The 70723-nt window shown below is 44.8% G+C and overlaps 5 protein-coding genes across 16 annotated transcripts in view; 3 read left to right on the top strand and 2 right to left on the bottom strand.

Moving 5' to 3' along the window:
- Positions 1–1914: 1914 nt before the first annotated feature.
- Positions 1915–13426, bottom strand: ik (IK cytokine). The gene is made up of 19 exons (XM_046316915.1): positions 13255–13426; positions 12640–12706; positions 12300–12398; positions 12109–12168; positions 11811–11978; positions 11598–11712; positions 10884–10954; positions 10712–10758; positions 10450–10613; positions 10253–10364; positions 10082–10130; positions 9754–9971; positions 9559–9634; positions 9069–9152; positions 8881–8938; positions 8676–8764; positions 8398–8506; positions 6151–6185; positions 1915–2187 (listed from the first exon to the last, which is right to left on the bottom strand). The coding sequence occupies exons 1-19, from the start codon at positions 13283–13285 to the stop codon at positions 2160–2162; spliced, it is 1680 nt and encodes a 559-aa protein (XP_046172871.1). The 5' UTR covers positions 13286–13426; the 3' UTR covers positions 1915–2159.
- A 91-nt stretch (positions 13427–13517) lies between these two features.
- On the top strand, positions 13518–14895 carry ndufa2 (NADH:ubiquinone oxidoreductase subunit A2). Its single transcript, XM_046316916.1, has 3 exons — positions 13518–13675; positions 14181–14287; positions 14404–14895. The coding sequence occupies exons 1-3, from the start codon at positions 13572–13574 to the stop codon at positions 14487–14489; spliced, it is 297 nt and encodes a 98-aa protein (XP_046172872.1). The 5' UTR covers positions 13518–13571; the 3' UTR covers positions 14490–14895.
- Positions 14888–29056, bottom strand: LOC124006770 (nucleolar and coiled-body phosphoprotein 1-like). 7 transcript variants are annotated; one of them, XM_046316911.1, is made up of 27 exons: positions 28784–29056; positions 28209–28264; positions 27750–27868; positions 27201–27274; positions 26764–26892; positions 26540–26650; positions 26351–26458; positions 26018–26203; positions 25378–25518; positions 25100–25291; positions 24794–24985; positions 23729–23920; positions 23426–23614; positions 22871–23008; positions 22591–22770; positions 22241–22471; positions 22052–22159; positions 19044–19142; positions 18676–18772; positions 18354–18548; positions 17908–17993; positions 17203–17446; positions 16358–16783; positions 16169–16285; positions 15978–16078; positions 15799–15844; positions 14888–15715 (listed from the first exon to the last, which is right to left on the bottom strand). In XM_046316911.1, the coding sequence occupies exons 1-26, from the start codon at positions 28898–28900 to the stop codon at positions 15818–15820; spliced, it is 3855 nt and encodes a 1284-aa protein (XP_046172867.1). In that variant the 5' UTR covers positions 28901–29056; the 3' UTR covers positions 14888–15715; positions 15799–15817. The 7 variants fall into 7 exon arrangements, with proteins under 7 accessions (XP_046172867.1, XP_046172868.1, XP_046172869.1 ...); XM_046316912.1 differs by having other exon boundaries at positions 16169–16387; positions 16460–16783; positions 28784–29052; XM_046316913.1 differs by having other exon boundaries at positions 16169–16373; positions 16446–16783; positions 28784–29052.
- A 3972-nt stretch (positions 29057–33028) lies between these two features.
- arsib (arylsulfatase family, member Ib) lies at positions 33029–43843 on the top strand. The gene is made up of 2 exons (XM_046317636.1): positions 33029–33700; positions 41867–43843. The coding sequence occupies exons 1-2, from the start codon at positions 33393–33395 to the stop codon at positions 43278–43280; spliced, it is 1722 nt and encodes a 573-aa protein (XP_046173592.1). The 5' UTR covers positions 33029–33392; the 3' UTR covers positions 43281–43843.
- A 16844-nt stretch (positions 43844–60687) lies between these two features.
- Positions 60688–70723, top strand: part of camk2a (calcium/calmodulin-dependent protein kinase II alpha) — a 111726-nt gene continuing 101690 nt past the window's right edge. For all 6 annotated transcript variants that reach the window (XM_046316751.1, XM_046316753.1, XM_046316752.1 and 3 more), the window contains exons 1-2: positions 60688–60885; positions 68358–68452. In XM_046316751.1, the coding sequence (XP_046172707.1) occupies positions 60824–60885; positions 68358–68452 (157 nt within the window). In that variant the 5' untranslated portion in view covers positions 60688–60823. The remainder of the gene's footprint in view (positions 60886–68357; positions 68453–70723) is intronic.

Raw genomic sequence — 70723 nt, forward strand, 5'->3', positions numbered from 1 at the left:
ATTAAATTCTCTGGCAACAACTCTGGTAGACATTCCTGCAGTCTGCATGCTCCCCTCAAAGCATCTGTGGTATTGTGTTGTGACAAAACTGCACATTTTAGTGGCCTTTTTGGCCCCAGCACCTGTGTAATGATCATGCTGTTTCATCAGTTTCTTGGCATGCCACACCTGACAGATAGATGGATTATCTTGGCAAAGTAGAAATGCTCACTAACAGGGATGTAAACAAATCTGTGTACAACATTTCTGAGAATAAGTATTCTGTGCATATGGAACATATTTCAACTCATGAAACGTGGGACCAACACTTTTTACATGTTGGGTTTATTTTTGTTCAGCGTAAGTTCAGGAGTACAAATGTAGTTAACAAGTCATAAGTTGCATGGACTCTGTGTGCAATAGTGTTTAACAATGACTACCTCATCTCTGTACCCCACACCCAGATAATCGTAAGGCCCCTCAGTCAAGCAGTGAATTTCATACACAGATTCAACCACAAAGACCAGGGAGATTTTCCAATTCCTCGCAAAGGGCACCTACCTATATGTATAAAAATGTAAAAAGCAGACATATCCTTTTGAGCACGGTGAAGTTATTTACACTTTGGATGGTGTATCAATACACTGTCACTACAAAGACACAGGCATCCTTCATAACTCCGATGAAGGAAACCGCTCAGTGATTTCACCATGAGGCCAAATGGTGACTTTTTAAAACGGTTTGCGATTAATGGCTGTGATAAACTGAGGATGGAGCAACAGCGTTGTAGTTACTCCACAATACTAACCCAATGGAAACGAAAGCCTGTACAGAATTAGAATATTCCTTTTTGCAACAAGGCAATAAATGTGGCAAAGAACAAGTGAATTTATGTTTGGGGCTGATCCAATACCTTACAGAGCATCTCACATCATATTTTCAAGGATGGTGGTGGCTGCATCATGGTTATGGGTACGCTTGTAATAGTTAAGGACTGGGGAGTTTCAAGATACAAAAAAGTAAACGGAATGGAGATAAGCACAAGCAAAATCCTAGAGGAAAACCTGGTTCAGTCTGCTTTCCACCAGACACTGGGAGATGAACCTTTCAGCAGGACAATAACCTAAAACACAAAGCCAAATCTACACTGGAGTTGCTTACCATGACAGTGAATGTCCCTGAGTGGCTGAAGTAGTTGACTTAAATCTGCTTGTAAGTTTATGGGAAGACCTGAAAATGGTTGTCTAACAATGATCATCAACCAATTTGACAGCACTTAAAGAATAAATAAAATTATTCAAATGTTGGACAATCCAGGTGTGGAAAGCTCTTTAGCTGTAATCGCTGCCAAAGGTGATTCTAACATGTATGGACTCAGGTGGTTGATTATTTATCGAATCAAAATGTTTATTTTTTTTTACAAATGTTAGAATTTTTCTTCTACTTTGACAGAGTATTTTGTGTAGATCTACACTAACAACATGTATTTTGTGTAGATCTACACTAACAACATGTATTTTGTGTAGATCTACACTAACAACATGTATTTTGTGTAGATCTACACTAACAACATGTATTTTGTGTAGATCTACACTAACAACATGTATTTTGTGTAGATCTACACTAACAACATGTATTTTGTGTAGATCTACACTAACAACATGTATTTTGTGTAGATCTACACTAACAACATGTATTTTGTGTAGATCTACACTAACAACATGTATTTTGTGTAGATCTACACTAACAACATGTATTTTGTGTAGATCTACACTAACAACATGTATTTTGTGTAGATCTACACTAACAACATGTATTTTGTGTAGATCTACACTAACAACATGTATTTTGTGTAGATCTACACTAACAACATGTGGGAAAAGTCAAGTGTTTGTCATATGACCTTTCTTAGAAATAAAATGCCTGACAAAGCAATACTTTTTTTCTCCATTCTTATTTATTGGATGTTACCTAAGAGACATTGACAGTTTGTAAAAGCTGCATAACATTGTGCTCCAATTCTCATTCATGGTTACATTTCCATGGTTACACGTCCAAGACAAAATATAAAGTAATCATAATACACAATCTAGTATTCCACAAAATACAAACAGGATTTTTAGCATACAATATATTGCAAGATTTTCAACATGTTCCAAATTATGTAAGATGGGAGAACATTAATACTTTGGCCTCTTCGGTTTCTCCCTGAAATAAGAAGTAAAATGAATATAGAGCCGTGGGAATTTAACATTTAGCATCATAATTGACAATCTACCATTTATGTTTGAGAATATTTTCGGCAGCATCTTGCATGATGCAGTATTTCTGGAGTGGAGAGATGAGGCAGTTGTACTTGAGACGTTTTCCTCCTTTCGGAGTGTGAGCAAAATGCAGGTCACTACCGTACAGCACAGTGAGCGGCTCTGACAAGTCTCTCAGATACCACCACCACCAACTTCCTATCATATACTGTCTGCTCTCAGTCCTCTCCCACCACCATCTTACCATCTGTCTGCTCTCAGTCCTCTCCCACCACCATCTTACCGTCTGTCTGCTCTCAGTCCTCTCCCACTACCATCTGTCTGCTCTCAGTCCTCTCCCACCACCATCTTACCGTCTGTCTGCTCTCAGTCCTCTCCCACCACCATCTTACAGTCAGTCTGCTCTCAGTCCTCTCCCACCACCATCTTACCGTCTGTCTGCTCTCAGTCCTCTCCCACCACCATCTTACCATCTGTCTGCTCTCAGTCCTCTCCCACCACCATCTTACTGTCTGTCTGCTCTCAGTCCTCTCCCACCACCATCTTACAGTCTGTCTGCTCTCAGTCCTCTCCCACCACCATCTTACAGTCTGTCTGCTCTCAGTCCTCTCCCACCACCATCTTACCATCTGTCTGCTCTCAGTCCTCTCCCACCACCATCTTACAGTCTGTCTGCTCTCAGTCCTCTCCCACCACCATCTTACCATCTGTCTGCTCTCAGTCCTCTCCCACCACCATCTTACCATCTGTCTGCTCTCAGTCCTCTCCCACCACCATCTTACCGTCTGTCTGCTCTCAGTCCTCTCCCACCACCATCTTACCGTCCGTCTGCTCTCAGTCCTCTCCCACCACCATCTTACCATCTGTCTGCTCTCAGTCCTCTCCCACCACCATCTTACCATCTGTCTGCTCTCAGTCCTCTCCCACCACCATCTGTCTGCTCTCAGTCCTCTCCCACCACCATCTTACCATCTGTCTGCTCTCAGTCCTCTCCCACCACCATCTTACCGTCCGTCTGCTCTCAGTCCTCTCCCACCACCATCTTACCGTCCGTCTGCTCTCAGTCCTCTCCCACCACAGATGCTCTGTCCTCTCCCACCACCATCTGTCTGCTCTCAGTCCTCTCCCACCACCATCTGTCTGCTCTCAGTCCTCTCCCACCACCATCTGTCTGCTCTCAGTCCTCTCCCACCACCATCTGTCTGCTCTCAGTCCTCTCCCACCACCATCTTACCGTCTGTCTGCTCTCAGTCCTCTCCCACCACCATCTTACCGTCTGTCTGCTCTCAGTCCTCTCCCACCACCATCTTACCATCTGTCTGCTCTGAGTCCTCTCCCACCACCATCTTACCGTCTGTCTGCTCTCAGTCCTGTCCCACCACCATCTTACCGTCTGTCTGCTCTCAGTCCTGTCCCACCACCATCTTACCGTTTGTCTGCTCTCAGTCCTCTCCCACCACCATCTTACTGTCTGTCTGCTCTCAGTCCTCTCCCACCACCATCTTACTGTCTGTCTGCTCTCAGTCCTCTCCCACCACCATCTGTCTGCTCTCAGTCCTCTCCCACCACCATCTGTCTGCTCTCAGTCCTCTCCCACCACCATCTGTCTGCTCTCAGTCCTCTCCCACCACCATCTGTCTGCTCTCAGTCCTCTCCCACCACCATCTGTCTGCTCTCAGTCCTCTCCCACCACCATCTGTCTGCTCTCAGTCCTCTCCCACCACCATCTGTCTGCTCTCAGTCCTCTCCCACCACCATCTGTCTGCTCTCAGTCCTCTCCCACCACCATCTTACCATCTGTCTGCTCTCAGTCCTCTCCCACCACCATCTTACCGTCTGTCTGCTCTCAGTCCTCTCCCACCACCATCTTACCATCTGTCTGCTCTGAGTCCTCTCCCACCACCATCTTACTGTCTGTCTGCTCTCAGTCCTCTCCCACCATCTTACCGTCTGTCTGCTCTCAGTCCTGTCCCACCACCATCTTACCGTCTGTCTGCTCTCAGTCCTCTCCCACCACCATCTTACCGTCTGTCTGCTCTCAGTCCTCTCCCACCACCATCTTACTGTCTGTCTGCTCTCAGTCCTCTCCCACCACCATCTTACTGTCTGTCTGCTCTCAGTCCTCTCCCACCACCATCTGTCTGCTCTCAGTCCTCTCCCACCACCATCTTACTGTCAGTCTGCTCTCAGTCCTCTCCCACCACCATCTTACCGTCTGTCTGCTCTCAGTCCTCTCCCACCACCATCTTACTGTCTGTCTGCTCTCAGTCCTCTCCCACCACCATCTGTCTGCTCTCAGTCTGCTCTCAGTCCTCTCCCACCACCATCTTACCGTCTGTCTGCTCTCAGTCCTCTCCCACCACCATCTTACTGTCTGTCTGCTCTCAGTCCTCTCCCACCACCATCTGTCTGCTCTCAGTCTGCTCTCAGTCCTCTCCCACCACCATCTTACTGTCTGTCTGCTCTCAGTCCTCTCCCACCACCATCTTACCGTCTGTCTGCTCTCAGTCCTCTCCCACCACCATCTTACTGTCAGTCTGCTCTCAGTCCTCTCCCACCACCATCTTACCGTCTGTCTGCTCTCAGTCCTCTCCCACCACCATCTTACTGTCTGTCTGCTCTCAGTCCTCTCCCACCACCATCTTACCGTCTCAGTCTGCTCTCAGTCCTCTCCCACCACCATCTTACCATCTGTCTGCTCTCAGTCCTCTCCCACCACCATCTTACTGTCTGTCTGCTCTCAGCCCTCTCCCACCACCATCTTACTGTCCGTCTGCTCTCAGTCATCTCCCACCACCATCTTACCGTCTGTCTGCTCTCAGTCCTCTCCCACCACAGATGCTCTGTCCTCTCCCACCACCATCTGTCTGCTCTCAGTCCTCTCCCACCACCATCTGTCTGCTCTCAGTCCTCTCCCACCACCATCTTACTGTCTGTCTGCTCTCAGTCCTCTCCCACCACCATCTGTCTGCTCTCAGTCCTCTCCCACCACCATCTTACTGTCCGTCTGCTCTCAGTCCTCTCCCACCACCATCTTACTGTCCGTCTGCTCTCAGTCCTCTCCCACCACCATCTTACCGTCTGTCTGCTCTCAGTCCTCTCCCACCACCATCTGTCTGCTCTCAGTCCTCTCCCACCACCATCTGTCTGCTCTCAGTCCTCTCCCACCACCATCTGTCTGCTCTCAGTCCTCTCCCACCACAGATGCTCTGTCCTCTCCCACCACCATCTGTCTGCTCTCAGTCCTCAGTCGGACAGTAAGATGGTGGTGGGAGAGGACTGAGAGCAGACAGATGGTCCCACCACCATCTGTCTGCTCTCAGTCCTCTCCCACCACCATCTTACTGTCCGTCTGCTCTCAGTCCTCTCCCACCACCATCTTACTGTCTGTCTGCTCTCAGGCCTCTCCCACCACCATCTGTCTGCTCTCAGTCCTCTCCCACCACCATCTTACCATCTGTCTGCTCTGTCCTCTCCCACCACCATCTGTCTGCTCTCAGTCCTCTCCCACCACAGATGCTCTGTCCTCTCCCACCACCATCTGTCTGCTCTCAGTCCTCTCCCACCACCATCTTACCATCTGTCTGCTCTGTCCTCTCCCACCACCATCTGTCTGCTCTCAGTCCTCTCCCACCACCATCTGTCTGCTCTCAGTCCTCTCCCACCACCATCTGTCTGCTCTCAGTCCTCTCCCACCACCATCTGTCTGCTCTCAGTCCTCTCCCACCACAGATGCTCTGTCCTCTCCCACCACCATCTGTCTGCTCTCAGTCCTCTCCCACCACCATCTTACCGTCTGTCTGCTCTCAGTCCTCTCCCACCACCATCTTACTGTCTGTCTGCTCTGAGTCATGTACACTAACTGTAGGATGTCAGAAGGAAAACAGACTGAAGGAAATCTACTCACCCATCTGCCTCAGCCTTCTTCCTCTTCTCAATGATCTGTGATGGACAAAACACATGATTAATGAAACAACCTTTCCTGGTTTATGTCTCAGTATACCCTGATAACTGTCACAACCCTGTTAACAGAGCCATTAAACTGTCCACTCACAACCCTGTTAACTTCACTAGGGTAGGGGGCAGCATTTACAATTTTGGATGAAAAGCGTGCCCAAATTAAACTGCCTGCATAGGATATGCATATAATTAGTAGATTTGGATAGAAAACTCTAAAGTTCCCAAAACTGTTAAAATAATGTCTGTGTATAACAGAGCTGATATGGCAGGCGGAAACCTGAGGGAAATCCATCCAGGAAGTGGGAAATCTGAGGTTTGTAGTTAAGTGATTGCCCATCCAATATACTGTCGATGGGGTCAGATTGCACTTCCTAAGGCTTCCACTAGATGTCAAAAGTCTTTAGAATGTTTCAGGCTTCTACTAAGAAGGGGGAGAATAAAAGCTGTTTGAATCAGGGGTCTGGTTGAAAGCCTTTAGTTCAGTCATGCACGTGGCTGTGAGCACGAGCTCCGTTCCATTTCATTTCTAAAGACAAAGGAATTGTTCAGGTGGAATATTATTGAAGATTTATGATAACATTGACATGTTTCTATAAACTATTGGAACCATTTTGACTTTTTGTCTGGACTTAGTGCCCGCGCATTGTGCATTTGGATTACTGGACTAAACGCGAACAAAAAGGGAGGTATTTGGACATAAAGATTAACTTTATCAAACAAAACAAACATTTGTTGTCTAACATGGAGACCTAGGAGTGCCATCATATGAAGATCAAAGGTAAGTGATTCATTTTAATGCCATTTCTGACTTGTGACCCCTCTGCTTGGCTGGAAAATGGCTGTATGGGTTTCTGTGGCTAGGCGCTGACCTAACATAATCGCATGGTGTGCTTTTGCCGTAAAGCCTTTTTGAAATCTGACAGCGGTTACATTAAGGAGAAGTATCTTTAATCGGATGTTAAACACTTGTATCTTGGATCAATGTTTATGATGAGTATTTCTGTTATTTGATGTGGCTCTGCACTTTCACCAAATGTTTGTTTGAGACAATGCATTTCTGAACATAACCCGCCAATGTAAACAGATTTTTGGATATAAATATTACCTTTATCAACAAAAAAAACATACATGTATTGTGTAACACGAGTGCCATCAGATGAAGATCAAAGGTGATTCATTTTAATGCTATTTCTGACTTGAGCCCTCTCCTTGGCTGGAAAATGGATGTATGGTTTTCTGTGACTAGGCGCTGACCTAACATAATCGCATGGTGTGCTTTCGCAGTAAAGCCTTTTTAAAATCTGACACTGTGGTTGGATTTACAAGACGCGCTTTTGGATTTCTTTACCAAATGCCCTAACAAAAGAAGCTATTTGTACATAAATGATAACATTATCGAACAAAAACATTTACTGTGGAACTGCGATTCCTGGGAGTGCATTCTGATGAAGATCAAAGGTAAGTGAATATTTATAATGCTATTTCGGACTAATGTCGACGACCCAATATGGCGGATATCTTTTGCTGCTTTGTTGTCTGAACGCTAGACTCAGATTGCATGGTTTGCTTTTTCCGTAAAGTTTTTTTGAAATCTGACACAGGGGTTGCATTGATGAGAAGTATATCTCTAATTCAATTTCTAACAGTTGTATTTTCATCAACATTTATAATGAGTATTTCTGTAAATAGATGTGGCTCTCTGCACAATCACCACACGTTTTAGAACTACTGAACGTAACGCGCCAATGTAAAATTTGATTTTCATAAATATGCACTTTATCGAACAAAACATACATGTACTGTGTAACATGACGTCCTATGAGTGTCATCTGATGAAGATCAAAGGTTAGTGATTAATTTTACCTCTGTGCTTTTTGTGACTCCTCTCTTTGGCTGGAAAAATGGCTGTGTTTTTCTGTGAGTTGGTGGTGACCTAACAATAGTTTGTGGTGCTTTCGCTGAAAAGCATTTTTGAAATCAGACACTGTGGCTGGATTAATGAGAAGTATATCTTTAAAATACTTGTATACTTAAGGAATTTTAAATTATGAGATTTGTTGTTTTGAATTTGGCGCCCTGCATTTTCACTGGCGAGGTGGGACGCTACCGTCCCACATATCCCAGAGAGGTTGGCAGAGCCATTAAACCATCCACTCACAACCCTGTTAACAGAGCCATTAAACCATCCACTCACAGCACTGATCTTCTTCCACTGCCTGTCCAGCTCTGCCTTCTCATTGGTCTCCTTGAAGCGGCGAGTCTTCCTCCCCTCAGACATCTTGATGCCATACTGGAAAGCAGCCCTGAAAGGACAAACACAGTTTGTCTGCAATTAATTACTTGGCCCGATTAAAAGCCTTTCATAGAAATGCCAAGGAATCCAATGATGTGTCTATCGCTGTGTGCTATAATGAACGTATGAAACAGGGGATTCCAGGTTCATTGTTGAGACAAAGCGCTAAGATAACCTACTTTGGCAGAGCCTCCTTGTTGTTCATGTATTCACTGTATTCATCCTGAGTGTCAAAGTCCCAGCGACCCAGAGGACCCTTCTTGTTACCCTATAGAGGTCAGAGACAAAAACGGAGGTCAAAAGTATGTCTAGAAAGACATGGCAGACTATCAACCCAAAGGTCTATCTAGGAGGGGACTAAGGATTAAAAGATGAAGCACCAACCTGGTCCATCTTGGTGTAGTCCACCTCTTCATCACTGTCCACAGCCAAGTCGTCCATACTGAGAACAGAGAGAGAGAGAACGCCCATATCACACAGGTACACCCACTACAGCAAATGACCTGGTATATTAAGCCCAGTGTCCACCCTACTTAAGTACAGTGATGTGACGGATGAATCGGGGGACTCACGTAGCTGGGTAACACTCAGCATAGCTGTTGGACATGCCAAAGAAGTCTCCGAGCTTCTCCTCTTTACGGCCACGCGATCCAGCAGTAGCTCGCAGTTAAGGAGGCCAGCGGACAAAACATGTCCCCTCTATCCAGTCTAAATACTGGGAATGAAGACATATGTCCCCTCTATCCAGTCTAAATACTGGGAATGAAGACATATGTCCCCTCTATCCAGTCTAAATACTGGGAATGAAGACATATGTCCCCTCTATCCAGTCTAAATACTGGGAATGAAGACATAAATACTGGGAATGAAGACATATGTCCCCTCTATCCAGTCTAAATACTGGGAATGAAGACATATGTCCCCTCTATCCAGTCTAAATACTGGGAATGAAGACATATGTCCCCTCTATCCAGTCTAAATACTGGGAATGAAGACATTGTCAAGTCTAGATATGTAAGCCAAGATAATGTGGCTCTCTGGCCCAAACAGTGAAAAGGATATGTTTCTCCAGGCCACTGGGGAGTTGCTGCAAACTTCTCATTGATCAGCTTGATCTGGTCCTTCACTGATCCTGGACCTGTATGGTCCGAAGAGGATAGACAGGCCAGAGGTCAGAATGTGTAATTGGGTTGAATGGGGATCAATAAAACATTTGAAAAAGAGCATGTTATTCGTATGATATGGTTGATGAATTACCTGTCTCAGTCTCCACGGTCTCATCGTCATCTGCTCTGGGCTTCTCGAAGTAGCTGTGGCGTCTCTTTTCTTCCTCCTTGTCTCTTTCTCTCTCCCTCTCCCGCTCCCTCTCTCTGTCCCGCTCCCGGTCCCTCTCTTTCTCCCGGTAACGTTCCTTCTCCTTGTCCCGGATGGCCTTGGAGGTAGATGGGGCGTAGTCCCCGATGTCATCAAAGATGCTGTTAGGATGGAGAAAGGAATGGTTCAAGTTCAATGGGAACAACAGATCTTCAAAGAAACAGAAAGTGTTTAAATGAAAACCGCCTTTATGGAGAGCCACAACACTGACCTTACGTCTGCCTCTGGTCCTGGAACTTTCTTCTCATCAATTTTCACCCCTGTAAGAAGAAACCACTGGAAATCACTTAATTGTGAACTGTAGATAAACAAACAGATGCCATGAAAAAAGGGGTAGGTATCAGTATCCAGTTGTGAACCAATCAAAGTCATTAAGGCCAACCTCCTTTTTCCTTCTTCTTCATCTTCTTGTTGCGGGTCCCTTGTCGCAGGTAGGAGAGGATCTGGGTCAGCTTGCTGATGACAATGTCGTTGGTGGTGAGAGTTGTCTGAGCCTGAAAAGAGAAAAGTTATGCATACCTCTACATAAACCATGACTGTAATAGACATATGTTATTGTGGTCTGCAGTGCAGTCGGACCTCCATGGTGGGGCAGTCGGCCTTGCTGCGGATCAGTGTGGTGGGGATGTCGGTGTCTGCGTACTCATCCTCCAGGTCCACTACGTATGCCATACGGCCGGGCAGGAACAGCTCATTCCTCTCAAACTGGCGGCCCTTGAACATGATCCGGTAGATATTCCTTCCTGAGGGTGGAGCAGAGAAACCGTCAACACCACCAACCAACTGGAGTGATTTACCTTTACATGGGCTCAAATTCCAGTAGATAAGGACTATTACTTACCTAGACGTGTCTTGAACTCTATTTTCTCCTCTGGTTCAATCTCTTTCCTGGAGGAAAGGATACAGGTTCATTTCTCTGGAATGAGGACACTGGAGAGCTCGTTCAGGAAAAAAAATAACGTTCTATGCTATGAGAAAATAATGAAGAGTGGGGAAAATATGAACACACATACTTGACTTCCTTTGTTACTTTTTCAATCATATCTTCCTCCTCCTTCTCCTTGCTGGTGATCTCAGCACGTACCTGCAAGTAGACAAGCATGATATCCATGTCAACCATTTCCTGTAGGTCGACACAGTCCCTTGCTTGTTCCATTATATGGCACAGCAGAGGATGTTTTCTTCACCTCTGGGTCTACACTGCAGGAGTGATAGAACAGGGTGACCTACTTGGTATTTTCACTCTTTTCAGCGAGGGAGGGAGCAATGACAGTGTGTCCCATTGAAACAGCCAAGGAATTAGCATCCCTTAGCTTCAGCATACTTCAAACCAGATATCTTCTACAATATAGATGGCATTCTACAACTACTACATGACTGTTACTGATCATCTGAGCTCAAGCATCTTCAGATTAGTTCATTTTAGGTTAAAATGCTATTCTTTTACCCCCCTTTTTTCTAAAACGTGACTCAAGTTTTATTGACAGGTCCAGGTTAAACATGTAGATAGGGGAGACAGTAAGAGGGATAAAGCTCAGGAAGTGAGTGGTGGAAAGGGAATCAAACCACTGCCCTTAGGGGCATTTTGGTCAGGGGGCAGCAGAACTACCACTAGACCAGCTACCCGGAACTTGAAACGCTATTCTATTGGCAAAGACCAAGAATCTGGGCGGGCAGCTTCTGTTTATTGATGAACCCTAGCATCATGAAAAGGACAATAGACTGACCTTCTGCAAAAGGGCAAAATCCAACCCTTTCACCAAGTGAGTGTGTTCCATGTCACCACCCAAGAACTTAGACTCTTGGATCATCTGCCGTCTCTTCTCAGCTGCTGAATTATCCCTGTCGATACAATACATCACCATGGACATTCATACAGAACACGTCCATACACCACCACTCCCGCTGGGGAGTAGACAGTAGCATTATGGGAAACTCACGCCTCGGCTGTGGGCCCCACTGCTCTGTAATTGGCTGTTGTGCTGATGAGCTCTGTCTCCTCGTAGTCCTTGTTGACGCCATCACGACGCTCCCGGGCACGGTCACGGTACTTCTCAGCTAACTCCCGCTCCCTCTCCACTTCCTGCTGACGCAGCTTGGCGTAATAACTGATAGGGGTAGCAGAGGGCAGTGAGTGACCGCTGAGAGACCTCAGGCAGTGTGACAACAAACATTCCGTTTAATCAAATTATAAGAGACAGTTATTATAGGCTCTGCCACCCTTAATAAAAGAATCACCTTTTCTTCTTCCGTCTACGGGCTGCAGGATCATCCTCTTCGCTGTAGTCCCGGGGCATCCTGTAAAAAAGCTCATTCAGTTCTAGAAGTGTTGATTCAAAAGACTTGGACTTAATCCCCAAATCTGCCATTTCATTAATATATTTGTGATCCAACAGACTACTCTATGGCACTGTAAATCCATCACTCACTCATGATGTCTGGAGGATTTGGAGGATGGGGGAGCTGACGAGGGCGTGGCACGAGGGGTCATCAAAAGTTTACGGAAGTCCTCATTTGTCAGCTTGGACCTGAAAAAAAAGGTGAGGGGAGGGTTAAGTCGCACAAGTATGTGTAGTCTAAGGTAGTCTTGGAAGACTTTCAGACAATTCGTACTCATCCAAAATGTACGGCGAACCAATCAAAACATCTCAGACATATTCAATAAGTGTCATCACACTGGGTCCTCTGTTCTCATGACCCAAAGGTTGATGTAGTGACCAAATGTGTTGTCATGCAAATACTGTAAACGGCAACAAAAGCCTCACTTACTGAAGTGCTGACCGGTGGTCCTCCACCTCATGCCCATCCGGAGCCAGAGGGTTGGAGAACGACTCCGCTGTAAAATAAATAAGTTAGTACCTGCGGACGCCATTTTCCCGGCGAGAACTGGCAACTGTGCCAATTGGGGCGCGCTTCACTTCGACTGCATCGAATGAGGTTAACTTGTACTAAATAATTAATACGTGGTTGACGCCACTGCAGTAAAACACCAATTAGCTAAGAGTTCACAAATGGCTATCAAAATATACATATTGAGCAGTTATACATATAAAGAGGTAATTGAGAGGTTACTTTTCCTTTGCACGATGGCCAAACAGTGGCTACTCAGACAGGCTATTTTACAGTAGCTAGTTAGCTAGCTAGCCACCATAGCTTGTTAACTAACAAACACCCCTAGCTAGTTAGTTACGGTTGTCTTTTGTGTCTGGAAATATGAATCCATATAGCTATATACATTACTAATGCAACGTGTAAACGTAATATTCAGTAACGCTAGCTGCACAGACAAATGGTGAAAGTTATCAGTAGCGAACATCAGCTATCTTTGTTAGTTGGCTAGCTAGCTGACGTTAGCTCACACAATGCCAAATAAATTAAACTTACTCTCTCGTTCTCCTCGTTCTCGTTCCGGCATGTTGAACGAAGTTGGTCTCACTCAAGTAAAACAAAAAGTTTGCGATCAACTATTGCTAAATGTATAACCTAGCTATGTTGTTGATGGTGATGTGTGCTGTGAAAACGGAAATGACAGTCAACATTCGATTGGTATGGTCTTGATTTGCGGCGCAAACGTTACGTCAACCTTAAACGTGGAATGTAATTGGGTGAATTCTCGAATTTAGCAAAGCTTCTTGAATGTGATTTGTTGATATGGAGAGTGGGTGGGTTCAGCAACATTCATCTAAACCTGGTGAACCATCATGGCCGCTTCCGTAGTAAGAGGTATTGGCTCTAACCTTGCTAAAAACCTTCGAGAGATTCGTCTACATTTGTGCCAGACATCGCCTGCGAGTCAAGGAGCAAGGTAATTGTATTAATTTGACAACAGTCATATTTTCGTGAAATCGAAATAGTTAGCTACTCTGTCCTCATAGCTAGCACAATATACTGACAGGCATGCTACATGTAAACATACAGTAGTTCGCGAACAATCGCAATTTAATATAGAATAAACTAATCTGAAATAATTTGTAGATCATACATATGTATCTAACTACAGCTCTACAACATCGTTTCTATTATCTTAATATTCAACATTTACTATTAATATAAATAGAAAACCCTTGTTTATTAGCTAGCTATTTATAATATAATAATAATAATATATGCCATTTAGCAGACGCTTTTATCCAAAGCGACTTACAGTCATGTGTGCATACATTCTACGTATGGGTGGTCCCGGGGATCGAACCCACTACCCTGGCGTTACAAGCGCCATGCTCTACCAACTGAGCTACACAGGACCTCGTATAGTAAAAAATATTGTAAAAGTTATTTAACTTGATTATTTATTATTCCATGTTCTCCAGGGATTTTGTGGAACAGCACTATGTGGAACTGAAGAAGGCAAACCCCACATTCCCCATCCTCATCAGGGAGTGCTCAGGTGTTCAGCCTAAGCTTTGGGCAAGATCTGGTGAGAGCATTGTTTCAGTAGCTAGGCGACTCACATCTGTCACCGCTCTATGTCAAGTCAAATGCAATGTTTATGGCCATGCATTCATTTGGTTCGTTCATGTACCTGTATTGCAGATTTTGGTAAGGAGAGCAGTGTGGCCCTTGACAACATGAATGCTGACCAAGTGGCTAAGGTGCTGGAGACATTTGTGACATCATAAGCATGACCAGCTCCCCCGAGGACACCTTTCCAACTGAGATGGAGTGTGGATTGTAAAGGACTTGTATCACATAAATCTCTATTGCTGTTCTAATAAATCTGAGGACTAACTTGTGACATTCTGCTGCATTGATATGTTTGTTAATTGTTTGTGTTCATATGAACTACATTCTATTCATAGGCATGTGCATATATTGTTAAATCTATTGTTAAACATTTAAAAAGATACTGTCAAACTCACAAAGGCTAGCACTGTTCAATGCTCCCAATTATGGTCTGAGAGAATTGACCGGCCAGTCAGCTTTGGACTGAAAGGTTCATACACAAGTGGCTGGCAACAATATGATTTTTATATTCATGCTATATTTTTCATAAGCTTTTATGAATAAAGAAACCAGATTAAGAGATTAAACTTTTTTTATTGATAATGAACAATCAGAAAATGACAAATGGGAAGAAAAGTTTTCACAAGAATGTGACACAAATACTGGTTTGTAAACATGGGAGTTCAGCAAATTCTCTGAGTCAGTCAGATCAGCTATCCTCCTCCGGTCCCTCAGAACCTTCCTCTGCATAGGTGTATAGGTCTAACATAAGTGCTAAAACACAAGGCTATGGGCTCAGCAATAGGATTCGTGAGGTGCATAGTACAGTATTTGGAGTGACATTTGCTACAAGTGTTCCCCATTTTGAGTTCTAACAATCCCTTACCTTACACACAATTATGTGAAAGTGTTCACAGCTTAAAGAACAGAAATGAAAACCCACAACATGCAAGAGTACTACACCCTACAATATTATCAAGACAGCAATGCTAGACCAAGGACATATTAATACCTAATGATTGTTTTATCATTGGTTAGGACTTGGCAAATACACTGACGATGGGTTCACGTTCCATCAGGCTGTGCAAATGTGTTAGTTTCTTTGTCCCGTTTATTCAACATTTCAAATAGAATGGTATGATTATTTTGCCTTTTTCATGTCAATACATGCCTGGTTTAGCAAGCTTATATAATATATGGTTAAAACATAGATTGTGTTGATAGTAACACAATACAGATGTTCCCCTAAAATACATGTGTAGAACCTTAAGTACATGTACAGGCCAGAACACCAGTTTCCCCTTCTTTTGGTTGAAACCTCAGGCACCAGTGTGATCGAGGTGGTCTTCTGATTGACGTTGGCAGCTCCACTTCATTCCCTGGAGAAGATATCCACCATCTCCTGCAAAGTAACATTAGATTTGAGAAATGATGTAAGTCATTTTGGGCTCTGGGAAAATGACAGAATATATGATGTATATGTACCTGACACTTCACCATTGGATTAGTTCTTCTTGGAGGACTTATTTCTCTTAAGAAGAAGAAAAAAAGGAAATATCAGTGCTATTATAACTATTTTATGCATCCAAATAAACACAATTAGCATAATTCATCATTTTCTATTGATATGCACCTATGCCCCAGATAGTGTTTCTGTCCCATACCTTAGTCACTTCTGTGTTAGGCAAAGGTCCTGTTGAGGCTTTTACTGGTGTTTTCCATGCAGTTTTAATTTTCTCCTTTTTCTCTGTCAGCTTGTTTTTCTCTGTAGAACCCAATCATAATGGAAACACACGACAAATTAACTTAATACTTAGAGAAGCAACCTTTCTTGTTTGTCCCGCATTGCACTTACTCTTTTTGTTTTTTTGGGTCTCTGGTGTAAGGCTCGGTTCAGGAGTTGAGATTGCAGAGTCTTTCACAGTGTTTTCAGCTTCAGCAGCCTTCTTCTTTTTCTTCTTTGTTTCAATGCCTGGAGTTGTATTTTCCTTCACAGCGCTCCCTTTCTCTGCGACTTTCTTCTTCTTCTTCTTTGTTTCAATGCCTGGAGTTGTATTTTCCTTCACAGCGCTCCCTTTCTCTGCGACTTTCTTCTTCTTCTTCTTTGTTTCAATGCCTGGAGTTGTATTTTCCTTCACAGCGCTCCCTTTCTCTGCGACTTTCTTCTTCTTCTTCTTCTTGGGAGTCTCTAGCTCCTCCGGCTCAGGGGTGGGAGGAAGAGGCCTCTTAGCAGCTGTGGTCTTTGGAGTTGATGGTGTCAGGTTGGATGTTGTGTTTTTCTTGCTCTTTTTAATTTTTTTATTTTTTGGGACGAAGTCTGTTTTTTCGTCCTCTTCCGGTGACTCCCTCTCGGCCTTCGCACCTCTTTTCTTCGCCCTCTTTCTTTTCCTTTTCTTGAGTGACTTTGCTGACAGAACAAGAGTGGTGGAGCCAGACTCTGAAGCCGGGGTGGTATCCACCTTGGAATCGTCTGTAAAACGGAGAAAATCGATGTAACAGAAATGTTGACTATAGATGATGGTTACAGGTTACATTCAGTTATTTAGCAGGTAATACAAAGCAACCCCTAGCCCTACCCTTTGCCTAGTAGTGGTTAAGGGTTGTTTATGGTCCAGGTATAATTATCATTAGCTTTCTCGTGTGCCTCTTTCTCTCAGGGCTCTCCAATTATGTTCCTGAAGAGCTAATGTCCTGTAGGTTTTAACTCCAACTCCAGTTGTAACTAACATGATTCAGCTTATCAACCAGCTAATTTTTTAGAATCAGGTGTGCTACATTAGGGTTTGACTTAAACCCTACAGGACACTAGCTTTCCAGGAACAGGGTTTAAGTAAACCTACAGGATGGTAGCTCTCCAGAAACAGGGTTAGAGAGCTCTGGATAGTATACCTGATGGAGTCAGCTCCAACCCCTTTGTGTCCAGACTGGACTCATCTCCATCCTCCTCTACTGCAGGCTGCCCATTCTCTTCAACCTCCCCCTTCTTCTTCTTCATCTTCTTCTTCTTGGGAGTTGTGTCCGTTGTCTCTTTACTCCTCTTCCTCTTTGATCCAGGTGTTGGGGTATCAGTGTTTGGCTCCTCTGTCTCTGTGGGGATTGTCTCAACAATTGTCGCAATGGTCACTTTTTCAGGCTACATGGTGACGAAAAACAGAGGGGCAACAACAATAGAATATTGTTTAGATCAAAGCAAAACCTTCAATCAAAGCATTTGGTCACTTTGATTTATTGTTTCATATCAGCCGTGCACAGGGCGTCTCACAGACACAAGGTGTCTCACAGACACAGGGTGTCTCACAGACACAGGGTGTCTCACAGATACAGGGTGTCTCACAGATACAGGGTGTCTCCACAGACACAGGGTGTCTCCACAGACACAGGGTGTCTCACAGACACAGGGTGTCTTCACAGACACAGGGTGTCTTCACAGACACAGGGTGTCTTCACATACACAGGGTGTCATCACATACACAGGGTGTCATCACATACACAGGGTGTCATCACAGACACAGGGTGTCTCACAGACACAGGGTGACTTCACAGACACATGGTGTCTCACAGACAAAGGGTTACATCATTGATTACTTTACTTACCTCCGAGTCTTCAGATGCTGAATTGGTGATAACTGGGTCAACACACTCCTTTGACTCCTCTTCTAAAGCAGTTCTGATCTCAGCAGCTAAAGATACATTTAAAAATACATTTCATAAGATTGGTAATTTACTTGTTTGACTGTATTTTGCTTGTTTTTCTCCCTCTCAGTTATTTCATTGCAAGATGATGGCATGTCATATATTTTTTTATTTCATCCCAAACTTTATGAACAGTGTTTCTGTTGTGACTGTCCTCTCTCTGTGTTTCACTTTTGTTGAACACTCATTTGTACTTAGCTTATGTTCCTGTCCTTTGTTAATTTAGATACTGCATTATGATGTGTGGTCTGTACCTTTTCTGGCCTCAGCTCTAAACTGATCCAAGTTGTCAGTGGAGTCCACGTTTGGTTCTTCTAGACCAGGTGGGGAGAAATGGCTGGTCTTACCCGTAGCAGGGGCTTCTGATAGGAGTTCAGGGGTGTCACTCTTGTCCTCTGATGTTGTAGAGGTCACTATCTGATCCTCTGTCTTGGGCTTCTCTGAAGAAGTGTCTGTCTTTAGGACCTTCTGGGGACTCTCTGGGACCTCCTCCTCCTTTGCACTCTCTGGCCCAGAGGCAGGGGGTGTGTCCACCTCAGGGACTGTCATGGAAAGGAGGAGGTCATAGATAGCCACAGACACAGAACTAACCAAAATGCAACTACACCAAGAAAAATGGTCAACACCAAAAAACAACACATGACAGGAGTGAGGTCTGGGCTGGTGTACCTTCAGGAGGAGATCCTTCAATATCGGTTGGATCATCACTGCTGTTTTCCTCAGCTGCTGTTTCAGTTGTAGGTATGACTGGAACAGCTTCAACCTTCTGTCAAGGCATGAAGTGCAATATGAAAAAGGAACCAATATGGTGTTGGTGGAAAAACGAACAATTAGCAGTCCAGAAAGAATGTCCATGACATCCCTACATCTCCCGTACCGTACATACCTGTTGGGACTGTGTTCCATGACATCCCTACATCTCCCGTACCGTACATACCCGTTGGACTGTGTTCCATGACATCCCTACATCTCCCGTACCGTACATACCTGTTGGACTGTGTTCCATGTCATGCCTACATCGTCCATACCGTACATACCTCTGCTGTACTGTGTTCCTCTGTACCTCCCTCCTTGCCAGCAGGAGGCGTTGCCTGGGTTTGCGTGACAGATTTCTCAGATGGTGTGGATTCTGGTTTCTGGTCACATACGTCAGATTCATAAGCACAGATAAAATACAAGATCAATTTAATCTATGCAAGTTGAAGTTTATATAATAAATGCCACTGCCAAACATTTTCACTTTGATATGCACAGTAATTATCAGTTTAATTTAGGGCTGACCCCAATTAGTTGATTGGTCGATTATTTGGCTGTTGTTCGACTGAGATTGTATATATTTGTTACTGCTCGACTAAACAGTACCAGTTAAAAATTTGGACACACCTACTCATTCCAGGGTTTTTCTTTATTTGTACAATTTTCTACATTGTAGAAAAGTAGTGAAGATATCAAAAATATGAAATAACACATATGGAATCATGTAGTAAACAAAAGTGTCAAACAAATCCAAATATATTTTATATTTGAGATTCTTCAAAGTAGCCACCCTTTGCCTTGACGACAGCTTTGCACACTCTTTGCATTCTCTCAACCAACTTCATGAGGTAGTCACCTGGAATGCCTTTCAATTAACAAGTGTGCCTTGTTAAAAGTTCATTTGCGGAATTTCTTTCCTTCTTAATGCGTTTGAGCCAATCAGTTGTGTTGTGACAAGGTAGGGGTGGTATACAGAAGATAGCCATATTTGGTTAAAAAAACAAGTCCATATTATGGCAAGAACAGCTCAAATAAGCAAAGAGAAATGACAGCCCATCATTACTTAAGACATGAAGGTCAGTCAATCCAGAAAATTAAGAACTTTTAAAGTTTCTTCAAGTGCAGTCTCAAAGACCATCAAGCACTATGATGAAACTGTCTCTCATGGGGACCGCCACCGGAAAGGAAGACCCAGAGTTACTTCTGGTGCAGAGGATACGTTCATTCAGTTACCAGCCTCGGAAATTGCTGCCCAAATAAATGCTTCACAGAGTTCAAGTAACAGACACATCTCAACATCAACTGTTCAGAGGAGACTGTGTGAATCAGGCCTTCATGGTCGAATTGCTGAAAAGAAACCACTACTAAAGGACACCAATAAGAGGAAGAGACTTGATTTGGCCAAGAATCACTAGCTATGGACATTAGAACAGTGGAAATCTGTCCTTTAAGATTTTTGGTTCCAACCGCCGTGTTTTTGTGAGATGCAGAGCAGGTGAACGTATGATCTCCGCATGTGTGGTTCCCACCGTGAAGCATGGAGGAGGAGGTGTGATGGTGTGGGGGTGCTTTGCTGGTGACACTGTCAGTGATTTATTTAGAATTCAAAGCACACTTAACCAGCATGGTTACCACAACGTTCTGCTGCGATACACCATAACATCTGGTTTGCACTTAGTGGGACTATCATATGTTTTTCAACGGGACAATGACCCAACACACCTCCAGGATGTGGAAGGGCTATTTGACTAAAGAGAGTGATGAAGTGCTGCATCAGATGACCTGGCCTCCACAATCACCCGACCTCAACCCAATTGAGATGGTTTGGATGAGTTGGACCGCAGAGTGAAGCAAAAGCAGCCAACATGTGTTCAGCATATGTGGGAACTCCTTCAAGACTGTTGGAAAATTATTTCAGGTGAAGCTGGTTGAGAGAATGCAACGAGTGTGCAAAGCTTATCATCAAGGCAAAGGGTGGCAACTTGAAGAATCTAAAATCTATTTGGATTTGTTTAACACTTTTTTGGTTACTACATGATTCCATAAGTGTTATTTCATAGTTTTGATTTCTTCACTACTATTCTTCAATGTAAAAATAAAGAAAAACCCTTGAATGAGTAGGTGTGTCCAAACTTTTGTCTGGTACTGTATGTCACCAGTAGTACATTTACCTTTAATTCCTAGAATTTATCATCTACAATGTTTGTTACTCTGGTTATGTTAATTATTTTAAATAATTAAATATTATTATTCCAGTCTTCCTGTTGTCATTGCGGGAGTGGACACATTATTAACAGAGCGCACAACCTATGCTACACTTGTGAGAAACTCGTTTTGGTTTATTTCATTTCATGTACGAGTTTGGTCAATTTCGTCATTGTCTTTTATTTGGGGCGCTCCTGTCCATGTTGAGTAAAGACTCGCATAAATAGAAGTAGGCCATAGGCTACCTGAAAAATCTCCCCAGCTCTCTCCCTTTTGATAACCACTTAGCGTGAAAGCAAAACATGTCATGCTCTGAGCTAGTTGAAACATCATAAAATATGCCTACATGATTACTTCTTATCAGTGTTTGACTTGGATTGAAATATGTTCCGGTACTCATTTTGGGTGCTGGTACCATTTATATTTAGGTGGCCTTGTGTAGCCAATGTAAATGATAGGATATTTATTTTATCAGGATATTTATTTTATCAGGATACTTTCTACCTGCAAGCTGCAGTTTTTATTTGTTGGCTTTATGTAGACATATTTTACATAGTTGGTAACTTTTTAGGTTAGTATCTTTTTCATTTAGATTTGGATAACATTTTTATTAACCACATGACAATGATTTTCAGATATGAAGCCGTTATTATAAATGAAATTAAACTGTTTCATTAAAATGTGCATATGAACTGGCACACAGATGGGTAGGATTGGTAAGATAAATTTGCATTCGACATGAAAACGTTTGCTAACTCCTCGTGTAGCCTATTACCGGCAACAGGAGAGTAATGGCAGAACCTGTGAAAGCCAGCAGGAGAGGGAGGAGAATAATGGAGTCAGGTTCTCTTCTGGTTATCTAGATCTCTGGCGCCATCATGAGGCATTTGTCTTATTTCATCAAACCATAAGCTTTAAGCCTCAGACAAGCTCAATGCAGAACGTTATTTTTATTAAAACACATAGGGTGTGTCTATATATGGAAAAATACAACGTTCTTTTTGGACCAGACGACTTTCGGTCGACAAAGATTTGTTTTAGTCCGGGACAGCCCTAGTTAAATTTGATGGGCTATGAGACTGACCGATGGTGTTTCTTCATCCTCACTGTCTGAGGAATCTTTGTCCTCCTCCTGTACAGGAGTTGAAGGTTTGGCTACGGAGGCAGTGACCTTCTGTAGAAACAAAAACAACTAAACAGAATGTAGGTACAACTGCAGACGCCAAATCATCACCAAAAACACATTAGAACAGGTTAATAACATATGACTTACTTTAGCTGGCTTGCCCTCCTCAGTGTCAGACTCATCACTGTCCGAGCTGTCGGCCTTCTTAGCTGCAGCAGGGGCCTTGGGTGTGGTTTTAGCCGGGCTGGGAGTGGGCTTGGCAGGGGCCTCATCCTCACTGTCAGAGGAATCTGAGCTGTCAGTCTCCATCTTAGCAGCTGCTGCTGGGGTCTTAGGAGAGGCTTTGGCCTTGCTTGGGGCTGAGACTGGGGTGGTTTTCTGCTTGGTAGTAGATTCAGGTTTAAGAAAGCTCTAGGATTATACACCAATTTATCCTCAGTATTATCACAGGATTAACATCACTATCAAATCATATATTTCTGGAATATGATACAGACCTTTACAGGAGCCTCCTCCTCACTGTCTGAGTCAGAGCTGTCGCTGTCAGAGCTCTGTGTTTTCTTCCCTGCAGCAGGAGTCTTGGGAGCACTGGGGGTGACTTCACTGGGTTTCACTGGGGCTGCTGGGATCGCCTTGGCTGGTTTCACAGGAGCAGCTTTCAGGGTCTGTGTTGATTTCTGAAACAAATAATTATTTCAGAAATAAAACAACTCAATATTTGTTTTTCTTATTGACAAGGGGAAGTGGTTTAATGACTATTTCTCAAGTGTGACTTACCTTGACAGTAACCTCCTCTTCACTGTCTGAGGTGTCACTTTCTGAGGTCTCTGCTTTACTGGGAGCTGTAGGGGTGGCTGGAGTCTTACTGGGAGCTGAGGCCTTACTGGGAGCTGCCTCTATGACTGTAGCAGGAGTCTGAAACACAAATCCACACAGAGAAGTGTCAATAAACAACATTATAGTTGTACATTTTCGAGACATGATTCCACAGAAAAAAAGCTGTTTGCGTGTTCTAATAGCGCAAATATTCTTTCATCTGTGTGAAAGGAATGTCCTCCTCACTGCTGTCACTGTCTGAGCTCTCTGCTGGTTGAGGGAGTGATAGCTAGTTTGCTGGACTTCACTGGTTCTGGTGATTTCACTGCTACAGCCTTGACTGGAGCAGCTTCCCCCAGCTTGGTCTTAGGGAGAGAGCAGCTGCAGATCTGGAGACTATCACAGAAGTAATGCCTTTTGGTGTTTATGGTCTACTGCACTTCCTATGACCTACAGTAGATCAAGTTGTGCGTTGTACAGTAAATGGGATCTATATAGTAGGATTATTTTACAAACCTTAGGAGCCTCCTCCTCACTGTCTGAGTCAGAGCTGTCGCTGTCAGAGCTCTGTGCTTTCTTCTCTGCAGCAGGAGTCTTGGGAGCAGCTGTAGCCTGACTGGGGGTGACTACACTGGGCTTCACTGGGGCTGCTGGGATTGCCTTGGCTGGTTTCACAGGAGCAGCCTTCAGGGTCTGTGTTGATTTCTGAAACAAGAAAATATATCAAGGTATTATATCAGGAATAAAACCAACTCAATATTTGTTTTTATTAGTGACAAGGAGAAATGGTTTAATTAGTATTTCTCAGGTGTGACTTACCTTTACAGTTAACTCATCTTCACTGTCTGAGTCAGAGCTGTCGCTGTCAGAGCTCTGTGCTTTCTTCTCTGCAGCAGGAGTCTTGGGAGCAGCTGTAGCCTGACTGGGGGTGACTACACTGGGCTTCACTGGGGCTGCTGGGATCGCCTTGGCTGGTTTCACAGGAGCAGCCTTCAGGGTCTGTGTTGATTTCTGAAACCAAAAAATTATATCAAGGCATTATATCAGGAATAAAACCAACTCAATATTTGTTTTTATTAGTGACAAGAAATTGTTTAATTACTATACTGAACAAAAATATGAACGCAACATGCAACAATTTCAAAGATTTTACTGAGTTACACTTCATAAAAGGAAATCCATCAATTGAATTCAATTGATTAAGCCCTAATCTATGGATTTAACATGACTGGGCAGTGGTGCAGCCATGGGTGGGCCTTGGAGGGCATAAGCCCATCCATTTGGCAGCCAGGCCCAGCCAATCAGAAATAGTTTTTCAACACAAAAGGGCTTTTACAGACAGAAATACTCCTCAGCACCCCACCCTCCTCAGATAATCCGGCAGGTGAAGAAGCCGGTTGTGGAGGTCCTGGGCTGGCATGGTTACACATTGTCTGCCGCTGTGAGGCCGGTTGGATGTACTGCCAAATTCTCCAAAATGACATTGGAGGCAGCAGCTCTGGTGAACATTCCTGCAATCAGCATACCAATTGCACGCACCCTCAGAACTTGAGAGAGACATGTGTGGCATTGTTTTGTGTGACAAAACTGCACATTTTAAGCCTTTTATTGTCGCCAGCACAAGGTGCACCTTTGTAATAATCATGCTGTTTACCCAGAATCTTGATATGCCACACCAGTCAGGTGGGTGTATTATCCTGGAAAATGAGAAATGCTCACTAACAGGGATGTAAACAAATTTGTGCACAAAATTAGAGAGAAATAAGCTTTTAGTGCGTACGGAACATTACTGGGATCTTTTATTTCACCTCATGAAACATGGGACCCTCACTTTACATGTTGCATTTATATTTTTGTTCAGTGTATTTCTCAAGTGTGACTTACCTTTACAGTTAACTCATCTTCACTGTCTGAGTCAGAGCTGTCGCTGTCAGAGCTCTGTGCTTTCTTCCCTGCAGCAGGAGTCTTGGGAGCAGCTGTAGCCTGACTGGGGGTGACTACACTGGGCCTCACTGGGGCTGCTGGGATCGCCTTGGCTGGTTTCACAGGAGCAGCCTTCAGGGTCTGTGTTGATTTCTGAAACAAGAAAATATATCAAGGTATTATATCAGGAATAAAACCAACTCAATATTTGTTTTTATTAGTGACAAGGAGAAATGGTTTAATGACTATTTCTCAGGTGTGACTTACCTTTACAGTTAACTCATCTTCACTGTCTGAGTCAGAGCTGTCGCTGTCAGAGCTCTGTGCTTTCTTCCCTGCAGCAGGAGTCTTGGGAGCAGCTGTAGCCTGACTGGGGGTGACTACACTGGGCTTCACTGGGGCTGCTGGGATCGCCTTGGCTAGTTTCACAGGAGCAGCTTTGGGTGTCAGTGCAGGATTCTGAAACAAATAATTATATCAAGCTCTTCAAGAAAATAAACTTGTTATAGGACAGGGTAGCATGATATTAGTCAGTTGTGACCTACCTTTACAGGAGCCTCCTCCTCAGTGTCATCACTGTCACTGTCTGAGCTGTTTGTTGGTTTTTTAATAGAGGTGGATTTCACTGCTTCTGCCTTGACCAGAGTTGCAGCCACAGGCTTGGCTTTGGGTGTCGCCACAGGTTTCTGGGACAGAGACAAATGAAACATGGCATGAGAACCGTGTTTCCTGGTCGGTGTCACAGACAGTCACTCGAAGCTGAGCGCCATTATAGAGCTTGTCAGGCTAGAGCCAAGGGGATTGACCCTGTGCAAACAGAGTTACAGGACCATGGGTCACTGCTTCAACACAAAGGAGCAGTACAGCCCTGCCAAATACAAACTGTCCACAGGGGTGTTTAGCTGTGATTTTAGAGGACTATAATAATATCTGTGCCAATGTTCACACACATCATTACAGTGACTGGATGACAGATATGGTTGTCTGTGTATCTCTACTGTTAAAGTTGATTCATAAAAAAATACACTGTACAATGGGTCAAAGGAAGTTCAGGAAGTCACCAATCATTGTGCTCCAAGTTTTTTATTATATGACTTCCCAGCTTGTATGTCATAGAATATATTTCAGACTCAAGCTTCAATTTGTGTGAGAGCATTACTGTAGTCAGGTATCATTAGGATTCACCTTTACAGGAGCCTCCTCCTCACTGTCTGAGTCAGAGCTGTCGCTGTCAGAGCTCTGTGCTTTCTTCCCTGCAGCAGGAGTCTTGGGAGCAGCTGTAGCCTGACTGGGGGTGACTACACTGGGCCTCACTGGGGCTGCTGGGATCGCCTTGGCTGGTTTCATAAGAGCAGCCGCAGATGCTAGTTTCTAAAAACACAGAAGAGTGAAGATGTAAAGACAAAATGCATGGCATTCAGGCGTTGTTGAATAACCATGCTATTACCTAGGAGTAACCATTACCAGTCCAATAATTTAGCTGAAATGAATTTAATTTACGATTCAGGTGTGACATACCTTGACAGTAACCTCCTCTTCACTGTCTGAACTCTCTGCTTTACTGGGAGCTGTGGGGATGGCTGGAGTCTTACTGGGAGCTGAGGCCTTACTGGGAATGACAACAGTCTGAAATACACAGAGTAAACATTTCATAAATCTGAATTTTACAGAATGTAGTTATAACACAATTGTCGTAAGAGCCCTCACCTGTGATGGATGAATCCCATTCTCACTGTCTGATTCGCTGTTCCCGTCTACATGTTTTGAGGGCGTGGTGGTAGGGACAGCTGAAGAGGCCTTTGGGGTGACAGTATCTCCCTGGAAGAGAGGTAAGCATTCAGACACATGGGATACACAGTCAATTTCATATAATGTATATACCTCATTTATCAAGAAAGCCTTTATCCTCCAAATGGAACACCATGTTTCACCTGTGTGAGGGGAATCTCCTCCTTGCTCTCAGAGTCACTGTCTGAGCTCCCTGCTGGTTTTAAAGGGGTGACCGCTGGTACAGGGGCTGATGTTTCCACTGTCCCGTTACTGACTGGAGTAGATGACAACTTCGATAATGACACAGAAATCGGAATGTCAGTAGTCAGCAACTATATCAAATGGAGCTAAATAACTATAAATACTGTATTATATCTGTGTTATGATTGTTTTAAGCATCCTAGAAACATTTAACAATCTTCAATTTGCTAATCCAAACCTATTCAAGTCCCCAAAAGGCTGTATTGTCATAACATAAATCTCTACACCACACACACACACACATACATACACACACACACACACACACACATATATATATATATAGCTCTGGTGCCAAGGCCCGACCCAAATCACAGCTCCTCCTCTATCTACCCACCTCATCCTGTGGGACCGGCTCCTCATTCTCTGGGGTTGCACCCTGGGGTGTGTGGGGGGCAGGAGGTAGAGAATCTGAAAAACAGCTGAGTAATGAGGAATGCTGAATTTACACTGTTGATCACATGCAACTATGAATGCCAGATGGGGCGGTAGGTAGCCCAGCGGCTAAGGAGTTGGGCCTGTAGCTGAAGGGTGGCCAATTCGAATTCCGGGCCAGGGTGCTGGAAAAGGGGGGAATTGATCTGGCAACTGGAGGGCTGCTATGTTCACATACTGAAAACATTCCCCTACCGTTGGGCAGCTTGACCCATGTAGCTTTACCATAGTGCTTGTCTCAATTATGTGTGCCCTCTGAGAGGGAGGTTGAGAACGGAGCAGAAGAAACATTTTCATTGTTCGGCGTAACATGGACAATAAAGTTTTATTGTATCAAGTCTATCTTCTCTGTGGAACAGTTTAATGCTGTTTTTTGGTTGATTAAGAGTTTGTGAATTTGATACACTGTGAACATTATATTTAATGTAGGGCAGGAGGTCTGGTAGCCTACCAATTGGTTTTGAGTCCACATCTTCTTCTTCTTTGGTTGATGGATCGGCCTTAATCTTCTTCAGGGTGGTGGAATCCACTTCAGGCTCTTGTTTCGGATTTTGTCCAATTTCCGAGACCCTGAAAATGTGTTATGGCAGCAGTACATAACAAATGATTTACCTTAAGATGCCATGACATGTTGACATTTAAGTCATTTAGTAGATGCTCTTATCCAGAGTGTCTTACAGGAGCAACTATGGTTAAGTGCCTTGCTCAAGGGCACATTGGCAGATTTCTTTTCACCTAGTCAAGCTCAGGGTTCAAACCGGCGACCTTTCAGTTACTGGCCCAACGCTTTTAACCACTGGGCTACCTGCCGCCCAAAAGCACATAGTACATTATGTTATTTGGGCACTGCATAATGACAATATGTGCCTGAGGCAAACTAAACGATTATGACATATTATACTATACTTACTTGGTCCAACTTGTGTAGATGTCATGTAAAGAGGTGATCTCTTCTGGTGCTTCAATCTATAGGTCACCAAAAGCATAAATGAATGATGTAGAGTATTTTATATTAAATACGTCTCTATACATTTTGGGAAAAGTATTAAAGACAACTGAATACATTTACAATTGCTGTAAATACATTTATTAATCTGAAAAACAAGTAGATGAAGATCATTTCGCAACAACGACAATGGTGCGCATTTCACAAAATGTACAGTGCCACCATTCATGGCCCCAACGTGTGTTCAACTGTTACATAATGTTCTACATCAGTTATGGCTGACTAAATCCAAGGTAGAGATTCAGAAAGACGCACCATTCAAAGGGAAAGTCAATTGCAAACATTTACATAAATGTAGGTTTATTCAGATACAAAATATTGAAAATAATTAAAGCAAATCTCACCTAATATTAAATTACACTACTTTTATCTTGGATAACCACACATATTTCAAAATGGTCAAATACATTATGTGCTAATATAGGTTTAATGAGAAGTTGAAACGAAAAGAAAAAGAGTTGGATAGTATCAAAACATACCTGAGTTACATGTTTTTTCAGCACGTTTGCAGCCTTCTGGTAACCATTCTCCTTTAAATGCTGATAAATCAAATAAAGCAAGGAACTATTTGATGCACTCGGGTCCTTTGAAGTCATCGTTTTAAGGTAGAACGACTAGCACAATCAAAATAATCAATTAAATGGCTTTAATCTACTGATTAGGAGCTCTTCATCCTCACTGTCTGCAGGAATTTGCCATGTACTTACAGCGACTACGCCCCCTTCGATGTGCATGATGGGACATGTAGTGAAGTGCACCTGAGTCTTTTAATTGGTCCAGCATTTCTCACTGACTTGACACTACCTTGTTGCCACTTAAAATGTGGTGTTATCATCTCACAATGATCTAACAATTCCATACATATAGAGACGTAACATATTATAAGCCTTATAATAGGATTATTATAAAGGCTCATGCAAGCTTATAACAATCCACAAAGCATTATACCCGCAGCGTCATCAATGATGTCAGGACCATGTGAGTGACGTGTGTCCTGGGGATTTAGAACCATTGCATTTGAGAGTCAAATTTTTACACAATTATCAGCAATACATTACACAGTACACAATACAAGGGTGTGATCCCCTCTTAAATGCGTATAACAAACGAAACGTAGGTTTGTGATCCGCCCCGTAAAACCTTTTGGCATTTTTATGACCCACCAAATAGATACAATCCTTTTGATTTGTCCCAATCCACCTGTGGGTCTCAAACCATCGTTTGTAAACTCATTCCGCGTACAAAACAACTGGGAACTCTGAAAAATACGAGGTCAAATCATGACGTTAGTGATCTTTAGGTCGGAAAGTCGGAGCTCTAGAAAGAGGCCCAAGTTCCCGAGTTGGATGACCGTTCACATCGATTTTCCCATTCGGTGCTCGTTTTTTCCGAGTTCCCAGTTGTTTTGAACGCACCAAAATCGGAAGAGATTTCCGAGTTACCAGTTGTTATGAACGTGGATCGTGGCAGAGTAACGTAGGACTGGGCCGTCATAATTGTATTTATTGGTTTTCAATTCATCAACATACCACACGATGGCGTCAAACACCCTGTAACTCTCCCAGAAATTAAACAACAAAAGGCTGTGCAAAGGAATATAGAACAATATCTGAAACAGATTATTCTACCAAAATGGCATTATGTTGGGTGTCAGTTAAAGTAGGAGAGGGGACATTTCAAAACGGGCTGCAGGTAGCTTAGTGGTTAGAGCGTTTGGCCAGAAACCGTAAAATTGCTGGATCTAATTCCTGAGTTGCCAAGGTAAAAATCTGTCGTTCTGCCCCTGAACAGTTAACCCACTGTTCCCCGGTAGGCTGTAATTGTAAATAAGATTTTGTTATTTATTGACTTGCCTAGTTAAATAAAATAAAATGATCACAAGCCCGAACACATGACTGAAAATGACAGTTTCAAAAACTGATAACAGATAATGTTATAGTACAAAGTAGCCTGTGGTATTTATTTACATTTACATTTACATTATATTTATCAGTATAATATTAAATCATTGTGCTGCATTAACAAGAAACCCACACAGAAATCCATTCAGTTTGTGCTGAGGGAACCAACAAGAACAACTCGTCACACAGTTCACATTTTCTAATCTGATGTCATACCTCGCTCTGGTAGAGAATAGATATGGCCTAAATCACCCCAACCAAACAACAGACTCTTCCTGTACAAACCATGGTTCATCCCAGTGAGCACAATATGTCTTTTCAACGTCTTGTGTAGTATCGATATTATCAGGGGCGCAATTTTAGGAATGTAGCAATTTTTGATCCAGTCGGATAACACTTCTAACAGGGGGGGGTGGGGCATTTGCGCCCCTGGATATTATTGTCAATGCGCCACTAATATCATACTGGCTATTTTACTTCCTGTATGAATATCATGACAGAACTGTCAGATATGCTGGAACAGATGTGTGACTTCTAGTGAGTAGTTTAGGCATAAGAAATGTGATTGCTAACCACATGAGCATAGTCTTGTGATGGGACATGACATGTTTGCCTGTTGCCCTCCACCTCTAACCCTAACCCTTCCTCTGGCCTGACCACTTTAATAACAGATTTACTAAAAGTAGGAACATGTTCAAACATGAATTATAATTGACAGCCATTCACTAAGACATATATTGGATTTCAAAGACCTTTTGACTTATTTTTGCGTTCTCATCATTATTTCATACTCATTACTACCTCATAGGTCCAGCAGAAGGGACAGGTCAGAAGTCACGTATGTGGACCAGTTTAGGAGTGACACCAGACTGGAGTAGCAGGAGATTGTGACCGGCAGCTCTGGAAGACCCACCTTTCATCCCGTCAACACCAGACAATGACTACAGTGACTATTCCATTGAATTAGACTTGCGAAAAGCTAACTCTAAATGTTTGTAACTTAGCAGATGCTCTTAGTCAGCTCAAGGATTCAAACCATCTACCTTTCAGCTACTGGCTCAACACTCTTAATCACTAGGCTACCTGCCACCTAGTAAAGGGGAAATGAATGCCCATTGACAACTCTCCTGTTGGCTGTTATTTTGCGCCAAGGGATGGGAGAGAGGAGAAAGGAAGAAAATATTTTCCCCCTGCAAAGACAATCTTACATGGGTTTACAGAGGAACCTGTTTCAATCAGTGTAGACGCAAGGTTCCATGGAAACCTTATTTAACGCCAGAACAAATCCTAGGAATGGTTTGTTATTATTGCAGTCTACTAAAGACTAACACCCTGCTAGCTTACTGCAAGCGTTACTAATACACCCCCTCTCAAAGCAGCTCTCCATTGAGGAAGTTTGCAAATGCATCTACTGTCCATATTCTGTGGCCTGATACACCCCCACCACCACAGAGGACAATGAATCCATCAATTCAATAGAAAATGAATAAAGTTCACTCTCGTACTCTCTGTTTAGTTGGAATTTCCCCCTTCACACAAAGATGTACAGTTTTGAAGTTATTAAAGCCGTCTCTTTATAAATACCTATTTCCTATGTAGTGTGGGAGGGTAGGACTTTCAAGGACAGAAGGCAAGCAGAAAGTTTCAATAACCTCAGTAACGGAACTATGAAAGGCAGCTCTTATGAACTGAGATTGAAGCACTTCCCTCTCCAGTGGACTGGAGAGAGAAAAGCAATGTTCAGTGGAGGAATGGTACAGAGTTGTATAACAACCTGCACTGTCCGTCTCCCAATGCCCAGGTGCACCAGAAATATCCAGCTGCACCTTCCTCTGCTCTGCGGCTTTGTAACGAGGTTCTTCTAATCTTGGCAAACAGGCGTTAATAAAGTAAACAGTTGCAGGCATAGATTTTAGTCAGGCAACATTGGTGGATTTTTGACACTGATACAAAACATTGTGCTAAGACCACTTTTTGGTGGTGGTATAGCAGTGAAACAGCAAAAGTATACATTGCTGTGTGTTGAGAGAATAAACCTTTGGTACACTGTAGTTGCACTGTGCTGTTAATATTGTGCCCAGGGGTATAGAGGGAAGAGCTTGTTAGGGTGTGTGTTTGATTTGACAGGGTGAAACGTTCCATGTGAACACACAAGTATGAAGAGTGCAGGTTCCTCTGAAGCAGACAGGTAAATCTGATGCTTCATCAACCTTACCTTCTCTGTCAAGCCACACCCTATCCTAAGGCATGACTTCTATAATGGGATATATCAGGTATTGCTAGATTACTGCACACATAGAATGATTATGAGGGGTCCATTGTTTCATGACTCTGCTCTCTAAGGGTTATGGTCCGTGATCTTGCAACCTTTAGAATGGAGCAGTAGCCACACCATAGACCTAATTGTAGGTTGACTGAAGCCTACTGTACATAGCTACTCCCATTCGAACTTTGATACTATAGTTATAATCATGCCATTAAATATAGGATAACTCAGAATAATCATTCTATGAGTACACTAAAGGTTATGGTCTGCAAGTGGTATAAGGTCTTACAACGTTTGAAATGTAGAAGGGTTAATAGTATTGGCATACTTGAACACAACATAGGCCTAATTGTAGTAGGTCGACTTTGATAATAAAGTTGTTCTACCTATAATCGGAGATTTTAGATGTACGGTCTTTGCATGGTCCCTTGAATACATTTTTGCATAGCAAAATAAATGGGATGCTATTTTTTTCAATGCAATGGAGCCAACTTTCCTTGAGATGAGGAGCACGGGGCTTGCATTGTACCAGAGGCGGAGGGATGGGTCTATGAAGGGTCTTGTTTCAAATTCTGTGCTGAGACGCAGGCGGAGTAACAGCAACCACTGACAAGGAGGATCGGTGGAAAATGTATAGATAGGCTAATTGTAACGTTCTAATGTGCAGGAGTAGCGTTCAAAGTTTAGAGCCCAAGTTTACAGAACAGAAGCTTGGACATTGTAAACGCTGGACGGTCATGACGAATGAGAATCTGTGGCGATAACAAGGTTTCATCTGTTTCCACTCTGCATCCTTGGATACGTTTACGCGCGTGTGGATTCGTTTAATTTCAAGAATGTGTGTGATACAGAGTGCGAGGAGTACTATAGTGCGAGGACCGTAACGACTCTAATGTCCAATTACAATCTAAAGTTGTAAAAATGCACGCAGCTACCAGCCTCTCAATGGTCAGTTTGCTAAGTTTTGGCTACCTATCCATGGAATGGATCAAGCCGAATCAAGTGGAGGAGCACACTCAAAACGATGCCTCTATTACGTTTGAGCCCAAACAACCACCACACATCATATTCATACTGACGGATGACCAAGGCTTCAATGACATAGGTTACCACAACCCGGACATTCGTACTCCAACTCTAGACAAACTGGCCTTCGAAGGGGTGAAGCTGGAGAATTATTACGTTCAACCTATCTGCACTCCGTCACGCAGTCAGCTGATCACGGGCAGGTAAACATAAACCTATACCTAACGTAGCAGACGTAAAAATAACCTAGTATAACCTCAGTTTGCGTCAGCATATGGCTTCAATTTTTGAGCACTTCCTAAAGCCGACTGGTCGAAGACAATCTGTCCATATGCACTTGAGCAAGTGACTTAAACATCGTCGCTCTGGATAAGAGATTCTGCAGAATTAAGAAAATGTTAGTTTTTCTCTTGATCACAACGTTACACTTATTGTTTTATGACGGCTACATTTTTATCTGTAATAAGGTGTACATCCAGGTGAGGAATTACAATGTAGTTTCCTAATTATACACCCATGTATTGATAAACTACATAAAGTTGTGATGCATCACATCATGATCAAGATGCAGGGTGCGTTTAGAGATAAATATGTGCATGTTAAAATGCAATTCCATTATTAGCCAACTGGTGTTCCCCATAGGGCCTCAGAGTCAGAACAGTGCAATGCCCTTACTCACGTAGAGTGCTTATAAATGTCTCCCCCAGCGCTGGAAACAACTGTTGCGATGTAAACGTTCTGCACTAATGAGCTGTCCATAGTGATCTTCATCCAGTGCAACACAGAACAACAGCAGCATTTACTGGAAGTTCTCCTGTTGGCAGCTATAGTCAGTCATAACAGATGAGTTAGTCTGAAGATCATTCATAAGAATTGTCATGAACAAAGTTGTTCTGTGTCTAAACAAAGTTGTTTTGTTTTCCCATGGGAAACAGGGTAAACCCTGGCTGTCCTGTAAGTCTCAGAAAGCCATTGCACAGACATTGAACCGGGTGTGAATACATATACAATAGAGGTGAGGGATACGTACATATTCCACATAGTCATGCACTTGATGTACTTTACCAGGAAATAGCTGTAAATTGTTGGGGAAGATAAATGCTGTAGATAACTCACTTTCTACCCCAGGTACATGAGCAGAAACATCTGTTGTTGAGATGGACTGTGGAGAGCGGCAGGGTGAGAGGCTAGTATTGTGAAACAACGGTTGAGGGCTGCTTCATCTGCTCTAGCAAGCAGAGACCAGATAAACACAACCATATGAGCACCAGCTTAGGAAGATAACAACCATATGAGCACCAGTTTAGGAAGATAACAACCATATGAGCACCAGCTTAGGAAGATAACAACCATATGAGTACCAGTGTAGGAAGATAACAACCATATGAGTACCAGCTTAGGAAGATAACAACCATATGAGCACCAGCTTAGGAAGATAACAACCATATGAGCACCAGCTTAGGAAGATAACAACCATATGAGCACCAGCTTAGGAAGATAACAACCATATGAGTACCAGCTTAGGAAGATAACAACCATATGAGTACCAGCTTAGGAAGATAACAACCATATGAGTACCAGCTTAGGAAGATAACAACCATATGAGCACCAGCTTAGGAAGATAACAACCATATGAGCACCAGCTTAGGAAGATAACAACCATATGAGCACCAGCTTAGGAAGATAACAACCATATGAGCACCAGCTTAGGAAGATAACAACCATATGAGTACCAGTTTAGGAAGATAACAACCATATGAGTACCAGCTTAGGAAGATAACAACCATATGAGTACCAGCTTAGGAAGATAACAACCATATGAGTACCAGCTTAGGAAGATAACAACCATATGAGCACCAGCTTAGGAAGATAACAACCATATGAGTACCAGCTTAGGAAGATAACAACCATATGAGCACCAGTTTAGGAAGATAACAACCATATGAGTACCAGCTTAGGAAGATAACAACCATATGAGCACCAGCTTAGGAAGATAACAACCATATGAATACCAGCTTAGGAAGATAACAACCATATGAGCACCAGCTTAGGAAGATAACAACCATATGAGTACCAGTGTAGGAAGATAACAACCATATGAGCACCAGCTTAGGAAGATAACAACCATATGAATACCAGCTTAGGAAGATAACAACCATATGAGTACCATCTTAGGAAGATAACAACCATATGAGCACCAGCTTAGGAAGATAACAACCATATGAGCACCAGCGTAGGAAGATAACAACCATATGAGTACCAGCTTAGGAAGATAACAACCATATGAGTACCAGCTTAGGAAGATAACAACCATATGAGTACCAGCTTAGGAAGATAACCACCATATGAGCACCAGCTTAGGAAGATAACAACCATATGAGCACCAGTTTAGGAAGATAACAACCATATGAGCACCAGCTTAGGAAGATAACAACCATATGAGTACCAGCTTAGGAAGATAACAACCATATGAGTACCAGCTTAGGAAGATAACAACCATATGAGTACCAGCTTAGGAAGATAACAACCATATGAGCACCAGCTTAGGAAGATAACAACCATATGAGCACCAGCTTAGGAAGATAACAACCATATGAGTACCAGCTTAGGAAGATAACAACCATATGAGCACCAGCGTAGGAAGAGAATTGAGAATGAACGACACAATGCTTGGATGGAGTCCTTGTCTCCTCAGAGTAATGTACCTAAAACACACATTATGTTACCTCTATTGAAGTACTCAGAGAAGGTTGAACTTATTGATATGCCTTAACGTCTTTTGAAGTTCACAACTTGGGGAGGTCTTATCGAGAAAATGTAGGGTTGCTAAATATTTTTTGGTGAGAATGGATTACTTTTCAGGAGTAGTGATGTTGGCATATCACACAGCTGCTGCTGGGCTGCTGGACAACAGCTGTGGGGCCATCAGAGCACTGTGTGTGTGTGTGTGTGTGTGTGTGTGTGTGTGTGTGTGTGTGTGTGTGTGTGTGTGTGTGTGTGTGTGTGTGTGTGTGTGTGTGTGTGTGTGTGTGTGTGTGTGTGTGTGTGTGTGTGTGTGTGTGTGTGTGTGTGTGTGTGTGTGTGTGTGTGTGTGTGTGTGTGTGTGTGTGTGTGTGTGTGTGTGTGTGTGTGTGTGTTATGGGGTCGGTTGGAAGCCTGTCACTAGGGGAACAGTTCAACCTAGTTCTGGATCTTCAGAGCTTTTGAAAGGAGAGTGTAATTAGCTGTTGTCTCCCCGGCAACACTCAGGTAATGAACAAGAGCAAGAGGAGTTGATAAACAGACAGGAGCAACACACTTGTTTTTTAGGCTGAGGAGTGAGGACATGACACACGATCTTACTGAAAAAGAGTATAATAGCGTAATAGCCACCCACTCGACATCCAGAAACAGGCCCATTTACAGTTAGACATGGGAGTGAGGGAGGTAGGTAGGGAGGTAAGGAGATAGGGAGGGAGGGAATAGAGCCGTGGAATGTTTCTTTGTAGGCATGTGTATATCTGCACTGCATCACCCTTTACATCAACTCTCAGTAGACCCTATCACCACATGCTCATTCAGACCCAGTGTGGGTCGTAGGAGGAAGGGGCTCATTCAGACCCAGTGTGGGTCGTTAGATAAAGGGGCTCATTCAGACCCAGTGTGGGTCGTAGGAGGAAGGGGCTCATTCAGACCAAGTGTGGGTCGTAGGAGGAAGGGGCTCATTCAGACCAAGTGTGGGTCGTTAGATAAAGGGGCTCATTCAGACCCAGTGTGGGCCGTTAGATAAAGGGGCTCATTCAGACCCAGTGTGGGCCGTTAGATAAAGGGGCTCATTCAGACCCAGTGTGGGTCGTAGGAGGAAGGGGCTCGTTCAGACCCAGTGTGGGTCGTTAGATAAAGGGGCTCATTCAGACCCAGTGTGGGCCGTTAGATAAAGGGGCTCATTCAGACCCAGTGTGGGCCGTTAGATAAAGGGGCTCATTCAGACCCAGTGAGGGCCGTTAGATAAAGGGGCTCATTCAGACCCAGTGTGGGCCGTTAGATAAAGGGGCTCATTCAGACCCAGTGTGGGCCGTTAGATAAAGGGGCTCATTCAGACCCAGTGTGGGTCGTTAGATAAAGGGGCTCATTCAGACCCAGTGTGGGCCGTTAGATAAAGGGGCTCATTCAGACCCAGTGTGGGTCGTTAGATAAAGGGGCTCATTCAGACCCAGTGTGGGCCGTTAGATAAAGGGGCTCATTCAGACCCAGTGTGGGTCGTAGGAGGAAGGGGCTCATTCAGACCCAGTGTGGGTCGTTAGATAAAGGGGCTCATTCAGACCCAGTGTGGGCCGTTAGATAAAGGGGCTCATTCAGACCCAGTGTGGGCCGTTAGATAAAGGGGCTCATTCAGACCCAGTGTGGGCCGTTAGATAAAGGGGCTGATTCAGACCCAGTGTGGGTCGTAGGAGGAAGGGGCTCATTCAGACCCAGTGTGGGTCGTTAGATAAAGGGGCTCATTCAGACCCAGTGTGGGCCGTTAGATAAAGGGGCTCATTCAGACCCAGTGTGGGTCGTAGGAGGAAGGGGCTCATTCAGACCCAGTGTGGGCCGTTAGATGGGGCTCATTCAGACCCAGTGTGGGCCGTTAGATAAAGGGGCTCATTCAGACCCAGTGTGGGCCGTTAGATAAAGGGGCTCATTCAGACCCAGTGTGGGCCGTTAGATAAAGGGGCTCATTCAGACCCAGTGTGGGTCGTAGGAGGAAGGGGCTCATTCAGACCCAGTGTGGGTCGTTAGATAAAGGGGCTCATTCAGACCCAGTGTGGGCCGTTAGATAAAGGGGCTCATTCAGACCCAGTGTGGGCCGTTAGATAAAGGGGCTCATTCAGACCCAGTGTGGGCCGTTAGATAAAGGGGCTCATTCAGACCCAGTGTGGGTCGTTAGATAAAGGGGCTCATTCAGACCCAGTGTGGGTCGTTAGATAAAGGGGCTCATTCAGACCAAGTGTGGGCCGTTAGATAAAGGGGCTCATTCAGACCCAGTGTGGGCCGTTAGATAAAGGGGCTCATTCAGACCAAGTGTGGGTCGTAGGAGGAAGGGGCTCATTCAGACACAGTGTGGGCCGTTAGATAAAGGGGCTCATTCAGACCAAGTGTGGGTCGTAGGAGGAAGGGGCTCATTCAGACCCAGTGTGGGTCGTAGGAGGAAGGGGCTCATTCAGACCAAGTGTGGGTCGTGGGGGAAGGGCTCATTCAGAATCACTGTGGGTCATAGGAGGAATGGGCTCATTCAGACCCAGTGTGGGATCATGAAAGGAAGGGGCTCATTCAGAATCACTGTGGGTCGTAGGAGGAAGGGGCTCATTCAGAACCAGTGTGGGTTCGTGAGGGAAGGGCTCATTCAGAATCACTGTGGGTCATAGGAGGAAGGGGCTCATTCAGACTCAGTGTGGATCATGGGAGGAAGGGGCTCATTCAGACCCAGTATGGGTCGTAGAAGGAAGGGGCTCTTTCAGAACCAGTGTGGGTCGTAGGAGGAAGGGGCTCATTCAGATCCAGTGTGGGTTGGGTAGGAAGGGGATGATTCAGACTCAGTGTGGATCGCAGGAGGAAGGGGATCATTCAGACTCAGTGTGGGTCATGGGAGGAAGGGGCTCATTCAGAACCAGTGTAGGTCGTAGGAAGAAGGGAATCATTCAGACTCAGTGTGGATCATGGGAGGAAGGGGCTCATTCAGACCCAGTGTGGGTCGTAGGAGGAAGGGGCTCATTCAGACCAAGTGTGGGTCGTAGGAGGAAGGGGCTCATTCAGACCAAGTGTGGGTCGTTAGATAAAGGGGCTCATTCAGACCCAGTGTGGGCCGTTAGATAAAGGGGCTCATTCAGACCCAGTGTGGGCCGTTAGATAAAGGGGCTCATTCAGACCCAGTGTGGGCCGTTAGATAAAGGAGCTCATTCAGACCCAGTGTGGGTCGTTAGATAAAGGGGCTCATTCAGACCCAGTGTGGGCCGTTAGATAAAGGGGCTCATTCAGACCCAGTGTGGGTCGTAGGAGGAAGGGGCTCATTCAGACCCAGTGTGGGTCGTTAGATAAAGGGGCTCATTCAGACCCAGTGTGGGTCGTAGGAGGAAGGGGCTCATTCAGACCCAGTGTGGGTCGTTAGATAAAGGGGCTCATTCAGACCCAGTGTGGGTCGTTAGATAAAGGGGCTCATTCAGACCCAGTGTGGGCCGTTAGATAAAGGGGCTCATTCAGACCCAGTGTGGGCCGTTAGATAAAGGGGCTCATTCAGACCCAGTGTGGGCCGTTAGATAAAGGGGCTCATTCAGACCCAGTGTGGGCCGTTAGATAAAGGGGCTCATTCAGACCCAGTGTGGGCCGTTAGATAAAGGGGCTCATTCAGACCCAGTGTGGGCCGTTAGATAAAGGGGCTCATTCAGACCCAGTGTGGGCCGTTAGATAAAGGGGCTCATTCAGACCCAGTGTGGGTCGTAGGAGGAAGGGGCTCATTCAGACCCAGTGTGGGTCGTTAGATAAAGGCTCATTCAGACCCAGTGTGGGCCGTTAGATAAAGGGGCTCATTCAGACCCAGTGTGGGTCGTAGGAGGAAGGGGCTCATTCAGACCCAGTGTGGGCTTAGATAAAGGGGCATTCAGACCCAGTGTGGGCCGTTAGATAAAGGGGCTCATTCAGACCCAGTGTGGGCCGTTAGATAAAGGGGCTCATTCAGACCCAGTGTGGGTCGTAGGAGGAAGGGGCTCATTCAGACCCAGTGTGGGCCGTTAGATAAAGGGGCTCATTCAGACCCAGTGTGGGCCGTTAGATAAAGGGGCTCATTCAGACCCAGTGTGGGCCGTTAGATAAAGGGGCTCATTCAGACCCAGTGTGGGCCGTTAGATAAAGGGGCTCATTCAGACCCCGTGTGGGCCGTTAGATAAAGGGGCTCATTCAGACCAAGTGTGGGTCGTAGGAGGAAGGGGCTCATTCAGACCCCGTGTGGGCCGTTAGATAAAGGGGCTCATTCAGACCCAGTGTGGGCCGTTAGATAAAGGGGCTCATTCAGACCCCGTGTGGGCCGTTAGATAAAGGGGCTCATTCAGACCAAGTGTGGGTCGTAGGAGGAAGGGGCTCATTCAGACCCAGTGTGGGCCGTTAGATAAAGGGGCTCATTCAGACCAAGTGTGGGTCGTAGGAGGAAGGGGCTCATTCAGACCCAGTGTGGGTCGTAGGAGGAAGGGGCTCATTCAGACCAAGTGTGGGTCGTGAGGGAAGGGCTCATTCAGAATCACTGTGGGTCATAGGAGGAATGGGCTCATTCAGACCCAGTGTGGGATCATGAAAGGAAGGGGCTCATTCAGAATCACTGTGGGTCGTAGGAGGAAGGGGCTCATTCAGAACCAGTGTGGGTTCGTGAGGGAAGGGCTCATTCAGAATCACTGTGGGTCATAGGAGGAAGGGGCTCATTCAGACTCAGTGTGGATCATGGGAGGAAGGGGCTCATTCAGACTCAGTGTGGGTCATGGGAGGAAGGGACTCATTTGACTCAGTGCGGGTCGTATATGGGAAGGGGCTTGCCTGAAGGAAGTAGAGTCTGTCTGCATGCTTACTGCAGTGCAGATCACCCAAATATCAGACCATGCAAATAACCTGGGTGGCCAGTCAACAGTTATACAGGGACAAGGTACAAGTGTTTTAACGTTGTATAATGTAACTGAAGTACTACACGCTACTAAAAATAGGGAAATGTTCAAGGTTTATAAAAAATGCTATATTTTTTTATGTAGAATGGTTTGGTATTTCTGTTTGTGGCATCAGCACAGACATCATAGTGTTTATTATATTTCAGTAGGGGGCTATACTTGTTCTTCATATTTCTGCAACATTCCTTTTCTCACCCGTAACACTCTTAGAAAAAAAGGTGCTATCTAGAACCTAAAAGGATTCTTTTACTGTACCCAGATGAGAACCCTTTGAAGAATAATTTTCGGTTCCAGGTAGAACTCTTTTGGTTCCAGGTAGAACTATTGTGGGTTCCATGCAGAACCCTTTCCACAGAGGTTATCATAAAGGAACAGCCAAATAATATTTCTGAACTCCTTTTGTGTGTATCCTCGCACAGTATGCCAGTAATACCCTTCTCCTTCCATTTAAGCAGACTCCTGGCAGAAAACAAACGTCTATGTTTACATGAGTGGTTCCTTAAAGACTAATAGACTTCATTAGTTACCTTTTATGGCTTGAAAGCTGTGGTCAGGCTGTAACACAAGCTTTGTCAACCACACTGTAATTAAATGGTTGGTAGAGCACAAACTATATTTTGGAATCAGTTCCAGCTGAACGTGTTTTGTACATAATCAATGAGGATCATTAAGATTTGTTATTGGATATTATTTCTCTTTACACAGATACCAGATCCACACAGGCCTTCAGCATTCCATCATCCGGCCTCGACAGCCCAACTGCCTCCCCCTGGACATGACCACACTCCCACAGCGACTGCAGGAAGCAGGGTACGCTACTCACATGGTGGGCAAATGGCACCTTGGCTTCTACAGGAAGGAGTGTCTGCCCACACGCAGAGGCTTCCACAGCTACTTTGGCTCTCTGACGGGCAGTGTGGACTACTACACGTATGGCTCCTGTGATGGACCAGGCCTATGTGGCTACGACCTCCACGAGGGGGAGACCGTGGCCTGGGGCCGTGGAGGCAAGTTCTCCACTCACCTCTACACACAGAGGGTACGCAAGATCCTGTCCACTCACGACCCGTCCCGCCAGCCCCTCTTCATGTTCCTCTCCCTCCAGGCTGTCCACACGCCCCTTCAGTCACCCAAGGCCTACATCTACCCCTACCGCGGGATGGGGAACGTAGCCAGAAGGAAGTACGCAGCCTTGGTGTCCATCGTAGACGAGGCTGTACGCAATGTCACCTACGCTCTGCGCAAGTACGGCTACTACCGCAACAGTGTGCTCATCTTCTCCACTGACAACGGTGCCCAGCCGTTTACTGGGGGGAGTAACTGGCCCCTACGGGGACGTAAGGGGACCTACTGGGAGGGAGGTGTCCGTGGGGTGGGCTTCGTACACAGCCCACTGCTGCGTAACAAGCGGAGGGTCTCCAAGGCCCTCATGCACATCACTGACTGGTATCCAACCCTGGTGGGTCTGGCTGGGGGTAACGTGTCACGGACTGAGGGTCTGGATGGCTACAATGTGTGGCCAACCATCAGTGAAGGCAAAGAGTCTCCACGCCTGGAGATACTCCATAACATTGACCCGCTCCATCGGCGCACTGGCCTGCACCCATCTGGTTCTGGGCTGGAGGCCCAGCATTTGTGGGACACCACGGTCCAGGCTGCCATCCGTGTGGGGGACTGGAAGCTGCTAACAGGGGACCCGGGCCATGGAGACTGGGTCCCACCACAGGTACTGGCCAACTTCCCCGGCAGCTGGTGGACCCTGGAGCGGAACACTGGAGGAACAGGGAAGTCTGTGTGGCTCTTTAACATCACAGTAGACCCCTATGAACGCAGTGACCTGGCGCTGCAGAGGCCTGATGTGGTCAAACAGCTGTTAGCACGTCTGGCCTACTACAACCGCACTGCCGTCCCGGTCCGGTTCCCAACTGACGACCCCCGGGCCAACCCAGACCGCAACGGGGGAGCCTGGGTACCCTGGGTGGGGGGGGACGAAGACGAGCAGAAATGGAACGGGGTCTACAAAAAGGGGAGGAATAAAAGGAAGAAGAAATGCAAGCTGGGTAAACTGAGATCCTTTTTCAAGAAACTGAATACAAGGATAATGTCCAATACAATATGAGCTGGGAAAGTGAATGACACTCAGTCACATGTAGCCTTCATCAGGGTTGGGTTGGTAACTTTCTACATGTAATCTGTTACTCCCCAATCCTGACTATACATTTAACACTGCAACAATATTCTGAGCCAGCAATATCCGTTTTCACACCTGTTGTGCTTGTGAAAAGGGAAAATGATATTTACTATTGTGCATCTCTTTGTCTGTGCCTTTAGATGTTTTTGGATGTAAGACTATTGTGTTCTATGGTATTTGTTAAATGTTCCACTACATCTATACGTAGTGTGTAGCTAAGTGAATTGAACATGCTGCATGTATACTTTGACCTACTCAATTGTGGGTTAATGGACTACTAAATAACTGACCTGTTATGGGAATGTTTTTGAGAATGTCTAAGAAATTAAACAACTTCTTTTTTGTTGTTGTTGTTGATAACCACAGAAAGTAACGTCAGATTCACTGGGAAAAAACTGGTTGAGGCAATGTTGTTTCCACGCCATTTCAACCCCCTAAAAATCGATGTGATGATGTTGATTCAACGTAGAAAACTCATTGGATTCACAATAAATCATCAGCATAAGGGCATTTGGTCTTTTTTACACCCAACCTTTAACCTAAACCCAATGACACGGTGACATTTGTTGTTGAATTCACATTAGTTGACAACTCAACCAAGTATAAATCAAAGCTAGATGTTGAACTGACGTCTGTGCCCAGTGGGTAATACCATATTCCTCTATATTTATTTATGATAACCACAGAAACTAACATCATATTCCTCTATATTTATTTATGATAACCACAGAAACTAACACCATATTCCTCTATATTTATTTATGATAACCACAGAAACTAACATCATATTCCTCTATATTTATTTATGATAACCACAGAAACTAACATCATATTCCTCTATATTTATTTATGATAACCACAGAAACTAACATCATATTCCTCTATATTTATTTATGATAACCACAGAAACTAACATCATATTCCTCTATATTTATTTATGATAACCACAGAAACTAACACCATATTCCTCTATATTTATTTATGATAACCACAGAAACTAACATCATATTCCTCTATATTTATTTATGATAACCACAGAAACTAACATCATATTCCTCTATATTTATTTATGATAACCACAGAAACTAACATCATATTCCTCTATATTTATTTATGATAACCACAGAAACTAACATCATATTCCTCTATATTTATTTATGATAACCACAGAAACTAACACCATATTCCTCTATATTTATTTATGATAACCACAGAAACTAACACCATATTCCTCTATATTTATTTATGATAACCACAGAAAGTAACATCATATTCCTCTATATGTCTTTGTGATAACCACAGAATTTAACATCATATTCCTCTATATGTCTTTGTGATAACCACAGAATTTAACATCATATTCCTCTATATGTCTTTGTGATAACCACAGACATCCTCACCTTTTTACTTCTTTGTGACACCCTCATCTTGACAACAGACAGACCATTGGTGGATATGAAGGTATGTCACCCTACTTTGGTAGGCAACTGTGCACAACCTAATGGAAACTGAAAGGAAGAGTGTTAGTGAAATGATATGTCTTGAAGTTATTATCTTAAGACTGCTCTCGTCATGTCACAAAAGTCTGTAGAAGTTTGTAAAGGGGCTGTGCTGATAGTGGATTTTCTCCAATGGAAACCATTCAACTCTGCAGTAAATGATTGATTCAGAAATCTACCACAAATGTAATCAGGCCTTAGCAGGGAATTTAAATACAAAGGTCTGTCTGGCCTTCCTAAACACAGCTAGGGCCTACTCTAGGGTTCCCCAACTGGTGGCCCGCGGGCCCAATTTAGCCCGCATGTGATTTTATTAGGCACCCCAAGTATTCTGAGCCAAAATATATATATATATATACACATTTAGAATTTTGTTATCTATCTTTTTACATTTTCTTTTACTGTTGGACATAAAATACTGTAAAAACATCAGACAATCAGCCCGAAGTGGTTTTCATTATGGTAATCTGTTCCAAAGTATTCCAACGCATAATAGAGAAGATATATGTGATTGTATACAAATGTAAACAAGGTTTGAAATGTAAATGTTTTAGTCAAATATTATATATGTCTGGGCCGATTGCGGTCAATTTGCAGTCAAAAAAATGATTTGTAATTATGTTCCAACCCCCTGACCCTCCACTCAAGAACAAAATGGTCCCATGACTGAATCTAGTTGATTCAGCCTACTCCCTCTACACACTGTAAATAATGTATTCACCAACCTCTTAGACTCTGCTCTCCCTCTTCAGATTTCCCTCAACACTGCATGACACAAGCTTTCAGGAAGAACTCCAAGAAAACTACTCTCGTTGTCAAAGTATTACAGTGTTACAGTGGCTTTCAAAAACACTTGAAGATTGTAAGAGGAGCAGCTGCGGAGAGACTCATCTCAGAAAATAGTTAATGATATCTCTGAATCTGAGTCATCCAAGAAAAACAAAATGTCCAGGAAAAATGCTTGGGCCATTATCTCTTAACTGTTCAGTAAAGCAGATGTTTGTCTCCATACGGGAACTATGGAGAGGGCAGACGTCTCCTGGAATAGAAGACGAAGAGATGACAGACGATCTCTGTCCAGCTGTGTGTGTGTGTGTGTGTGTGTGTGTGTGTGTGTGTGTGTGTGTGTGTGTGTGTGTGTGTGTGTGTGTGTGTGTGTGTGTGTGTGTGTGTGTGTGTGTGTGTGTGTGTGTGTGTGTGTGTGTGTGTGTGTGTGTGTGTGTGTGTGTGTGTGTGTGTGTGTGTGTGAGAGAGAGAGAGCGAGAGAGGGGTAAATTGGAGCGGGAGAGAGATAGAGATAAGTGCATTTATTAAAGACTATAATGCATCTAAAGTGAACCAAGGCTGACTCACTGGCCATTACTACTGTCTGATTAATGACATGGACAGATCTGAATGCACATTATTTGGTCTTTTCACAGTAATGTGAATCTCATAGAGATGACTCTACATAGAGTTAATGGGAGATATTTCCATTTTAGGCCATTTACTCCCCATTCTACTTAACCATGGAGTTTATTGTCTATTTTGTGCTACCTGAAGAGCTTTTACTATGTGATCTACAATCCTCCCGTGACCTTTACCAGTATGAAAAGGAGCATTGACAAGTGTAAATGTTCATTTTTTAAAACTTGAGTTTATTTCGTAAATATTTTCTTAACTATTATTTTTCTTAAAACTGCATTGTTGGTTAAGGGCTTGTAAGTAAGCATATCACATTAAGGTCTCCACCTGTTGTATTCGGCGCATGTGACAAATACAATTTCATTTGGTTTGAATATAAAATACAGCTAAGAGAAATGTATGGATGTGGTATAGGAGGATTTACAGAATGAATTTGTTTCTATTGTGAGCTCTCAGAAAAGAAGCTTGTCAGAGTTGACACAATGCAGTTGTTATGCAGCAGATGACTGTGCTGAGTGACTCATGATTTCTTTACATGTTATAAGGGCTGTTCTTATCACTGTGGTTCGCTCCTTATGACTGAGACACATTTTTGTCACACTTTATTTGGATAGTCCCATACAAAACATTAGGAACACCTACCTAATATTGAATTGCACCCTACCTTTTTTTGTCTACAGAACCACCTCAATTTGTCAGGGCATGGACTCCACATGGTGTTGAAAGTGTTCCACAGGGATGCTGGCCCATGTTGACTCCAATACTTCCCACAGTTGTGTCAAGTTGGCTGGATGTCCTTTGGGTGGGGGACCATTCTTGATACACACAGGAAACTGTTGAGTGTGGAAAAACCCAGCAGTGTTGCAGTTCTGGACACAAACCAGTGCGCTTGGCACCTACTACCATACCCCCTTCAAAGGCACTTCAATATTTTGTCTTTCCCATTCACCCTCTGAATGGCACACAAACACAATACATGTCTCAAGTCTTAAAAATTATTCTTTAACCTGTCTTTTCCCCTTCATCTACACTGATTGAAGTGGATTAACGAGTGACATCTATAAGGGATCATAGCTTTCGCCTGGATTCACCTAGTCAGTCTTTGTCTTGGAAAGAGCAGGTGTTCCTGTTGATAAGCAACTTGTCATGCTGGTGAATGAGGACCCAAAAGCGACTTGGCGAAAACAGAGTATTTAATCCAGAATAAACTTTACAAAACAAAAAGCATAATACTACACGTAAAGACAAGAACAGACTGGAGACTTGATCGAGAACTGCAGGTTGCCTCGGGAAGGCACTTGAACCTAGCAGACTCAGACACCTGCTCACCACGCAGCATCTGAGGAAAACACGACACGACAGGGCAAAACATAGACACAGCACGGTGAATTATACATGAGGATCCGACAGGGCAGGTACGGGAAACAAGGAGAGAAATAGGGACTCTAATCAGGGAAAAGGATCGGGAACAGGTGTGGGAAGACTAAATGATGATTAGGGGAATAGGAACAGCTGGGAGCAGGAACGGAACGATAGAGAGAAGAGAGAGCGAGAGAGTGAGAGAGGGAGGGGGAGAGAGAGGGATAGAAAGAGGGAAAGAACCTAATAAGACCAGCAGAGGGAAACGAATAGAATGGGAAGCACAGGGACAAGACATGATAATAAATGACAAACATGACAGTACCCCCCCCACTCACCGAGCGCCTCCTGGCGCACTCGAGGAGGAATCCTGGCGGCAACGGAGGAAATCATCAATGAGCGAACGGTCCAGCACGTCCCGAGACGGAACCCAACTCCTCTCCTCAGGACCGTAACCCTCCCAATCCACTAAGTATTGGTGACCCCGTCCCCGAGAACGCATGTCCATGATCTTATGTACCTTGTAAATAGGTGCGCTCTCGACAAGGACGGGAGGGGGGGGGGGAAGACGAACGGGGGTGCGAAGAAAGGGCTTAACACAGGAGACATGGAAGACAGGATGGACGCGACGAAGATGTCGCGGAAGAAGCAGTCGCACAGCGACAGGATTGACGACCTGGGAGACACGGAACGGACCAATGAACCGCGGAGTCAACTTACGAGAAGCTGTCGTAAGAGGAAGGTTGCGAGTGGAAAGCCACACTCTCTGGCCGCAACAATACCTAGGACTCTTAATCCTGCGTTTATTGGCGGCTCACAGTCTGTGCCCTGTAGCGGCAAAGTGCAGACCTCACCCTCCTCCAGGTGCGCTCACAACGTTGGACAAACGCTTGAGCGGAGGGAACGCTGGACTCGGCAAGCTGGGAAGAGAATAGAGGAGGCTGGTAACCCAGACTACTCTGAAACGGAGATAACCCGGTAGCAGACGAAGGAAGCGAGTTGTGAGCGTATTCTGCCCAGGGGAGCTGTTCTGCCCAAGACGCAGGGTTTCTGAAAGAAAGGCTGCGTAGTATGCGACCAATCGTCTGATTGGCCCTCTCTGCTTGACCGTTAGACTGGGGATGAAACCCGGAAGAGAGACTGACGGACGCACCAATCAAACGACAGAACTCCCTCCAAAATTGTGACGTGAATTGCGGGCCTCTGTCTGAAACGGCGTCTAACGGGAGGCCATGAATTCTGAACACATTCTCGATGATGATTTGTGCCGTCTCCTTAGCGGAAGGAAGTTTAGCGAGGGGAATGAAATGTGCCGCCTTAGAGAACCTATCGACAACCGTAAGAATCACAGTCTTCCCCGCAGACAAAGGCAGACCGGTAATGAAGTCTAGGGCGATGTGAGACCATGGTCGAGAAGGAATGGGGAGCGGTCTGAGACGACCGGCAGGAGGAGAGTTACCCGACTTAGTCTGCGCGCAGTCCGAACAAGCAGCCACGAAACGGCGCGTGTCACGCTCCTGAGTCGGCCACCAAAATCGCTGGCGAATAGACGCAAGAGTGCCTCGAACACCGGGATGACCAGCTAACTTGGCAGAGTGAGCCCACTGAAGAACAGCCAGACGAGTGGAAACAGGAACGAAAAGGAGGTTACTAGGACAAGCGCGCGGCGACGCAGTGTGCGTGAGTGCTTGCTTAACCTGTCTTTCAATTCCCCAGACTGTCAACCCGACAACACGCCCATAAGGAAGAATCCCCTCGGGATCAGTAGAAGCCACAGAAGAACTAAACAGACGGGATAAGGCATCAGGCTTGGTGTTCTTGCTACCCGGACGGTAAGAAATCACAAACTCGAAACGAGCGAAAAACAACGCCCAACGAGCTTGACGGGCATTAAGTCGTTTGGCAGAACGGATGTACTCAAGGTTCTTATGGTCTGTCCAAACGACAAAAAGGAACGGTCGCCCTCCAACCACTGTCGCCATTCGCCTAGGGCTAAGCGGATGGCGAGCAGTTCACGGTTACCCACATCATAGTTGCGCTCAGATGGCGACAGGCGATGAGAAAAATAAGCGCAAGGATGAACCTTATCGTCAGACTGGAAGCGTTGGGATAGAATGGCTCCCACGCCTACCTCTGAAGCGTCAACCTCGACAATGAATTGTCTAGTGACGTCAGGAGTAACGAGGATAGGAGCGGACGTAAAACGTTCTTTTAGAAGATCAAAAGCTCCCTGGGCGGAACCGGACCACTTAAAACACGTCTTGACAGAAGTAAGAGCTGTGAGAGGGGCAGCAACTTGACCGAAATTACGAATGAAACGCCGATAGAAATTAGCGAAACCTAAAAAGCGCTGCAACTCGACACGTGACCTTGGAACGGGCCAATCACTGACAGCTTGGACCTTAGCGGAATCCATCTGAATGCCTTCAGCGGAAATAACGGAACCGAGAAAAGTAACGGAGGAGACATGAAAAGAACACTTCTCAGCCTTTACGTAGAGACAATTCTCTAAAAGGCGCTGTAGAACACGTCGAACGTGCTGAACATGAATCTCGAGTGACGGTGAAAAAATCAGGATATCGTCAAGATAGACAAAAACAAAGATGTTCAGCATGTCTCTCAGAACATCATTAACTAATGCCTGAAAAACAGCTGGCGCATTGGCGAGACCAAACGGCAGAACCCGGTACTCAAAATGCCCTAACGGAGTGTTAAACGCTGTTTTCCACTCGTCCCCTCTCTGATGCGCACGAGATGGTAAGCGTTACGAAGGTCCAACTTAGTAAAGCACCTGGCTCCCTGCAGAATCTCGAAGGCTGATGACATAAGGGGAAGCGGATAACGATTCTTAACCGTTATGTCATTCAGCCCTCGATAATCCACGCAGGGGCGCAGAGTACCGTCCTTCTTCTTAACAAAAAGAACCCCGCCCCGGCCGGAGAGGAAGAAGGCACTATGGTACCGGCGTCAAGAGACACAGATAAATAATCCTCGAGAGCCTTACGTTCGGGAGCCGACAGAGAGTATAGTCTACCCCGAGGAGGAGTGGTCCCCGGAAGGAGATCAATACTACAATCATACGACCGGTGAGGAGGAAGGGAGTTGGCTCGGGACCGACTGAAGACCGTGCGCAGATCATGATATTCCTCCGGCACTCCTGTCAAATCGCCAGGTTCCTCCTGAGAAGTGGGGACAGAAGAAATGGGAGGGATGGCAGACATTAAGCACTTCACATGACAAGATACGTTCCAGGATAGGATAGAATTACAAGACCAATTAATAGAAGGATTATGACATACTAGCCAGGGATGACCCAAAACAACAGGTGTGAAAGGTGAATGAAAAATCAAAAAAGAAATAGTCTCACTGTGGTTACCAGATACTGTGAGAGTTAAAGGTAGTGTCTCAAATTTGATACTGGGAAGATGACTACCATCTAAGGCAAACATGGGCGTAGGCTTGTCTAACTGTCTGAAAGGAATGTTATGTTTCCGAACCCATGCTTCGTCCATGAAACAACCCTCAGCCCCAGAGTCAATCAAGGCACTGCATGTAGCACCCGAACCGGTCCAGCGTAGATGGACCGACATAGTAGTACAAGATCTAGATGAAGAGACCTGAGTAGTAGCGCTCACCAGTAGCCCTCCGCTTACTGATGGGCTCTGGCCTCTTACTGGACATGAATTAACAAAATGTCCATCAAATCCGCAATAGAGGCACAGGCGGTTGGTGATCCTCCGTTCCCTCTCCTTAGTCGAGATGCGAATCCCTCCCAGCTGCATGGGCTCAGTCTCAGAGCCAGAGGAGGGAGATGGTTGCGATGCGGAGCAGGGAAACACCGTTGATGCGAGCTCTCTTCCACGAGCCTGGTGACGAAGATCTACCCGTCGTTCTATGCGGATGGCGAGAGCAATCAAAGAGTCCACACAGGAAGGAACCTCCCGAGAGAGAATCTCATCTTTGACCACTGTGTGGAGTCCCTCCAGAAAACGAGCGAGCAGCGCCGGCTCGTTCCAGTCACTAGAGGCAGCAAGAGTACGAAACTCTATAGAGTAATCCGTTATGGATCGATCACCTTGGCATAGGGAAGCCAGGACCCTAGAAGCCTCCCCACCAAAAACTGAACGGTCAAAAACCCGAATCATCTCCTCTTTAAAGTTCTGGTAATTGTTAGAACAATCAGCCCTTGCCTCCCAGATAGCTGTGCCCCACTCTCGGGCCCGGCCAGTAAGGAGTGAAATGACGTAAGCAACCCGAGCTCTCTCTAGAGTATGTGTTGGGTTGGAGAGAGAACACAATCTCACACTGGGTGAGAAAGGAGCGGCACTCAGTGGGCTGCCCGGAGTAGCAAGGTGGGTTATTAACCCTAGGTTCTGGAGGCTCGGCAGGCCAGGAAGTAACAGGTGGCACGAGACGAAGACTCTGGAACTGTCCAGAGAGGTCGGAAACCTGAGCGGCCAGGTTCTCCACGGCATGGCGAGCAGCAGACAATTCCTGCTCGTGTCTGCCGAGCATGGCTCCTTGGATCTCGACGGCAGTGTTACGAGCGTCTGTAGTCGCTGGGTCCATTCCTCGGTCGGATCCTTCTGTCATGCTGGTGAATGAGGACCCAAAAGCGACTTGGCGAAAACAGAGTATTTAATCCAGAATAAACTTTACAAAACAAAAAGCATAATACTACACGTAAAGACAAGAACAGACTGGAGACTTGATCGAGAACTGCAGGTTGCCTCGGGAAGGCACTTGAACCTAGCAGACTCAGACACCTGCTCACCACGCAGCATCTGAGGAAAACACGACACGACAGGGCAAAACATAGACACAGCACGGTGAATTATACATGAGGATCCGACAGGGCAGGTACGGGAAACAAGGAGAGAAATAGGGACTCTAATCAGGGAAAAGGATCGGGAACAGGTGTGGGAAGACTAAATGATGATTAGGGGAATAGGAACAGCTGGGAGCAGGAACGGAACGATAGAGAGAAGAGAGAGCGAGAGAGTGAGAGAGGGAGGGGGAGAGAGAGGGATAGAAAGAGGGAAAGAACCTAATAAGACCAGCAGAGGGAAACGAATAGAATGGGAAGCACAGGGACAAGACATGATAATAAATGACAAACATGACACAACTGCTTGCTAAGGTTAGGGTTAGGGTAGGGTTTAGAATAGGGGTTAGGGTTAAAGGTTAGGGCTAGGGGAAGGGTTAAAGGTTATGGGAAGGGTTAAAGGTTAGGGCTAGGGTTAAAGGTTAGGGCTAGGGGAAGCGTTGAAGGTTAGGGTTAAAGGTTAGGGCTAGGGGAAGCGTTAAAGGTTAGGGTTAAAGGTTAGGGCTAGGGTTAAAGGTTAGGGCTAGGGGAAGCGTTAAAGGTTAGGGTTAAAGGTTAGGGGAAGGGTTAAAGGTTAGGGCTAGGGTTAAAGGTTAGGGTTAGGGTTAAAAGGCCAATGCAGCTGTTTTTATATCGGATTGTAACTTGTACTCTGGGAGTCGGGAAGCAAGTTCAGGGGGTGTTTTTAATGAATAAATGAACATAGAACAAAACAAGAAACACAGGTAGCTTACAGACATAAACACTGGAACAGAAACAATTACACCTGGGGAAAGAAGTGACATAGGGAAGCTATTCAGGCAGGTGATGGAGTCCAGGTGAGTCTGATGAGGCGCTGATGCGCGTAACGATGGTGACAGATGTGCGTAATAATGAGCACTCTGATGACCTTGAGCGCCGTAGAGGGAGTTGGCAGGGGGAAACTGAATACTAGCTGTTATTGGCAGAAAGGGTTTGGAACTCTCTTTGTTATTGGTCTGTTAACCAATTCACCGCCTGGTGATGTCCCCAGACAAGCCGAAACTCTCGTCCTTGATGTTCATGTGTAGATTGTATTTTCAACCAGCAGCTATCAGGAGATAACACTGATACAAAACGTTCATACTTTTACCAGTTTCATCAGCTGTTGTACAATATGATACAAAACACAGGCACATTTGAATTTTGACTACACTGGGCCTTTAAGTTTAGGGTTAGGATGTGTGTTAAGGTTAGGGCTAGGGTTAGTAGATAGTTGAAATGTTGACAGTTATTCACCATATAGTGACCATCTAAACCATCTACTATTTGGACTATCCAAATAAAGTGTTACCCAGATTTCTTTCAGATGTGAAATATTGTGTCCAGAGCTAGCGACATTTCAGGCAACAACAGGTTTTTCACCCCCTAGCTTGACCTCTGAACTCCCTGCCAGTTCTCTTCCTGAGCTTGATTCTATGGTGCAGCTGCCTGTATCCCTGGCTGCACTCACGGACCCTGCAGACAAACTCAACCCAAAGTCTCCTAATCCCATCCATTACTCCGTATAGTACTGGCATGCCTCAGCCTCATCTCACGTTACCATGACTACTGCCAAAGAATGTTCTCTGCTCACTAGACTGAAGTCTGGGGTTGGACCATCAATGTCAGTCACATCAACCCCTGTTGATACCTGAACAAAGAATGTTCTCTGCTCACTAGACTGAAGTCTGGGTTTGGACCATCAATGTCAGTCACATAAACCCCTGTTGATACCTGAACTCTCTCTTTCATTCTCTCTCTCTCTCTCTCTCTCTCTCTCTCTGATCCTGCAGGCCCGACCCCTAGCTTCTGGATTGAAGTGGTCTCTCATGCGCTAACAACATGCAATAGTTGGGGAACAAGGTTATGGCCCACTGCACGGTAGAAACATACATAACTGAGGCTGTCAACATTGTTGACATTCAAGTGATTTACACTCTTCAGCATCCTTACATCATGGAGCCTGGGGAATAGTCATATCATGGAGCTTGGGGAATAGTCATATCATGGAGCCTGGGGAATAGTCATATCATGGAGCCTGGGGAATAGTCATATCATGGAGCCTGGGGAATAGTCATATCATGGAGCCTGGGGAATAGTCATATCATGGAGCCTGGGGAATAGTCATATATCATGGATCCTGGGGAATAGTCATATCATGGAGCCTGGAGCCTGAATAGTCATATCATATCATGGAGCCTGGAGCCTGGGGAATAGTCATATCATGGAGCATATCATGGAGCCTGGGGGAATAGTCTTATCATGGAGCCTGGGGAATAGTCATATATCATGGATCCTGGGGAATAGTCATATCATGGAGCCTGGGGAATAGTCATATATCATGGAGCCTGGGGAATAGTCATATATCATGGAGCCTGGGGAATAGTCATATCATGGAGCCTGGGGAATAGTCATATCATGGAGCCTGGGGGAATAGTCTATTCATGGAGCCTGGGGAATAGTAATATATCATGGAGCCTGGGGAATAGTCATATCATGGAGACTGGGGAATAGTCATATCATGGAGCCTGGGGGAATAGTCTATTCATGGAGCCTGGGGAATAGTCATATCATGGAGCCTGGGGAATAGTCATATCATGGAGACTGGGGAATAGTCATATCATGGAGCCTGGGGGAATAGTCTATTCATGGAGCCTGGGGAATAGTCATATATCATGGAGCCTGGGGAAGACCTTGGTTTGTTTATTCCTTCCAGGATGGTTATATTAGTCACCCCCAATGGGCCCACACTCTTTGTAGCCTATGTCATCTCTTCTATCTTAACCTATCTGATTTTATTTGCCAGCCCAACACTCTTAATAGCTAGGCTATCTGCCGCCCTGATCTGAGGACAATGCTTCATGTTGGCTCATGGAGGTTTATTGGCTTCAATTCATTACTCACGAAGACAATTTGAGGGAATATTGCCTTGCTCATACATTTCCATCATGTCATGCTATACACATGACACATACTGTTTCCCAGATCAATCTTGTGATCTTAAGGTGTTTCCATTTACATTCCAATTTGTGATAAATTAATTAGGCCTAGGAAACCTGTGATCCAATTAGATGTGTGAGAATCATTCATTCTTCAGTGCCTCAGTATTTGCTGAACCGTTATCCAATGTAAATTCAACACATTGATGTGGGTGTCATACCACCTGTCAACACTTGGGGACAGTCATTATCCTGTGTCATATCCCACTCCATTTGTGCTTTGGGTCTTCAACGGGGGCAATTATAATGTTTGGTGACGTAATGCACCTTGGAAGCCCCTCTTTTCATCACATGTGGCAACTTAGCAGCTCTGTGAGATGCCTGAATAGATGTGTTCACATCACATCATAAAGAAACATAAACATGAGCAGGTTGTTCTGACTGAGGTGATAGAAACCAACAGGGGATTTCCAGATGAGGATCAACACTGACCAGCCGGTCTCTATCCATCTCTGGGTTAGCTCTGTCCCTGGCTGCAGAGATCTGTCCCATTGACTGGGTCTGACTTCATCCATTGAATGTGGCTCCTGTTGGCTCAGGCTTCCCCAGGGATGTGTGTGTGTGTGTGTGTTTTTATTGATTTTTATTTCACCTTTATTTAACCAGGTAGGCTAGTTGAGAACAAGTTCTCATTTGCAACTGCGACCTGGCCAAGATAAAGCATAGCAGTGTGAACAGACAACACAGAGTTACACACGGAGTAAACAATTAACAAGCCAATAACACAGTAGAAAAAAAGGGGGAGTCTATATACATTGTGTGCAAAAGGCATGAGGAGGTAGGCGAATAATTACAATTTAGCAGATTAACACTGGAGTGATCAGATGGTCATGTACAGGTAGAGATATTGATGTGCAAAAGAACAGAAAAGTAAATAAATAAAAACAGTATGGGGATGAGGTAGGTAAAAATGGGTGGGCTATTTACCGATAGACTATGTACAGCTGCAGCGATCGGTTAGCTGCTCAGATAGCAGATGTTTGAAGTTGGTGAGGGAGATAAAAGTCTCCAACTTCAGCGATTTTTGCAATTCGTTCCAGTCACAGGCAGCAGAGAACTGGAACGAAAGCCGGCCAAATGAGGTGTTGGCTTTAGGGATGATCAGTGAGATACACCTGCTGGAGCGCGTGCTACGAGTGGGTGTTGCCATCGTGACCAGTGAACTGAGATAAGGCGGAGCTTTACCTTGCATGGACTTGTAGATGACCTGGAGCCAGTGGGTCTGGCGACGAATATGTAGCGAGGGCCAGCCGACTAGAGCATACAAGTCGCAGTGGTGGGTGGTATAAGGTGCTTTAGTGACAAAACGGATGGCACTTTGATAAACTGCATCCAGTTTGCTGAGTAGAGTGTTGGAAGCAATTTTGTAGATGACATCGCCGAAGTCGAGGATCGGTAGGATAGTCAGTTTTACTAGGGTAAGTTTGGCGGCGTGAGTGAAGGAGGCTTTGTTGCAGAATAGAAAGCCGACTCTTGATTTGATTTTCGATTTGAGATGTTTGATATGAGTCTGGAAGGAGAGTTTACAGTCTAGCCAGACACCTAGGTGCTTAAAGATGTCCACATATTCAAGGTCGGAACCATCCAGGGTGGTGATGCTGGTCAGGCGTGCGGGTGCAGGCAGCGAACGGTTGAAAAGCATGCATTTGGTTTTACTAGCCTTTAAGAGCAGTTGGAGGCCACGGAAGGAGTGTTGTAATGCATTGAAGCTCATTTGGAGGTTAGATAGCACAGTGTCCAAGGACGGGCCGGAAGTATATAGAATGGTGTCGTCTGCGTAGAGGTGGATCAGGGAATCGCCCGCAGCAAGAGCAACATCATTGATATATACAGAGAAAAGAGTCGGCCTGAGGATTGAACCCTGTGGCACCCCATAGGGACTGCCAGAGGACCGGACAGCATGCCCTCCGATTTGACACACTGAACTCTGTCTGCAAAGTAATTGGTGAACCAGGCAAGGCAGTCATCCGAAAAACCGAGGCTACTGAGTCTGCCGATAAGAATCTGGTGATTGACAGAGTCGAAAGCCTTGCAAGGTCGATGAAGACGGCTGCACAGTACTGTCTTTTATCGATGGCGGTTATGATATTGTTTAGTACCTTGAGCGTGGCTGAGGTGCACCCGTGACCGGCTCGGAAACCAGACTGCACAGCGGAGAAGGTACGGTGGGATTCGAGATGGTCAGTGACCTGTTTGTTGACTTGGCTTTCAAAGACCTTAGATAGGCAGGGTAGGATGGATATAGGTCTGTAACAGTTTGGGTCCAGGGTGTCTCCCCCTTTGAAGAGGGGGATGACTGCGGCAGTTTTCCAATCCTTGGGGATCTCAGACGATATGAAAGAGAGGTTGAACAGGCTGGTAATAGGGGTTGTGACAATGGCGGCGGATAGTTTCAGAAATAGAGGGTCCAGATTGTCATGCCCAGCTGATTTGTACGGGTCCAGGTTTTGCAGCTCTTTCAGAACATCTGCTATCTGGATTTGGGTAAAGGAGAACCTGGAGAGGCTTGGGCGAGTAGCTGTGGGGGGGGGGGGGGGTGGAGCTGTTGGCCGAGGTTGGAGTAGCCAGGCGGAAGGCATGGCCAGCCGTTGAGAAATGCTTGTTGAAGTTTTCGATAATCATGGATTTATCGGTGGTGACCGTGTTACCTGGCCTCAGTGCAGTGGGCAGCTGGGAGGAGGTGCTCTTGTTCTCCATGGACTTCACAGTGTCCCAGAACTTTTTGGAGTTGGAGCTACAGGATGCAAACTTCTGCCTGAAGAAGCTGGCCTTAGCTTTCCTGACTGACTGTGTGTATTGGTTCCTGACTTCCCTGAACAGTTGCATATCGTGTGTGTGTGTGTGTGTGTGTGTGTGTGTGTGTGTGTGTGTGTGTGTGTGTGTGTGTGTGTGTGTGTGTGTGTGTGTGTGTGTGTGTGTGTGTGTGTGTGTGTGTGTGTGTGTGTGTGTGTGTGTGTGTGTGTGTGTGTGTGTGTGTGTGTGTTATTCCAGGGAGACCTGCTTGACATTTTAGATGATATATATGTTGATCCAAACCCTTTCCATTCTCTACAGTTTTCTCATTTATTACTCAGTTTATACAACATTGTTGTCCTAACCAAGTCATTTTTGCAGGTGTCAGTCAAGGAGGAGATTGATGCCTAAGAGTCTGTTGTTGAGATTGTAAAGCATGATACTGTATTCCACCATCTTGTTCATTATTGAAATATAATGTTTTACTAATGATGCTCATGTTATGGACTGTAGTTGTTTCAGCTCCCAAACAGGAAGGCACTTATGGAAGTCTCTCTAGATGGGAGCATTTGCTAAATGTATAGGGAAAGAAGGCCTACCCCCCCCCCCCCTCCAAATCTATCACTCTCTGCTTTCTGAGGAGATGCACTCGCAGCCAGCAGACCGTGACAGCTCAGCCTTGTCCAGGCTTGACAGCAACAAAGCCATGTGGCCAATACGTGGTATTGTGGCCTGCTGGAGTGGCATTGAGTTACTGACTCAAAGCCACAAGAGGGTAGAACATATTTCCAACGTTGCCTGTTTAGCAGGAGCGTCAGCATACTGTATTTCTATTGGAAGTATGGAAGAGGGGGAAGGGCTGTGATGAAATCTTAATGAATCTCCCAACTCTGTCAGAGACAGACTGTATACGTCAACAAGGAGGAATGACTTAGTCAAGCTTTTAGTTTTTCCCAGTGGGGTGTAACAGGTTCACAATGGGCTGAGTGGGTTAGTGGCTGAATGTGTTGTGATCGACAAAGGGGCTATGCAGAAATCAAAAGTGACAAAGATCTTAAATATCTTCTTCATGAATAATTAGGATATATTCCCTTTAGGCTATATGTGACATGGTTTCCACTAGACTAGTATCTGGTCATTGACCATGGTGTGTAATGCATTAACCTGCAGGCTATACAGCCTGGTCTCATAGACTACACGTAACATGGTACATGTAAAAACGGGACTCTCAAATTAGTATGATATGATACGTTTGGTATGCTTACATAAGACAGAAGGTTAAGTCAAAAATGGAAGTAGGGTGGTTGGTTGGGGTGGATAGGTAGGCGTATAATGGGAACATCTAGCAACCCAAAGTTTGTGATTTCAATTAATTAGCAACTTTTCAAATACTTACTACTTTTTAGTTACTTTTCAATTACTTAGCATGTTAGCTAACCATTCCCCTAACCCTAACTCTTTTAGCTAACCCTTCCCCTAACCCTTTAACTTAACTCCTAAACTTAACCTTAACTCCTAGCCTAGCTAACGTTATCCAGATAACTAACATTAGCACCTAGCTAGAATTCGTAACATATCATACGTTTTTAAAATTCGTAGTATATTGCACATTTTTCAAATTCGGGAACATGTTGGACATCCACAAATTAATGCATACCATACGAAATGTAGCATATCATACTAAATGGAGTGTCTCGGATTTATGTACAGAATAATACGAAAATCTCTGAGAACAGGTTGGGCTATAAAGTGTTGTAGATGATTCCTCCATGAAGCAGAGCTGACTGTGATGATAACATGAGGAGTAGGTGGGTGAGTGTGGATTCTGACTTAACCTTCATTGTGAGGGCCTAAAGTTGGTTGGTTTGTTATTTTCATAATAATAACATAATAGTACATCAGAGAAATATTTTCAGACCGAAGAAATTAGAGATATTAATGATTTCTTAATGTATTTGGGGATTGCTTGGTTGCTTGATTAGTTATATTAGTGGATTGAAGTGGATGTATATTTAATCTTTCACTTTGCTAAGTATGTGTGTATGCACATATGTTTACGTGTTTGTGTTCATGTATGTGCTTGTCCATATGTGTGCACTGTTTGAACGCCACCGTTTTAAGCTGCCTCCTCCCCTGTCTGTCTGTCTGTCTGTCTGTCTGTCTGTCTGTCTGTCTGTCTGTCTGTCTGTCTGTCTGTCTGTCTGTCTGTCTGTCTGTCTGTCTGTCTGTCTGTCTGTCTGTCTGTCTGTCTGTCTGTCTGTCTGTCTGTCTGTCTGTCTGTCTGTCTGTCTGTCTGTCTGTCTGTCTGTCTGTCTGTCTGTCTGTCTGTCTGTCTGTCTGCTTGCCTGTCTGCCTGTGAAGTGTGCGTTTGGAGAGGAGGGGGATGCAGTTGCCATGGCAATGGGGCTGTGTATTCAGGAGTGCAGGCAGAGCTGCGATTGGAGGAACCAGGCGAAGCGGGCGGGCGAAATGTTGGAGCAAAACTGACAGCCAGCATTGCCCCCCTTCACTTCCACTCCGTAGATCAGGATAGTGATAGAGAAGCTTGGCTCTCATCAAGGCTTCCAACCATCCTCTATCTATCGCTTCCAATTGCTTCCGCTCCAAAAAGCACTCGACTAAAGGTCCAGCTGAAACCCTCCACCTCAGATCATGACCACTACCATCTGCACCCGCTTCACTGAGGAATTCCAGATGTTTGAGGAACTGGGCAAGTAAGTTCCACAAGACATTATTCTTTTTTTTTTACTTATACAAAGGTGTATTGGCATTGCATTTGAGGCCTGTGTGACAATGAAAGATTACCTCTTTGTTCAGTTTGAGTCAGAGGCATTTGTTCACAGCAAGTGAGGGAGTATTGATTAAATATTTGGTGGCAGAACTGAATAACATGACTCTTCTAAAGAAATCCCTTTATGGTAGGAGACCGGAAAGGTGTTTTAGCTGAGGAAATATAACTTCAATGAGAGAAGGGAAGAGTAAAGAGAATGAACAGGTGGGATCAGGTGAGAATGAACAGGTGGGAATGAACAGGTGGGATCAGGTGAGAATGAACAGGTGAGAATGAACAGGTGAGAATGAACAGGTGAGAATGAACAGGTGGGATCAGGTGAGAATGAACAGGTGGGAATGAACAGGTGGGATCAGGTGAGAATGAACAGGTGGGAATGAACAGGTGGGATCAGGTGAGAATGATCAGGTGGGAATGAACAGGTGGGATCAGGTGAGAATGAACAGGTGGGAATGAACAGGTGGGATCAGGTGAGAATGAACAGGTGGGAATGAACAGGTGGGAATGCCAACTTATTTCTGACATTTCTCGTCTGTTAATTATTTCAGGAGTCTTGAGTCACATAGCATTTTCCTAAATGGAGTGCATTTTGAGAGAGTAGTATCATCACTTAGAAGACATAACTGAACTGCCGTAAGTGGCTACCTCTTCACACAGGAAGCTGGAGGATGTCTCTCAATGTCATATTGGACCCTAGGTCGAGACAGAGATTCAGCCTGGTGGAATAAAGCGAGAAGACTCGACTTTAATATTGGATATCGGTGCTCGGTGGTTCACATTTAATCCTCTAGGTGGTAACACACATACACACACATACACAAAACACGCACATACATTCACACAAAACACACACATGCCTGCCCACACAAAACACACACTGTCCTTCTTTTCCAATATCTTCTGGTAACTTGTCAGCTCAATTATTTTGATTGTCTGACAGTTATCAAAGATTTCACACCAGGTAAAATAATACTGAATGGTTCTCCACCAATCTACATAGATGGAAAAGAGGACATATTGAATTAGCTTACTATATATACATTCTGTTTATATATAATATGCAATTTAGTAGACGCTTTTATGTGTGGATGCATTTTATGTCACGCGTGGATGCATTTTAAGTATGGGTGGTCCTGGGAATCAAACCTGCTACACTGGCATTACAAGCACAACGCTCTACAAACTGAGCAACAAAGGACCAAAATACCTGTTTATTGTTAGTTCACAATTTGAAAAAAGTCCTCAGGGGTCTAGGAGTTTAACATTTTAAAGTATGTTGGATTGAAATGCTTGATGGTGCTTCATCGAACCCCTTGTTTATAGCATTATGCTGTATCTGGTTGTATGCAGTATGTTGTGTAGGCAGAGGAACCTGGCTGTATAGTATGTATGCAGAGGAACCTGGCTGTATAGTATGTATGCAGAGGAACCTGGCTGTATGCATATGTAGTGTATGCAGAGGAACCTGGCTGTATGCATATGTAGTGTATGCAGAGGAACCTGGCTGTATAGTATGTATGCTGAGGAACCTGGCTGTATAGTATGTATGCTGAGGAACCTGGCTGTATGCATATGTAGTGTGTGCAGAGGAACCTGGCTGTATAGTATGTATGCAGAGGAACCTGGCTGTATAGTATGTATGCAGAGGAACCAGGCTGTATAGTATGTATGCTGAGGAACCAGGCTGTATAGTATGTATGCTGAGGAACCAGGCTGTATAGTATGTATGCAGAGGAACCTGGCTGTATAGTATGTATGCAGAGGAACCTGGCTGTATAGTATGTATGCAGAGGAACCTGGCTGTATGCAGTATGTAGTGTATGCAGAGGAACCTGGCTGTATAGTATGTATGCAGAGGAACTTGGCTATATAGTATGTATGCAGAGGAACCTGGCTGTATGCAGTATGTAGTGTATGCAGAGGAACCTGGCTGTATGCATATGTAGTGTATGCAGAGGAACCTGGCTGTATAGTTTGCAGGCAGAGGAACCTGGCTGTATGCATATGTAGTGTAGGCAGAGGAACCTGGCTGTATAGTATGTATGCAGAGGAACCTGGCTGTATGCATATGTAGTGTATGCAGAGGAACCTGGATGTATAGTATGTATGCAGAGGAACCTGGCTGTATGCATATGTAGTGTATGCTGAGGAACCTGGCTGTATGCATATGTAGTGTATGCAGAGGAACCTGGCTGTATAGTATGTATGCAGAGGAACCTGGCTGTATGCATATGTAGTGTATGCAGAGGAACCTGGCTGTATAGTATGTATGCAGAGGAACCTGGCTGTATAGTATGTATGCAGAGGAACCTGGCTGTATAGTATGTATGCAGAGGAACCTGGCTGTATAGTATGTATGCTGAGGAACCTGGCTGTATAGTATGTATGCAGAGGAACCTGGCTGTATAGTATGTATGCTGAGGAACCTGGCTGTATAGTATGTATGCTGAGGAACCTGGCTGTATAGTATGTATGCAGAGGAACCTGGCTGTATGCATATGTAGTGTATGCAGAGGAACCTGGCTGTATAGTATGTATGCAGAGGAACCTGGATGTATAGTATTTAGGCAGAGGAACCTGGCTGAATGCAGTATGTATGCTGAGGAACCTGGCTGAATGCAGTATGTATGCTGAGGAACCTGGCTGAATGCAGTATGTATGCTGAGGAACCTGGCTGAATGCAGTATGTATGCTGAGGAACCTGGCTGAATGCAGTATGTAGGCAGAGGAACCTGGCTGAATGCTGTATGTATGCAGAGGAACCTGGCTGAATGCAGTACGTATGCAGAGGAACCTGGCTGAATGCAGTATGTATGCTGAGGAACCTGGCTGAATGCAGTATGTATGCTGAGGAACCTGGCTGAATGCAGTATGTATGCTGAGGAACCTGGCTGAATGCAGTATGTATGCTGAGGAACCTGGCTGAATGCAGTATGTATGCTGAGGAACCTGGCTGAATGCAGTATGTATGCTGAGGAACCTGGCTGAATGCAGTATGTATGCAGAGGAACCTGGCTGAATGCAGTATGTATGCAGAGGAACCTGGCTGAATGCAGTATGTATGCTGAGGAACCTGGCTGTATAGTATGTATGCTGAGGAACCTGGCTGTATAGTATGTATGCAGAGGAACCTGGCTGTATGCATATGTAGTGTATGCAGAGGAACCTGGCTGTATAGTATGTATGCAGAGGAACCTGGATGTATAGTATTTAGGCAGAGGAACCTGGCTGAATGTAGTATGTATGCTGAGGAACCTGGCTGAATGCAGTATGTATGCTGAGGAACCTGGCTGTATAGTATGTATGCTGAGGAACCTGGCTGAATGCAGTATGTAGGCAGAGGAACCTGGCTGAATGCAGTATGTATGCTGAGGAACCTGGCTGAATGCTGTATGTATGCAGAGGAACCTGGCTGAATGCAGTATGTATGCTGAGGAACCTGGCTGAATGCAGTATGTATGCTGAGGAACCTGGCTGAATGCAGTATGTATGCTGAGGAACCTGGCTGAATGCAGTATGTATGCTGAGGAACCTGGCTGAATGCAGTATGTATGCAGAGGAACCTGGCTGAATGCAGTATGTATGCTGAGAAACACATAATGCTCAACCATCTGAGAGTTGTGACACATCTAGAGTAAGGGTATCCAGAACCCCACTGTCCCCCACCCTCACAGCTTTTCTCTCTCTCTCACACACACACACACACACACACACACACACACACACACACACACACACACACACACACACACACACACACACACACACACACACACACACACACACACACACACACACACACACACACACACACACACACACACACACACACACACACACACACACACACACACACACACACACACACACACACACACACACACACCATGCAGCCAAAACCGCTTACATAATTTAATGTTGGGGATGGCAATCCAATAGTTTGACATGGACACATTTCATAATGTCATATTTTTTTGAATGCTTTTCTCCCACAGTTGACGGTTGTACTGAGCTCACAACATGTCTGATGAATGCCCAGAGCTGACATTTAGGATCAGAACAGAGATCTGTTAAGACAGTGACAATAATTATTAAGGCACTGGCAGATTATAAGAATCTTTTCAACCACGGCCTTTGTCTTTTTTCACTGATGAGTACTGACAGTAGCACTGAGGAGATACATGATGCACGATGATACAGTGACCAGGGAGAAGCCCAATCTGAACCCATTATGCAGCACACAATCAAGTTCATGTGTCATTTCAATTACTCACAAGTAATTCCTAGCGCAATAACTCAACTGTTGAATGAAAGAGGCGGCAGGCTTGGTTTGGAACAGAAGCTTGGGCTGACCTCTGACCTCATGTCTCTGTGTTTAGTTTGAAATATGGTGTTCAGGCATCAAATCAAATCAAATCGCATTGATCACATACACATATTTAGCAGATGTTATTGTGGGTGTAGCAAAATGCTTGTGTTCCAAGCTCCAACAGTGCAGCAGTAGCTAACAATTCACAACAATACACACAAATCTAAAACAAAGAAAATGGAATTAAGAAATATATCAATATTTGGACGAGCAATGTCCGAGTGGCATTGACTAAAATACAGTAGAATAGAATACAGTATATATGACATGAGTAAAGCCATATGTAAAATTATTAAAGCTGTAGACACACACTAAATAGTTTTCATCTGTATTTTTTGTAGCTGTTTACATACCACCACAGTCAGAGGCTGGCACTAAGACAGCATTGAATGAGCTGTATTCCGCCATAAGCAAACAAGAAAACGCTCACCCAGAGGTGGCGCTCCTAGAAGCAGGGGACTTTTATGCAGGGAAACTTAAATCCGTTTTTACCAAATTTCTTTCAGCATGTTAAATGTGCAACCAGAGGGAAAAAATATCTGCACCACCTTTACTCCACACACAGATACGCAAACAAAGCTCTCTTTCGCCCTCCATTTGGCAAATCTGCCCATAATTCTATCCTCCTGATTCCTGCTTACAGGCAAACATTTAAGCAGGAAGCAACAGTGACGAGATCAATAAAAAAGTGGTCAGATGAAGCAGATGCTAAGCTACAGGACTGTTTTGCTAGCACAGACTGGAATATGTTCCTAAACTACGGGACTGTTTTGCTAGCACAGACTGGAATATGTTCTGGGATTCCTCCGATGACATTGAGGAGTACACCACATCAGTCATCTGCTTCATCATAAGTGCATCGATGACGTCGTCCCCACAGTAACCGTGCTTACATACCCCAACCAGAAGCCATGGATTACAGGCAACATCCGCACTTAACTAAAGGCTAGAGCTGCCGCTTTCAAGGAGCGGGACACTAACCCGGCAGCTTATAAGAAATCCTGCTTTGCCCTCCTACGAAATCCCGCTTTGCCCTCTCTTAGGAGACTGAAAAGATTTGGCATGGGTCCCCAGATACTCAAAACGTTCTACAGCTTCACCATCGAGAGCCTGCCTGGTATGGCAACTGCTCGACCTCCGACCGTAAGGCACTACCGAGGTTAATGTGAACGGCCCAGTACATCACTGGGGCCAAGCTCCCTGCCATTCAGGACCTCTATACCATGCGGTGTCAGAGGAAGGCCCTAAAAATGGTCAAAGACTCCAGCCACCCTAGTCATAGATTGTTCTCTCTGCTACCGCAGGGCAAGCAGTACCGGAGCGCTAAGTCTAGGTCCAAGAGGCTTCTAAGACAGCTTCTACGCCCAAGCCATAAGACTCCTGAACCACTAATCAAATGGCTACCCAGACTATTTGTATTGCCCCCCCTCTTTTACACTGCTGCTATTCTATGTTGTTATCATCTATACTTAGCCACTTTAATAACTCTACTCACATATACATATTACCTCAGCTAAACGGTGCCCCCGCAGATTGACTCTGTACCGGTACCCCCCTTTTTTCTCGCTATTGTTATTTTACTGCTGCTCTTTAATTACTTGTTATTTTTCTTTCTTATTCTTATCCATATATATATATTTTTAACTGCATTGTCGGTTAGATTTGATTTAGTGTTCCATTATTAAAGTGAGCAGTGAACAGACCGTGGCTCGAACAGGCCGTGGCTCAAACAGGCCGTGGCTCGAACAGACCGTGGCTCGAACAGACCGTGGCTCGAACAGGCCGTGGCTCGAACAGGCCGTGGCTCGAACAGACCGTGGCTCGAACAGACCGTGGCTCGAACAGTCCGTGGCTCGAACAGGCCGTGGCTCGAACAGGCCGTGGCTCGAACAGGCCGTGGCTCGAACAGGCCGTGGCTCGAACAGGCCGTGGCTCGAACAGGCCGTGGCTCGAGTGGTTGTTGTACTTGATGATCTTTTTGCACTTCATGTGACATCGGGTGCTGTTGGTGTCCTGGACGGCAGGCAGTTTGCCCCTGGTGATGCGTTGGGTATACCCGCACCACCCTCTGGAGAGCCTTGCGGTTGCTCCCGGTGCAGCTGACATACCAGGCGGTGATACAGCCCGACAGGATGCTCTCAATTGTGCATCTGTAAAGGTTTGTGAGGGTCTTAGTGGCCAAGCCGAATGTCTTCAGCCTCCTGAGGTTGAAGAGGCGCTGTTGCGCCTTCTTCACCACACTGTATGTGTGGGTGGACCATTTCAGATCGTCAGTGATCTGTATGCCTGCATGGCAATGTTCTCAATCACAAAGCCGAGTAAACTAGTCTCGGAAAACCCAGAACAAAAATATTGCATTATTGCATCAGATGCTTGATTAAACTCTGGGGGGAAACTCTGGGGGTTAGAAAATAATATTTTCTATCTAGACTAACACCATCTATACTAACCAGACTAGTGAAGTCTTCACCCCTCTGAACGTAATCTCTCAGCCAGTTTCAGGCAAGTCTTTGGGCCAAAAACCACCTTCTGAAGATGCGAGCACCTGTCCAGCGACGAAACAAAAATCTGCGTACCTGAACAAACTCCTCGTTAGTCAAGGCTTCCCACAGTCTGTCGACACACGCTACTGACATTTATGTGACGTGCATCTGTTCACAAGAGACTCGTGACCAATCTATCAAGAATCAGGAGCTGGTCTTTAAATATGTTTTACTGTACTACTCAGAAGTGTTTCATGCATAATTGCAAAACACCAGATCAGATATCAATCACAGTATTTTACACTTTTTCCTAAAAGATGCTCACTGTGCTATTGTTAGGGAATGGATTTAAGCTATTTATTTTTAAAAATAGACTGTCAACACTTGGTCAACACTTAGCTTGCAGTTTCATTTTGGTCATGAGATGAATGATGCATTAACCATTTTAGTACGAAAACATTACATTCAATTTTTGGAAATCAAAATGAATATTTACTATAACTATGCAGTTGAATATGTATTTTTGTCTCCTGCGCTTCCCAGGGGAGCGTTTTCAGTGGTGCGGCGGTGCCTGAAGGTCCTCTCAGGCCAAGAGTATGCTGCTAAGATCATCAACACCAAGAAGCTATCTGCCAGGGGTAAGTGACTCTCCCAACACCCCACTTTAAATATGTTTTAACAGTCTATATGGTGGAGACAGTAGAAGTAGGATCTATAGAACAAGCCTCCCCATTCAAGTCAATTATGACATAATGGGTGGATTCTAATTATTTGGTGCAGACAGTAGGGGTTTTGTTCATAAAGAGTGTTATTGTATTGTCTTTTGTGAATCCCTCGGTACTCCTCCAAATGTTTCTTTAAGTAGAGCAGTGATATTTCTTCCTCAGTGTTGCCAGGAACCCTTTGATGGTACTGACTGACCTGGAAAATGCTGCTGGATCACAGTTTTGAAATGAGGGTTTGAACTGACTGTTGTTGGTCACAGTTTGATTGGCACATTCATTTTTCAGTCATAAAGACTGGTTTAAAAAAATATTTATTTCACCTTTATTTAACCAGGTAGGCAAGTTCTCATTTACAACTGCGACCTGGCCAAGATAAAGCAAAGCAGTTCGACACATACAACAACACAGAGTTACACATGGAGTAAAACAAACATACAGTCAATAATACAGTAGAAACAAGTCTATATATACGATGTGAGCAAATGAGGTGAGATAACGGAGGTAAAGGCAAAAAAAAGGCCATGGTGGCAAAGTAAATACAATATAGCAAGTAAAACACTGGAATGGTAGATTTGCAGTGGAAGAATGTGCAAAGTAGAGATAGAAATAATAATAAATCTGTGAGCTGCTCTGACAGCTGGTGCTTAAAGCTAGTGGGGGAGATAAGTGTTTCCAGTTTCAGAGATTTTTGTAGTTCGTTCCAGTCATTGGCAGCAGAGAACTGGAAGGAGAGGCGGCCAAAGAAAGAATTGGTTTTGGGGGTGACCAGAGATGTACCTTCTGGAGCGCGTGCTACATGTGGGTGATGCTATGGTGACCAGCGAGCTGAGATAAGGGGGGACTTTACCTAGCAGGGTCTTGTAGATGACATGAAGCCAGTGGGTTATGGCGACGAGTATGAAGCGAGGGCGAGCCAACGAGAGCGTACAGGTCGCAATGGTGGATAGTATATGGAGCTTTGGTGACAAAACGGATGGCACTGTGATAGACTGCATCCAATTTGTTGAGTAGGGTATTGGAGGCTATTTTGTAAATGACATCGCCGAAGTCGAGGACTGGTAGGATGGTCAGTTTTACAAGGGTATGTTTGGCAGCATGAGTGAAGGATGCTTGTTGCGAAATAGGAAGTAAATTCTAGATTTAACTTTGGATTGGAGATGTTTGATGTGGGTCTGGAAGGAGAGTTTACAGTCTAACCAGACACCTAGGTATTTGTAGTTGTCCACGTATTCTAAGTCAGAGCCGTCCAGAGTAGTGATGTTGGACAGGCGGGCAGGTGCAGGCAGCGATCGGTTGAAGAGCATGCATTTAGTTTGACTTGTATTTAAGAGCAATTGGAGGCCACGGAAGGAGAGTTGTACGGCATTGAAGCTTGCCTGGAGGGTTGTTAACACAGTGTCCAAAGAATGGCCAGAAGTATACAGAATGGTGTCGTCTGCGTAGAGGTAGATCAGAGACTCACCAGCAGCAAGAGCGACATCATTGATGTATACACAGAAGAGTCGTTCCAAGAATTGAACCCTGTGGCACCCCTATAGAGACTGCCAGAGGTCCGGACAGCAGACCCTCTGATTTGACACACTGAACTCTATCAGAGAAGTAGTTGGTGAACCAGGCAAGGGAATCATTTGAGAAACCAAGGCTGTCGAGTCTGCCTTGGTCAGATCAATGAATACGGCTGCACAGTAATGTTTCTTATCGATGACTTTTAAGATATCGTTTAGGACCTTGAGCGTGGCTGAGGTGCACCCATGACCAGCTCTGAAACCAGATTGCATAGCAGAGAGGGTATGGTGAGATTCGAAATGGTCTGTAATCTGTTTGTTGACTTGGCTTTTGAAGACCTTAGAAAGGCAGGGTAGGATAGATATAGGTCTGTAGCAGTGTGGGTCAAGAGTGTCCCCCCCCCTTTGAAGAGGGGGATGACCGCAGCTGCTTTACAATCTTTGGGAATCTCAGACGACACGAAAGAGAGGTTAAACAGGCTAGTAATAGGGGTGGCAACAATTTCGGCAGATAATTTGGCGAATCGCATCTCTGCAGGTGGCGAATCGCATCTCTGCATGTCTGGCAGACATATCAGTGTGGATGACGGATCACCACCTCAAGCTGAACCTCGGCAAGACGGAGCTGCTCTTCCTCCCGGGGAAGGACTGCCCGTTCCATGATCTCGCCATCACGGTT

The sequence above is a fragment of the Oncorhynchus gorbuscha genome, linkage group LG20, assembly GCF_021184085.1.
Source record: "Oncorhynchus gorbuscha isolate QuinsamMale2020 ecotype Even-year linkage group LG20, OgorEven_v1.0, whole genome shotgun sequence".
Taxonomy (NCBI): Eukaryota; Metazoa; Chordata; class Actinopteri; order Salmoniformes; family Salmonidae; genus Oncorhynchus; species Oncorhynchus gorbuscha.

Bases quoted from the DNA above. Each gene is read 5' to 3' on its own strand.
- ndufa2 (XM_046316916.1), top strand. From the start codon at position 13,572: ATGGCCGCTTCCGTAGTAAGAGGTATTGGCTCTAACCTTGCTAAAAAC. The intron at 13,676-14,180 runs GTAATTGTATTA...CATGTTCTCCAG, and splicing joins CCTGCGAGTCAAGGAGCAAG to GGATTTTGTGGAACAGCACT. The intron at 14,288-14,403 runs GTGAGAGCATTG...CCTGTATTGCAG, and splicing joins TAAGCTTTGGGCAAGATCTG to ATTTTGGTAAGGAGAGCAGT.
- LOC124006770 (XM_046316908.1), bottom strand. From the start codon at position 28,900: ATGACTTCAAAGGACCCGAGTGCATCAAATAGTTCCTTGCTTTATTTG. The intron at 28,265-28,783 runs GTATGTTTTGAT...GGTGACCTATAG, and splicing joins TGAAAAAACATGTAACTCAG to ATTGAAGCACCAGAAGAGAT. The intron at 25,292-25,377 runs GTAGGTCACAAC...TATTTGTTTCAG, and splicing joins AGGAGGAGGCTCCTGTAAAG to AATCCTGCACTGACACCCAA.
- arsib (XM_046317636.1), top strand. From the start codon at position 33,393: ATGCACGCAGCTACCAGCCTCTCAATGGTCAGTTTGCTAAGTTTTGGC. The intron at 33,701-41,866 runs GTAAACATAAAC...CTCTTTACACAG, and splicing joins AGTCAGCTGATCACGGGCAG to ATACCAGATCCACACAGGCC.
- ik (XM_046316915.1), bottom strand. From the start codon at position 13,285: ATGCCGGAACGAGAACGAGGAGAACGAGAGA. The intron at 8,939-9,068 runs GTGAGTCCCCCG...CTCTGTTCTCAG, and splicing joins GCTGAGTGTTACCCAGCTAC to TATGGACGACTTGGCTGTGG. The intron at 6,186-8,397 runs GTGAGTGGATGG...TGTCCATCACAG, and splicing joins AGTGGAAGAAGATCAGTGCT to ATCATTGAGAAGAGGAAGAA.